At 39.6% G+C, this 72,089-nt stretch overlaps 2 protein-coding genes and 1 non-coding gene across 3 annotated transcripts; 2 read left to right on the top strand and 1 right to left on the bottom strand.

The window, feature by feature from the left end:
- Positions 1–28,650: 28,650 nt before the first annotated feature.
- Positions 28,651–28,757, bottom strand: LOC133781067 (small nucleolar RNA R71). The gene has a single exon (XR_009869863.1). It is a non-coding gene; the product is annotated as a small nucleolar RNA R71 (small nucleolar RNA).
- Positions 28,758–38,910: 10,153 nt separating this feature from the next.
- Positions 38,911–48,803, top strand: LOC133777742 (extra-large guanine nucleotide-binding protein 3). The gene is made up of 9 exons (XM_062217472.1): positions 38,911–39,372; positions 39,898–41,122; positions 41,255–41,392; positions 43,478–43,582; positions 43,675–43,854; positions 45,008–45,185; positions 46,226–46,473; positions 47,262–47,434; positions 47,860–48,803. The coding sequence occupies exons 2-9, from the start codon at positions 40,169–40,171 to the stop codon at positions 48,452–48,454; spliced, it is 2,571 nt and encodes an 856-aa protein (XP_062073456.1). The 5' UTR covers positions 38,911–39,372; positions 39,898–40,168; the 3' UTR covers positions 48,455–48,803.
- Positions 48,804–51,499: 2,696 nt separating this feature from the next.
- LOC133779579 (uncharacterized) lies at positions 51,500–52,702 on the top strand. The gene has a single exon (XM_062219527.1). It carries the CDS (start codon positions 51,500–51,502, stop codon positions 52,700–52,702), a length of 1,203 nt encoding a protein of 400 aa, XP_062075511.1.
- Positions 52,703–72,089: the final 19,387 nt, after the last annotated feature.

Here is a 72,089-nt window from a genome sequence, read left to right as displayed (position 1 = left end):
ATTTTAATGGGAGGGTAAATTTAGATTTTTTTTTATTTTATTTACTCGTATCTCTTTCGAAAAAATGGAAGAATTATTGAGAGAGATTATATGTTTTTGTATCATAATTATAAGATTCAATTTAAATTGTACAAAAACTACACATATAATAACAATAATGTATTTAATAATATCCATCGAAAATAATATTTAATTAATTTGAAAAATAATTATTTAAAATTAAATTTATATTCATATACAAAAAGATATATTTTTATAAAATATCTTTAAAAGTCTACTAAAATAGATATGAACACATTATTATAAATAAAAAATTAATATCTTATTTAAATTTAAAATAATAATAGTAAATTAATTAACCACAAATAAGCAAATAAAAAATAAGATTGTTATATCAATTTTATTATTTTTTCTATTTTTTATTCATTTTAAATAATAATTATAATTAAATAAAATATAAATATATTAGAACTTGCAATAGCTTCCACACCATTGAAGATGGTGCAAAATCTTTCGATTAATGATGCTACAGAATCTATTTGAAAATAATAATTGAATAAATACCCAAACTTTAAAGATTAACAAATATTAATAATTGAATAAATACCTGAGAGAATTGCGTTATCATTAACATGTAAATCAATCAAATTTGGAGATATAAATTTGAATTCATTGAAAATTAAAAATGAAATAATTTAGAGAGAAGGAGAGAAAAAAAATGAAATTAGGAGATGGTGGAAAATCTTTCGAATAATGATGCAACATAATCTATTTTGAAGATAATAATTGAATAAATACTCAAACTTTAAATATTAATAAACATTAATAATTTAATAAATACCAGAGAGGATTGTGTTATCATTAACATGTAAATCAATCAAATTTGGATATATGAATTGTAATCCATTGTGTACGCCCTGATTTTACCACGGGCTGATTAGCAAGTCGAGCTGCGGCCTAACCATGATTACCTCATGATCATCCCCAGGGGCCGGAGCTTCTGTCGTAATGTCGTGCCTTCTTAGCTCGAGGAAGCCCCAAGAGCTCGCCTTCACTGCCCAAGGCCGGGGCAGGGTTTCCGAAGGTCGAAGACCGAGCTAAGTATGAAGCTCGTGATACGAGCTTCATATGGAGGCTATGACCCTTTGCGAAGTCAACATTCGCAAGGTAAACGTGCACATATCAGGCATCACGTGTCTGATATCCCCCTGACTTCTCGGACACGCAGCAGGAACGTGCGTATTCAGACACCCACGACTGGGTTGGACCGTGCGGCCCATTACCTCCTTACCTATTGATTTGACCACACTTATGTGTCAGGTTTAGGAATTAATCATGAATGTCACAGAATTGATACGACAAGTAAGAAGGTCACGGGATGACCATCTTACCAACTTCCAGGTGCCTTCTCCTATAAATATGGAGACCCTGGGAGTTGATAAGGGTTGGAAAAAATAACCTCTTGTAAGAAATACTCTGTAATCAAATACTCAATATAGATCAATAATATTGATTAGTGGAGTAGAAGGATTTTAACCTTCGAACCACTTAAAAAACGTGTTTTGAGTCACCTCTTTCCTCCTCTAAGATCATATATCTGTTTCGGTTCCACATTTGGCACTAATCCCTTTCTCTTCTTCTCTTAATTACCTGTTGGCGAAGAACCGCGTCAACAGTTTGGTGCTTTCATTGAGAGCAAGTTCGATTAGTGCTGTTGCAAACATCCAACTATGGTGACTACTCGGTTCAAGCATGGTAACGAGACAGAACAACATGATGGGCAGGAGGCTCATCATACTACCATCCCTGATGAATAAGTTCCTGAAGTCCAACAGCGGCCAGGAAAACAGCCGGTGGGCCAAGATGATACCGGTAGTTCGGCGCCTCGGCCACCTAATCCGAACCCATGTTATTATACTGCGGTGGAAATGGAGAACGCTCAACTGAGAAGTCAGTTAGCAACAGCTAGCCAGCAAATCCAGGATATCCTGGCCCGATTACCCCCTCTCACAATCGGCGTTAACGTTGGAGAGAGGCAAGGCGAGGCTCCTAAGTCTCGCCAGGGTAATCGGTCCAGGCATAGCCGTTCGGATAGACTTCCGGCAGCCAACTCCACCCCTTCATCACACCATCGAGAGGCAAACTTCGAGGAAATGCCTAGGACCGGACAACAGCAATACAGCCGTTCGGTCAGGACGTCGACTCCTAGCTCCCAACCATCCTCGAGAACGCCCAGGGGAGCTCGAGGAAATTCCCGAAGGAGATCCGGGGAAGGCTCGCGACATCAGCTCGTCCCCGACGACCGTCCTGCGCCTCGTCTAGATCGCCCGGTGCGGGACCAACAGGTTGGCAGGGCCGAAAGGCCCCCACCAAACTTGATCCGTCCAGACGGAACTAGGATCGCCTCCCCAGTCAGGCATCCTCCATCTCCGATCAGATATCTGTCTCCTCCTCGGCCCGTCCGGGACATTCCAGCCTATGGGAGTAGTGGGAGAAACCCGCCATCAGTTGGACCTTCCCGGTGCAGCAGGGCGCCAGGGGAAGGCTCAGGTCGTCACCACCAAAGGCGGACTCCAAGCCTATCCAGTAGGAGCCACTGGACCGACAGTCGCCGGAGTGATCTCTCCGGGGGAGACCTTCGTCAGCGTTTAAGTTCGGCACAAAGTCACCAAACCACCCAGGGAGGTGACCTACAAGATCGCCTCAACTCTCATAGAAGGGACAGAGCAGGAGGAGATGGCCAGGCTCGCTCAGGGGGGGCCCTGTTCGAAGTACGCAATGGGGGGAATGTCCCAAATAACCTATCTCAAGATAGGAGGGGCAATAACCCACCAAATGTGTACAATGGATCCGGAGCTGTTGAACAGCCCCGGAGTAACTAAGGACATCAGGACCAAACCCTCGAGCGCCTGACTCAGATGGAGGAGCTGATGAGGAAGCTCCTATCAGAAAAAGAAAAAGACGAATATGATTCAGGGGACGAGATGGAACTCTTCGCCCCCAATATAGCATCAACGACATACCCATCTGGTTTCCGTATGCCTCACTTGTCAAAGTTCAACGGGGACGGAGACCCGTCGGACCATTTAGGGATGTTTAACACCCTAATGATGGCCCATAACATTGGCCCGGAGCTACGATGCTTAATCTTCCCTTCCACACTGACCGGACCTGCCAGACAGTGGTTCAAGCAAAGTAAAAGACAGTCAATCAGTTCCTGGAAGACCTTCTCAGCCGACTTCAAAAGGGCATTCCGAGCCTCTCAGGCCGCCCATGTTCAGGCCGACTCCCTGGCTAACGTGAGATAGTAGCCCGGTGAGACTCTGAAGGCCTACCTGAGCAGATTCGCGAACGTCGCTGCTCGGGCTAGAGACGCAGATGATAGCTCCAAGCTCATGGCCATGAGAACCGGAATCCTTGTTGGAGGAGACCTATGGAAGGATATACAGAGGAAGGGAGTCAGCTCGGTCAACGAATTCCTTAACAGGGCCCAAGAATGGATAAACTTGGAAGAAGCCGAAGCCTCAGCTGCGGGAACCAACCAGGTTCCCGATCAGCCCGCGGGAGAAGGGACGGAGGTCATGGTAGCGACCCCAAACGTCGCACAGAGCAACCAGCCCGGTGGAGGAAAAAGAAAGGGCAATGATGAAAACGGTCAGCACGGCCAAAAGAAGAATAAGTCCGTAGATAAGTTTAAGCCCGTTTTCACAACGTATACCGAGCTCATGCAGTCCAGAGAGAGTATCTTCTTGGCCAACTCTACTCGGGTCCCTTGGAAGAGGCCGGAGCCATTGAAGCACCCCAAGGGAAAGAGAGACACTTCAAAATTTTGTCGTTTTCATAACGACATCGGCCACAATACCAACGATTGTAGGCATTTGAAAGATGAGATCGAGACTCTCATCCGAGCCGGCCCCTTGGCTCAATACTCGCGGAACAGGATCCCAGCGAGTCGACCTGCTCCAGAAACCCCAGCCAGTCAGCCCGAGTCTCGGGTAGATCAGGATGTCCCTCCCCCCGTGGTCGGAGGAGAGATATCCACCATCTCTGGAGGTCCGCACATGGCTGGCATGAGCAGAGGTGCCCAGAAGAGATACGTGAATGAACTAAAGGCTCACAACGGAGTGGAGTTCGTCCCGGAGCAGCGCCAGTCAAAACAGCAGCGATTGGAGAGGCAACCAATCATTTTTACAGAGGAAGATGCAGGCCATGTCCAGTTCCCTCACAATGATCCCTTGGTTGTAGTAGTCCAGCTCGCCAACCAGAGAGTGAGGAGGGTACTGATAGACAACGGGAGCTCGGTGAACCTCCTATTCCGATCCACCTTAGAGAAGATGGGTTTGACTGTCGCCGAGCTAAAGGCAACCTCCATGATGCTGTATGGTTTTTCGGGAGAAGGATTAGCGGCGATAGGGACGATCGAGCTGGTGATCACCCTAGGGGAAGAATCTCAGACAGTATCCAAACTACTCGAGTTCGTGGTCATAGACTGCCCCACTCCTTACAACGCCATTTTGGGTCGACCTACGCTCATAGCTTTCGAGGCTATCACTTCCATTCGACACCTCGCCATGAAGTTCCCTACTTCAACGGGAACCTGCACTGTCCATGGCGATCAGCTCGTTGCCAGGGAATGCTACAGCATTTCCATGAAGGGAAAATCTAAACCCGGGCAGCTGGCTATGGCCATTCTGAGTGAAGAGGAATCTCAGGAACCCTCAGCGGACCCTGAGATTGAAAAACCTCAAAGCGCCAAAGGGGGAAATGTCGCTTTGAGTGAGGATATTGACCCCCGAGTAGGCGAAGACAGATCGAGCTCCAGGCTATTGAGGAGCTCGAGGAGGTGAACCTTGATCCACAAAATCCATCACGGACGGTCAAGCTCGGGAAAAATCTCTGCGGCAAGAGGAAGGCGGAGCTGACTACGTTTCTGCGGGCTAACTTAGACGTATTCGCCTAGTCCCACGAGGACATGGTGGGAATTAGCCCGAGTGTCATCATGCACACGCTTCATCTGGACAAAAGCATTCTTGCCAAGTCTCAGAAGCAAAGACGTTTAGGAACAACCTGGGCTGAAGCCCTAGAAGAAGAAGTAGCCCAGATCAAAAAATGTGGCTTTATCCGCGAAGCCAAGTTTCCAATTTGGGTCGCCAACCCCGTGCTAGTTCCAAAGCCAAACGGAAAATGGCGAACCTGAATCGACTTCTCCGACCTGAATAAAGCCTGCCCCAAGGATTTTTTTCCATTGTCAAGGATTGAGCAGCTGGTGGATGCCACGGCGGGGCACGAGCTCATGTCCTTTATGGACGCGTACTCAGGCTACAATCAAATCGCGATGAATCCGGCGGACCAGGAACACACCAGCTTCATGACCCCAACTAATGTCTATTGCTATAAGGTCATGCCGTTCGGACTGAAGAACGCCGGAGCTACCTACCAAAGGCTAGTAAATAGAATGTTCGCGGACCAGATCAGTAAAAACATGGAAGTGTACGTTGATGACATGCTGGTCAAGTCAAAGACTGCCGATAACCATGTTTCCGACCTGGAAGAATGTTTTAAAATACTACGAGAATACGGCATGAGGCTCAATCCCCAGAAATGCACTTTTGGAGTCGCGTCAGGGAAATTCCTGGGGTTCATGGTCAATACCCGAGGAATCGAGGCAAACCCCAGTAAGATCAGGTCTCTGCTCGAGCTTCCCTCGCCCAGGTTGCGGAAAGATGTCCAAGGCTTAACAGGAAGAGTGGCGGCCCTCAACCGGTTTATCTCCAAGTCAACCGATAAGTGTTTGCCCTTCTACAACCTGCTCCGAGGAAACAAGAAGTTTGAATGGACAGTAGAATGCGAAAGCGCATTCCTCGACCTGAAGGCCCATCTGGCTGAACCGCCTGTGCTATCCAAGCCCAAGGCAGGAGAGCCTCTTTTTCTCTACCTGGCTGTCACTGAGGATGCAGCTAGTGCTGTACTGGTACGAGAAGAGGACCAAGTCCAGAAGCCAATCTACTACATCAGCAAGAGACTTCTCGGGGCAGAATCACGATACCCATTGATGGAAAAATTGGCGTTCTGCCTAATCACGGCCTCGCAAAAGCTCAGGCCGTACTTCCAATCTCACTCAGTACACGTCATGACCGATCAGCCTCTAAGGCAGGTTTTGCAAAAACCTGAGGCATCGGGACGTTTGTTAAAATGGGCGGTCGAGCTCAGTCAGTTCGAGATTTTCTACACTCCCCGAACTGCAATGAAAAGTCAGGCCCTCGCCGATTTTGTGGCAGAATGCACGGGATTCCAGGAGGATCCAGCAGAGGGCTCACCCCAGGTCACCTCACCCCAATCGTTGTGGAGGATCTTTGTGGATGGTTCTTCCAACGAGAACGGCTCTGGGGCCGGAATCATTCTGATATCCCCCGAGGGACATAGATTCCACTCGGCGCTAAGGTTCGGGTTTAAGGCCTCCAACAACGAGGCAGAGTACGAAGCTTTGTTGGCCGGGCTGAGGATAGCCAAAGAGCTAAAGGCGAGCTCCGTCCAGTGTTTCAGTGACTCCCAGCTCGTGGTAAACCAGGTTCTGGGCGAGTATCAGGCGCGGGGACCCAAGATGGCCGCATATCTGGCAAAGGTAAAAGCCGAGCTGTCTGCATTTGAGCGAGGATCGATCGAGCAGATACCTCGGGAGCAGAACGCTAATGCAGATGCTCTTGCCAAGCTCGCCACCTCAGGAGAGACGGAGACCTTGGGGTTGGTGCCAATAGAATTCTTGGGAATACCAAGTATAGAAGAAGACCGGGCGGAGGTTGAAATGGTCGACGCCAGGCCGACCTGGATGACCCCCATTCTTGAATATCTCGTCGAGGGCAGGCTGCCTGAAGGGCGTAACGATGCACGGCGAATCCTGTATCAAGCTTCGAGATATACGTTGGTCGATGGGGTGTTGTACCGATGTGGGCACTCCCTACCTCTCCTCCGGTGCGTTCTTCCAAGTGAAGCGAAGGCCATCCTGCAGGAAGTTCACGAAGGATTCTGCGGAGACCACACCAGGGGGCAGAGCTTGGCCTTAAAGGTTCTCAGGCAAGGGTATTACTGGCCAACTCTATCCAAAGACTCGATCTCATATGTGAAGAAGTGCGACAAGTGCCAACGATTCGCTGCAGTTGCCCGAGCTCCTCCTGTTGAGCTGAAGATGATCTCGTCCCCATGGCCGTTTGCCATTTGGGGGATAGACTTGGTTGGCGCCCTCCCCACTGGAAAAGGTGGGGTGCGTTACGCCGTGGTAGCCATCGACTACTTTACTAAGTGGACTGAGGCAGAGCCGTTGGCAACGATAACGTCCAAAAAGGTGCTTGACTTCGTGGTTAAAAGCATCATCTGTCGGTTCGGCCTACCCAAGAAGATCGTCTCCGATAACGGCACTCAGTTCGACAGCGACCTGTTCACTGAGTTCTGTGAAAGACATGGGATTGTAAAAAGTTTCTCCTCCGTGGCCTATCCTCAGGCTAATGGCCAGGTCGAAGCTGTCAACAAGACCCTAAGGCGAGCCTCAAGAAAAGATTAGATGAAGCGAAGGGGGTCTGGCCAGAACAGCTCCCCCAGGTCCTATGGGCATACCGGACCTCGCATCGAACTCCTACGGGTCATACTCCCTTTTCCCTAACCTTTGGGAGTGAGGCAGTCCTCCCCGTGGAGATAAAGGTTCTTTCGCATAGAGTCCAGTCTTACGACCAGGATCGAAACCATGAGCTCCTGTGCCATTCCCTCGATCTGGTTGAGGAGAGGCGAGAGGATTCGCAACTCCAGCTCTCCCATTATCAGCAGAAAATCACCCGCTACTTCAACACCAAGGTCAAAAAACGCGCCTTTAGCTTGGGCGACTTGGTCCTAAGGAGAATTTTCCTCGCTGGAAAAGATCCCAAAGATGGAGTTTTGGGACCGAACTGGGAAGGACCATACCAGGTCATCGAAGTCATCAAGGAAGGAACTTATAAGTTAGCTCGACTTGATGGAGGGGCGGTCCCGCGGACTTGGAACGCCATCCACTTAAAGAAATATTATCAATGATCCACTTGTAAGGCCTGGAAGGCCACTTTTTATGTATCAATGAAAATCAGCTTTTTACGCATATTTGCAAGTGTAATCTTAAAGTAATCACGAAAGACCCTTTCCCAGTTACTTGGGGGGCATATGGTACCTGGATATAACCAGGTCTCCTTAACGACTTAGATGTTGATTCTTATCAATTGACCATTGTTTTCTTAAAAACGCGAGATATTGATAAGGGTTAACGCTAACTAAGTCCTATCCTGGTTTTAACCGGGTCATAAAACTTAGAAGTTGATTTAAATCTATTGATCGTTGTTCTTCCTAAAGAGCTCGAGACATAGATAAAAGTTAACACGAACTAAGTTTTCAAATTAAGTTCCTGGTTTTAACCGGGTCATAAAACTTAGAAGTTAATTTAAATCTATTGATCGTTGTTCTTCTTAAAGAGCTCGAGACATAGATAAAAGTTAACACGAACTAAGTTTTCAAATTAAGTTCCTGGTTTTAACCGAGTCATAAAACTTAGAAGTTGATTTAAATCTATTGATCGTTGTTCTTCTTAAAGAGCACGAGATATGGATAAATGTTAACGCGAACTAAGTTTTTCAAAATGAGTTCCTGGTTTTAACCGGGTCATAAAACTTAGAAGTTGATTTAAATCTATTGATCATTGTTCTTCTTAAAGAGCACGAGATATGGATAAATGTTAACGCGAACTAAGTTTTTCAAAATGAGTTCCTGGTTTTAACCAGGTCAAAGAACTTAGAAGTTAATTTAAATCTATCGATCGATGTTCTTCCTAAAGAGCTCGGTATATGGATAAATGTTAACGCGAACTAAGTTTTTCAAAAAATTATAACCAAAATGCTTAAAGGCATGAAAAAGCGTAAGTTAAAAACGTCAAAGCAGATTGTCTCGAGGTGAAAACACCTCATGCAAGGGTTACATAAAAAAAAATACTTAAAAATATTCAAGGGGAAAAGAGACAAAACGCCCTAAACTCCGTCAGATGGCCCCTGGGAGGTCGCTGTCTCACCCTGCTCCGCCGCGCCAGAGCCGTCCCCAGTCTCCGAAGGCGGCGCCTCTTTGTCAAGGCGAGCTTGGAACTTCACCAACAAACGCGCCCAAAGACTCGGTGACATGAAGGAAAAGTCAGCCTTCGGATTGTAAGCCTAGCAGTTGTAGAACAGATCTTCCAGGGACTGCTCCGAAGTAGTCCGTTCGGCCTCCAACTCGGCCTGGGCGGCCTAGATCTCAGTCTTCGCGGCCTCGAGGTCTGTCCGCGAGGTGGCAAGGGAGGTCTCGAGCTCTGGACCTTTGAGCGGGTTTTCTCCAACTCGACCTTCGAGGTCGCCAGGGCATCTTTAGTCGCCTTAGCCTCCTGAAGACAGGCCTGGTGCTCGGTCCTCATATCTTCGAGCTGAGTTTTGGCCCTGACGATGCTCCGGTGAAGAGCGACGACGCCCTGCGAGAAATGAAAGATAAATTGCCTTAGAGGAAAAATAGGGCGAAGTGTAATGGTAAAAGCTTTAAGAGAACAAGGCAGCTTACCGTTAGGGTCATGCCCATTGAAGACTCCATTACGCCAACCGGGCTCATTGTCTCAATGGCCCGGAGCTCCTTCTCGGTGAACTTGTATATATGGCTCACGGCGTAGTTCACCGACTCGTACACCGTTCCCCGGAAGGCCTCTGGGATCTTCTCCAGATCCTGGGGGTTGACCGGGATGCGTACATCGGAGGCCACCACGACCGGAGTCCTGAGCTCCGACCCCGCGTCCTGGGTGGCGGCTGGAGCTCGCGGAGGCGGTGGAGGCATTTGGCCTGCTCCTGCAGCAGGGAGAATCGCTCCCGCGACCTGATCTGCCGGGGTTTTCTCCTTCTCCTTTGCCGGAGACTTGGTAGAGACCCCAGCGGCGCTCTTGGACCCCCGGAGCCTTTTCAGTCTTGGCCTGGCTGAGGGGTTCCCCCCGAAGACTGCGCCTCGCAAGCTCTCCTCGGGCTGAGACATCTCTTCTGTCAAAACAAAAACATGGTTAATACAAGCTAGCAACCATACAGAGACAAAGACAAAGGGTTAAATATAAATAGATGTGAATACTAAGGGAGCCCTACCCCCCGAGCTAGAAGAAGAACCTAAGACGATTACTTCCCGAACTGGCGCAAGTTCTGGGTCTGGGTCTGACTCAGGGCTAGATTCTCCTACGTACTGCCTAAGCCCCGGAGCTAAGATACCCCTCCAGAGGGATGGCCATGAACGGAGGTTGGTCCCATACTCCTCAAATAGGATTGACCTAAAGGCTAGGGTGTTATCTACTACTACGGTACCCCTAGGTCGGCTATCTTGGTAGTCCAACACGAGCCGATTGACGCACTGGAGCAGGGTTGTGTCCAGGTCCGGATCACTTCGGTGACGATGAACGAGCTGTCGGGGGTTGAATCTAGCTAGCTGGGGGTCGGCAATGGCCCTATCTAAGTTCCTAAATATGTAAAGGTTACCTTGGCCCGAGGGACCCGCGACTGCTCCGGACTGGATCCTCTCTTCGTCCGTTATCTGGGCGACCTCCAGCGCCCTCTTCCTGCTCCTCACAAGTGGAGTCTCGTCCTCCTCGTCCTCGTCCATCGCGACCTCCTCCACGATTATGGGCATAGAGGAGCGAACTGTGGGAGGCCCCCGAGGCCTCCTTAGATTCAAAGTCTGATTTGGGAAAATCAGCTTACAAAACACCATCGTCTCGTCCGTCACGAGCACCCGGTAGTCCTTTTCACTGGGGGGCAAGCCCGCTAGTTTCTCGTATTGGGCCCCGAGGGTCACAGATTTCTCTGTCCTCGCGAAGATGGTTGCAAGATTAGTCTGAGTCAGAACGGGGTGCGGGAGGAGCTAAAATGACACTTAAAGTACGAGATAAGGTTGAAGAAAACTTACGAGGACGATTGAAATAGTGATGCTCACAATTCCGGAACCCAGTTGACATGAAGAACTGGTCCTTAAAGTCATTAGGGTGGCTGGGCAGCTCGATGACCGCCGCCGTATTAGGAAACCGGGTTAGATAGTAAAACCCGTCACCTCGCCCCCGCTAGTCCGGGCTGGCTTTGAGGCAGAAGAAATATAAAATGTCTGCAGGAGTGGGGACCTCCCACTCGTGCTTCTGGAACAAATACCTCAACCCTGCCAGCAGACGGTAGGAGTTGGGGGGGAGCTGAAACGGGGCCAACCCCACGTAGTTGAGGAAATCAGCAAAATACTGATCCAGGGGAAGGAAGGCCCCTGCCTTAAAGTGTTCACCGCTCCAGGCCGCGAACGACTCCTTGAGCGGTGCATAGCTCCGCTCGCCATCTGAAGCAGGTCGGGCCACTATGGATGCTTTCCCCAGGGCAATGTTGTGGGAAATGAAGATCTTGTTAATCTTCACCTGGTCGGTTATCTTTGAGACGATTCTCTCCGCCTCAAAGAATGCATCAGGGGACACCTCGACCTCCTTCTCCACTGCCGGCCCGAAGCGGGGGATCGGGGAGTCAGGCATCGCTGCCTTTCCTCTGTCCTGCTGGGAGGCCGAGCTGCCGACGTTCTTCTGGGGGAGATTCCTCTTTGGAGCCATCTGGTCGCCTAACGAACAAAAGAAAACATTTCAGAAAAGGCGACCCAAGCATGAAGAAAAAGCAATTATTATTTGCACGAGCTGAGGTAAGCCCAGCTCGTGGAGAGTGGGACCACGCGGTTCGATGAACACGCGCCTGTGCCCCCAACAGATCCCCGATTCCTCAGGATTCGTGTGTCAGGGGGGTCAGGATAGAATTTGCCTTGGGGGGAAAGTTTCAGTAGGCAGAACATTGCAAAACTGCCTGTGAGGCGTGTTCCCTAAGCTACCCGGTTTTGCACCCAAAATTATCAAGACTCCTACCCAGAAAATTTTCCCCATAAAAAGCATCCTAAAACCCATACTCTAAAATGGTTTCCTACAGCAAAGATACCCTAACCTAAAAAGGGTTTTCACCCTCCGTATCCACAAAACCCAGTAAAACCTTGCATGCGGCTACAGTAAAAATTTTACCTATGCTATAGTAGCATATATTCTCAAAACGCACACGGTCAGGGAACTTACAGTGTGTAGCTGGGAGGTGGATGGAGGTGTCACCTTGGTAAAAGCTTCATCGATGTATTGGCTTCCAAAGCTTCGAAGAGATCCGTGCGCCTAAGCTTCTTGAACGCTGAAAATGGCAGTAACGAGTAGAGGGTTTGTTCTTCTGAGATAAAGAGAGAAGGAGAAGAGAAGTTTGAAAAACTTCGAATGAAAGGGTGGCCCATGTGTAGGGTGGCCACCCCTTTTTATATGCATAAAAGATCACGTGTAGAGGGCCGTTGGATGGCCATGATGAGGGATCCAAGGCCCTCCACTCGAAATACGAAACGACGGCTCGGCATAGGCTAGGCCATTAAATGCGGTTCTCGTAAGATGTACCGTCACCACCCACGATGTTCCACGTATCAGGCGCCTGTGTAAAAAGTGGAATACGAAGAGTTCATGGGGAAGTCTAAAAGCCCCTACTGTGGTCTGATATACGACGTGATATACCACGAGCAGGAGCTTGGGGGGTAGATGTACGCCCTGATTTTACCATGGGCTTATTAGCAAGTCGAGCTGCGGCCTAACCATGATTACCTCATGATCATCCCCAGGGGCCGGAGCTTCTGTCGTAATGTCGTGCCTTCTTAGCTCGAGGAAGCCCCAAGAGCAATCCTTCACTGCCCAAGGCCGGGGTAGGGTTTCCGAAGGTCGAAGACCGAGCTAAGTATGAAGCTCGTGATACGGCTTCATATGGAGGCTATGACCCTTTGCGAAGTCAACATTCGCAAGGTAAACGTGCACATATCAGGCATCACGTGTCTGATATCCCCCTGACTTCTCGGACACGCAGCAGGAACGTGCGTATTCAGACACCCACGACTGGGTTGGACCGTGCGGCCCATTACCTCCTTACCTATTGATTTGACCACACTTATGTGTCAGGTTTAGGAATTAATCATGAATGTCACAGAATTGATACGACAAGTAAGAAGGTCACGGGATGACCATCTTACCAACTTCCAGGTGCCTTCTCCTATAAATATGGAGACCCTGGGAGTTGATAAGGGTTGGAAAAAATAACCTCTTGTAAGAAATACTCTGTAATCAAATACTCAGTATAGATCAATAATATTGATTAGTGGAGTAGAAGGATTTTAACCTTCGAACCACTTAAAAAACGTGTTTTGAGTCACCTCTTTCCTCCTCTAAGATCATATATCTGTTTCGGTTCCACATTTGGCACTAATCCCTTTCTCTTCTTCTCTTAATTACCTGTTGGCGAATAACTGCGTCAACACATTGAAAATTGAAATTGAAAGAATTTAGAGAGGATAATGGAAAAAAAAAATTAGAGTAGAGGAAAATATAATATTATTAGAGAATGTTTAGAATATATATAGATTCACAAAGAGATATTTATCTATTTTTAAATAATAATATCTTATAAATATCTCATTTAAATTTAAAAAATTACATAATATCTCATTTAAATTTAAAAAAGTACATTTATTATTATAATTTATAAAATGAATAAAAAATTAGATTAAATGAGAAAATAGATAGAGTGGTTTGAATAGTTTTTAGAGCGTCACATCATCTCCTTGGTGTTCTCCTTTATATATATATATATATACTAGATACAAACATCGTGCAATATGCACGTTTGTTTAGTTTTATTTATAAAATTGATTAATTATTTTTATTAAATTTATATTAATGTCATATAAATTTCAAATAAATATCCTATTTTAATTAAATAATTTATTTATTTTTGTTTAAGTTTATGTTTATTTTAATTTTTGAATTTGGGAGTGACAGTAAGAGATTATATATTATATGTTTAATGTAATATTAAATATTATACGTGGATTTTAAATTTAAGTTTCTTGCTATTTTTTTTAAAGTAATTTGTTACTAATTGACAGTAGATTATATTATATGTTTAATATGATATTATTATAATAAGTGAGTTTAAATTTAATTATATTTTATTTAAGTTATAAAACGTATAATTTTATTATTTTTAAATAATTATCATATTTTAATTTGTTTAATTATTTATTATTTTTAAATAATTATTATTATAAAATATCTCAAAAATATCATATTTTATTTTTTTTAATTATTTATTTAAGTTTAAGTGTTTACAAACTACCGTTAAATATAAAAATATTCCGTTAAAGTTAACGGAAAAAAAATAAAAAACTGTTAAAACGAAGAATTTCCATTATCTACACACTTATCATATAGAAGAGATATATAGATTTCTTTGGTGGTAAAAATATCTAACTTCAAGTTTTCGTTAAATATGTGGCTACCTCTTTTGTTAAATATAATAAAAGCTAATTAGGACGCTATGTGTCAGTATACTAATTGTCCACACCATAATTTAAAAAAAATCTTATTAATTATTTTTAAAAATAAGAAAAATAATTGACAATAAATTTTAAATAATAAAAATAAAAATATATTAATTTAATAAATAAAATAAAAATTCTATTTCATAAAAAAAATGAACTTAATTATTTTTTTTTATTTTTAATTTTTCTTTTTCTTCTTCCTTTCCCAATACTTTTATCCTTTTGTTCTTCTTTTGTAGATCAGAGCTCTCATTCTCCTCATTCTTCTTCTTCTTCTTCTTCTTCTTCTTCTTGTACAGATCGAAGCCCCTAGCTGAGCTCCGTGCCTCACTAGACCAGACACCCCGATTGGTGAGTATGGTTTTTTCTTCTAAGGTGAGTATGGGGTCTTCATCTCAAGTGATGGTCGGCGTCGGGGTTACTCACTGAGTTGAGGACATCGTTGGATTGTTTGTGTGTTTCCTTTAGATATGCTCATGATGGATTTTTCTTCTTCTTCTGAGATTATTGATAATGAGTTGATAGGTTTGTGTATGAGTTTAAGAACTGTGGCTCTCAATTTTGTGGTCGATTGTGTATGAGTTTATACGATTGTGTATGAGTCTATGTGTTTCTTTTGAATCAAAATCTAGGTGGATCTATGAGGTAGAACAATCTAAATGTTCTATGTATTTTAGTTTGTTTTGTTAAATCTGGTTTGCAGCTTGAATATAGGTTTGTCACTAGATTTTGTGATTTTTGCTTGTTGGTGTACTAAACAGGGTTTGTGTTTATTGATGAATTTTGTAATTCAGATTTTTACTTTGAAGATTTTTGGTTCATTGATTAATTATTGTTTAAAGATATTTGAGGGTTAGCTTTTAATTAATTAATTAATTTTTATAATTAAAGTAATATTTTCAATAATATTTAAATTATTTTTAAAATGAAATTATTAGGTGGATGAATGATAGTGTGACACATGTTATCTTTATAAGTTACGCAAACACTTAACGAATGAGGTAGTAACGGATACAATGAAAAGGTGACGTAAGTATTTTTATGGCACACAAAAATCGGGTATATAGATATATAGTTTATTTTATCAATTTAGTTATAATTAGGTGTACATATAAATAAAGACACCAAAACTACAATGAAAAAAAAGTCTTACAAAAGCATCTGGAAAAAAATTATAGTTCTCTTACCAAATTCGAAATTTTATACTCCTTTTTCGTCTTTCTACGTTACTTTATAATTCACTTATTTTTTTCCTTTATTTATGTTTATTTTTTTTAATTATGTGTATTTTTTTTTCATTCAGATTTGAACATTATCATAAAATATAGATCTCGACAAAATTATGTCGATCGCTTTCTATAAAAGATATTTTATTGAATTTACTATTTTTTTAATGATGAAAGTTATTTTATATAATCAGAGCTAATTAGAGGACTCTCAATAAATGAGTTAAAATGTGTTATTCTTTATAATATAGAGAAAAAATGGTTAATTAGTCTTCCAGTAGGTGATGTAAAGTTATATTTTTTTACCTAAATTAATAGTATTTCTCTATATGTAGTGAAACACTATTCATCAAGCTATAAATATTTTATAAACTTTTGTATATATATATGAGTGTGATACTATTATATTTAATTATTTTATTTCTTAAAATGAATAAAATATTTTTAAAAAATAATATATAAATGATGTAGAGAAAAAATAGAGAAGCAGATGTATGATATAATGTAAAAGTTTGAGGTAAATTATAAAAATGTATGTTTTTGTGATATATTTTGTAATACACTTTCTCTATAATATTTAGCTAAAACTCATAAAACATTTTCCATCAGCTCCTTTATACATATATTTATAATAGCTATGCACAAACTTCAATTAATCCATATCTACATTTACATATTCTTTATATAATATTTTAATATTTTTTTTATAAGCTTTCTCTCTCTATTTAGTATATATTTATTATTTCTTATTTCTTTTTTAATTATTTTATTTTACTTTATGTAATAAAATATATTTAAAGATATAATATTTAAATGATATAGAGAAATATATAAAGAAGCTGATGTATGGTATAATGTAAAATTTAGAGGTAAAATAGAAAAATGTGTGTTTTGATAAGGTATTTTAAATGATGGAGTAGAGCACCTATTGGGAGTACTCAGTGGAGCTAATATCCAATGTTGAACTGTATGGAAGATTCCCCTACAAGAAAAAACGAAAAGAAAAGAATTGTATGCAAGATTTGAGTTTGAAAGCAATGGTAATGAAATTACCAAGGGAAATTTGACTTTTTATGCTTAATATGGGGTTGTAGTATAAAATAATGCTAGGCATTTTTAACATTACAAAATAATGCCAATTTATTTTATGATACCCAAAATACCCTCCTCATTTGTCTCTTCAGTTTCCCTCTCTCTTTTTCTCTCGAATTCCCTCCTCCACCTACACAGTTCCCTCTCTATCTTTCGGACGAAACCAGTCGACCACTCCCCACCGACGTCGATTCCGACGAGTCCCGCACGGCAACCGTCGCTCCACCGAGACCGCACGACAACTGTCGATCCCCGAGACCCGCACGGCGTCGATTCCCCCGAGAACTGAACCCACCTCCCCGAGACCTCCCTCCTCCGCCTCCGTCCTCCCTGACCCACTAAGGTCGATCTCCCTATATGTTTATATGTATATTTTTTTTTTGAATTTTTTGTGTGAATGTTGTGACTTTTTTCGTTTATTGCATAGTTTACGAATTGTTTTGAGCATATTGATACGCTTTGTTTTAGTATTTTGGAATGGGTACGTTGAAAGACAACTGTGAGTTTTTGCCTGGTTTTATTATGTTGCTCGATGGTTCGATGGTGGGTTCGATGTTATTCGATGGGGGGTTCGATGGGCATCGATGGGCAGACATTTAGAGGGTTCGATGCATACTCGATAGGGGTTCGATGCATACTCGAACCCCTATCGAGTACCCATGCATACTCGATAGGGGTTCGATGGGTAGGCATTTCTTAGGTTTAAGGTTTATGCTTCTGTGATTTGTTTTAGTATTTTGGAATTGGTACGTTGAAAGACAACTGTGAGTTTTTGCTTGGTTTTATTATGTTGCTCGATGGTTCGATGGGCATCGATGGGTAGGCATTTAGAGGGTTCGATACATACTCGATGGGTACTTGATAGGGGTTCGATGCATACTCGAACCCCTATCGAGTACCCATGCATACTCGATAGGGGTTCGATGGGTAGGCATTTCTTAGGTTTAAGGTTTGTGCTTCTGTGATTTGATACATGCTCAATCATGGTTCGATGCATGCTCGATGGGAGTTTGATGCATGCTCGATGGAGTGGTTTTTATGTTGGGTTCGACGAGGGTTCGATGCAGGCTATAGGGTTGTTTGATAGTGGTTTGATGGGTGTTCGGTGGGTACTCGATTGGGGTTCGATGGGTGTTCAATGCATGCTCGATTGGGAACCCATAGGGTAGGCCCATTATGGGTTCCTAGGTTTAAACCTAAGAAATTAGATGCATGCTCGATGTGGGTTCGATGCATTGGGTTTCTTGTTGGCTTCGATGGTGGTTCGATGCATGCTCTAGGGTTGTTCGATAAGGGTTCGATGGGTGTTCGGTGGGTACTCGATAGGGGTTCGATGGTTGCATGTATGTTTATTGATGGATTTTTCATGCGACTTTGTTAAACTGTATTATTTTTATCTTTATTTTTTGCAGATGCCGAAGTTTCTTTTACCCTTGACAGATCACTTTCCTGGACGAGTCACACATAGGGGCAATGGTTACTTTAAAACAATCAAAGACAAGTTTGAGGAGCTTGGGTTGATAGAAAGGGTGAAGGAATCCCCATTCAAACAATTTTTCATGGCTGAGAAGTTAGACTTCTCTGCATCTCTCATACATCAATTAATGTTGCGCAAGATCCAGTGCATCAAAGAGGATGAGTTGCATTTACATTTGGGATCTAGACCCTGCAGATTTGGTAGAGGCGAGTTTGCTTTGGTTACGGGGTTGGACTTCAGTTTCGGGTCATCTGAGACTGATTTGAAGAAACACTTGACTAGTGACCGCTTAATCAAGGAGTACTTTAATGATGAAGAAACAATGAAGATAATGCATTTGGAGGCTGCTTTAAAAAACTGCACTGTAGTTGAAGATGCCTACAAGTTGGGCCTATGTTTCTTTGTTGAGTGGGTTTTACTTGCACGAGAGGGCAAGTTAAATGTCTGGATAGATTCGTTGAAGATGGTGGAGGACACTGAGTACTTCTTTACTTACCCATGGGGGAAGGTATGTTTTAACAAGCTTATGGATTCATGTAAGAAAGACATGTATCATCAGAAGAGGAACTATGAGAAGAAGAAGGAAGTTAAGGGGAAACAGAAATAAGCAAAATACAGTTTGTATGGTTATGTCCCTGCATTGCAGTATTGGGCATACGAAGCCATCCAGTAGTCTGCACGTGAGTATGGTATTAACCATGGAAACCAGTTTCCGAGGATGCTCAGTTGGTCGAGCAATAAGGAGCGTCCTATTTCAAAGGCCGACCTTGCACCGATGTTCAAGAAGACGAGTGTAAGTTCTGCTATATTATGTCAAAATAGAGTATTCTTTGGTGGTTTCAAACTAACTTAATGCTTTGTATTTGATGCAATTGATTGTGTTGTCCATGTTGAAGCCCCCGCCTTCGGAGAAAGATTATTATAGCGCTCTGACGGAGGATGATGCTCCCATGTATCCCGGGTTGGGCCAAGAAGAAGAGGTAGAAACTCCCACTGATTTTGAGAAGGTGGTGGAGACAGCTGCTGAGGTTGCGAAGGCAGCCAATATTTTTGTTGATGGCCCTGATGATGAGGATACCCCAGTCCCCATCGGCCCCACACCCTCGACCCCAGCCCCATCGGTACACCCTAGTCCTGATCAACCTGATTTACGGGAGGTGTTGGAGAGGTTGGAGCGAGTCGAGAGTCGTCAGGATACCATCCTAGAGAACCAGGCGGTCATCATGGATGCTGTCAATAAGATCTTGACATTCGTACAAGATCTTCCAAATGATTCTGATTCTGATTCCGATTCACTTGACCTCCCAGATGATTTTGTCTCACATGACACAGGCACTCCTCCCCCGATAGTACTCACAGCAAATCCTGAGACCCCAGGTGTTGCTATTATAGAACCTGGGGATGTTGCTGGTGTAGAGTTTGAATTGGCCAAGAGGAAAAGACGCAAACCTAAGAAATTTGAAGACTACACCGACCCAACCAGAAAGAAAGCTCGTTTGGATGCGATTGATGACGTGCCATTAGTCCTCGACCCTCTAAAGAAGCCACTTGCTACACAGTACAGGACGGTCGACAAGTGGTTGCTTGGAGATATTCCGAACAAGACGAAGAGGGATGTCCAAACTGGTGTGTATGGTCCGAGTTGGTTTCTGACGATGAAGACAGCACAGTTTTGGATCGATGATGGGGTAAGTAATTTTATTAAATTTATTAATATTTGTTATCTGGTATAAACAGTGGGTTCAATAGGGGTTTCGATAGGCTGATTAATTGCTTTCCTATCATTTTTGCAGCATATTGATGCGGCCAAGCATATGCTACGTAGGCGTCGACAGTTCTTTCCTGGGGCATATCGGCAAGATGCTGTTGTGATGAATATTATATTCTCACAAGTGGTACCGGCCCGTTATGATGCATATCAGAATGCCAAGGAAGTGGATAAGAAAAGGTTTTTGTGGGATTCAGATGTGATATTAATGATTACGGGAATTGACAATCAATTTCTGGCATCGTGGAAGGGAGTAGACACTGTATATTGGTGCCAGAACTACCTACAAATGCATTGGTTTGCAATTAAAGCCTCCATTTCTACTTGGACTCTGAATGTTTATGATTCAGACGTGACCGTGATAAGTGATAAACAACTACAATCGTTTATGAAGTCATGGTCTACTTTGTTCCCATCGTTGTTATTGCAGTCACAACTTTTCAAGGACGACCCTCGGTTGACAATTCCACCTGGAGCTTGTTGACGCGGTTCTTCGCCAACAGGTAATTAAGAAATGAAGAGAAAGGGATTAGTGCTAAATGTGAACCGAAACAGATATAAGATCTTAGAAAAAGAAAGAGGTAACACAAGACACGTTTTTTGAGTGGTTCAAAGGTTAAAATCCTTCTACTCCACTAGTCAGTATTATTACTTTATACTGGATATTTGATTACAGGGCCTTTTTTACAATAGAGAATCCAACCCTTATTAAGTCCCAAGGTCTCCATATTTATAGGAGAAGGCACCTGGGAGTTGGTAAGAAGGTCATCCCGTGACCCTCTTATCTATCACATCAACTCTGTGACATTCATGATTAATTCCTAAACCTAACACATTAGTATGGTCAAATCGATAGGTAAGGAGATAATGGGCCGCACGGCCCAACCCAGTCGTGGGTGTCTGAATACGCACGTTCCTGCTGCGTGTCCGAGAAGTCAGGGGCATATCAGACACGTGATGTCTGATATATGCACGTTTACCTTGCGTGTGTTGACTTCACAAAGGGTCACAGCCTTCATACCCAGTTCGTACCGCGAGCTGGATACTTAACTCGACCATAGGCCTTCAAAATCCGGGGTCAAGTCTTGTGCAATCTTGGCGAACCCTTGAGTTTCCTCGAGCTAAGTAGGTACGACCTAATGACAGAAGCTCCGGTCTGCGGGACGTCCACGAGATAACTATGATTAGGCCGCAGCTCGGCTCGCTAATCAGCCCGTGGGAAAAACAGGGCATACAGAGCTAAAAGATGCAAAGAGTTCAATGTGCACCGCATGCCAGTTGATTCAGTACCCCAAACCAAAGTCAGGTAAACAAAAGTCTAGTTTTTATTCAAGTTTTTTAAATTAAATTCTATGTTGATTTTGTTACTAATGCAATTTATGTTTTGGTTACAATGGAGATTGTGGTGTGTACGCTGTTGACCCAGATTTTGGCCAACTGACACGGAGTCAGAATACGCTTGATGTGAATTAATACGTTGAGAAGAACGTGATGACAAAAAGTAAAAAGAACACGATATTTTATAGTGGTTCGGCCCCAGGATCTGGTAATGACCTACGTCCACTTAGGCTGTTATTGATGTGAAAATCAAAGGAGTGATCAAAGAACTCGGGTTCAATGAGTTTCACCAACCTTTGAAGAATAAGACAATATTTCAAATGGAATTATACTAGTATCCAGTAATTCGAAAGCCAAAAGTCCCTCTCTTGAGCTATATTTCTCTATTTATAGGCTCAAGGGGGATTACATGATTTAATTGCCGATTTTCTCTCTTGAATAACCGGATATTCAGGAGATTCTGTGAGCTAAATTCGGGATCTACAAAGATCTTTACAGTAATATTACATTGCATGCGGAACTATCGACCAGTCTGGTCGCAGGTATGACTGGGCTGCTTACTGCTTCTAATACGTCCTCTGGTCGATACACTAGCAGAGTTTCTCCAGGTGTCAGCCACGTGTCCAGGGTTCACTTGCCACGTCATCAATGCCAATTTTTTGGACAACATACGCCAAGCACATCGAACACTTATTAGGTAGGCTACCACTTGACACGATTTGCGATGACAACATGGAGTCGTTCAGAAACAAATGGACAGTTGACTTATGGTATCAGAATGTTAGACATTGAACATTCTCTTGTTATATTTATTTGCTTAAAATGTAGATTTTTAAGAAATTTTTTTGAGTTGAGCATCTTTTTATTAACGACAATTAACGACCAAAATTCATTAACGACAATAAAAAAAGAAAACGAAAAATAACCTTCAACTTCAAGTTTAAATAAAATACAACAAAAAATAAACTCAAAGCCGAGCTTTGCATGAGGATTTGTTGTGGCCACGACCACCACATCTACTGCACTTACGCATTGTAACTGGTTTTTCCTCGCCAGATGGCCAACGGTTTGTCCTTGGTCTTCCTAGCTTTGGCTTTTTTGGCCGACCAACTTGTTGTTTCTCTATGGGTACACCAACTACCATATTCTTAATGTCATCTGGAAGTATCCAGTCATCCTCGTTCCCAGTTGGGTAAATGGTTTCTTTGTACGAATTCCTCCATGACTCAATGGTGTAAAATGGTGAACACAAAGAGTAAAGGTTCACTCCACGCTCTATAGCTGCTGCAGCTGCATGGGGACAAGGTGTGCCTATGAGCTGGAATACCCCACATGAGCATGATTTCGTCATCAAATTCACCTCAGCATCGCTGTCTGCACCAGTTACATGAAACTCGAATTGACCAAGGGCATAGACATTCATGAACCTTCATTTGTCAGCATTGTTCAATACATCTGCCTCCATCAGGGTGGATAATTTGGTGGTAGTCTTCTCTGTCACACTACGTTGTTCAGAAAACCAAGACTGTAGTGTGAACTGAATGAATTCTAAAAAAATTGTAACTGGAAAGGTTCTTGCATCCTTGGTCTTGTTGTTGAAGCTTTCAGCGTAGTTGCTTGTCATTATATTGTATCGTTTTCCAGGAAAGAAAGGACGAGACCACTTATCGAAACTAATTCCCTCCAAATAGGCAGCTATAGGAGGATCCATTCGCTTAATATTTTCAAAATGCTTTAGAAATTCGGTTTTCTTCCATGCATAGGCTGCTGCCCACATCTCACTGTGACAGTGATCAGTCTTGAACTTGGCTTTCACATTCATACTGATGTGATGGTAGCATGCGCCGTGGTAGGCATCAGGAAAGACAGCCTCTAGAGCATGAATAATACTCGCATGCCTATCTGACACGAAAGCCAAGTCATCAACGTCCCCAATGGCTTCCTTCAACTTCGTCATGAAATATTTCCACGAGTTGTGGTTCTCACTATCCACCAACCCGAACGCAATTGGATATAAATGACTATTCGCATCCAAAGCAACAACACATAGCATGTGGCCACCGTACTTATTCTTCAAGAACGTGCCATCCACACATATCACAGGACGACAAAATCTGAATCCTCTCCTACAAACTCCAAGGGGAAAGAAGCAATATAGGAAACGACCATCTTCAGTGACAAATCGTAATTGTACCTGGATTCTTTTGCTGCAACATGTGCAAGTAGGATGACAACTTGCAATACGAATCCTCATATGTTTCCCTAACATACGTAAGTGCCTTCTCTCTACATCTCCATGCCTTTCATAACTCATATCAATACCAAAAATTTTCTTCATATCCTCCTTTATGTTGTTTGCCATGTAACTAGTCCCATCAACTGCGTATTTGTTCTTTATGAGGTGTCCAACGACTCACGGTGCAGCTTGACGATGACCTTTTTGTCGCACTTTTAGTGAGCATGTGTGTACGCTCCTGTATACCGTGATCTCAAACATGGGGGACATTGGTTGTTTTTTCCCTCTCAGTCTCCAACAACAGTCAGGATCTTTGCATGTGATATACCACACGTCAGTACCAGACTTTTTCACCATATACTCAAAGTTATTCTTCATTGCAAATAGAGCAGCTTTGGTTTTTAAATCAATCTTGTCCTCAAAGGTCTTCCCAACATATATTTCTCCCATTGGTCCACCAGATGATGAGGAATGGGTTTTAGCAGATGCCTCAATATCTTCTTTTGTAAACATTGGGGCACTCCATCTGGTGTGATCTTTTCTTGATACAATTGTCTCCCTCCACCCAGTGTTATCTTCTGTCCTAGCAGGTTGATTACTGCTTCGAGCAGGTGCTCGGCGTCCTTGAGTTGGGAGGTGTGCCTGTGCAAGAGGCAGTCCTGACTCTTCTTCTACTTGTTGGGCTTGGGAAATGTCTAACTCCTCATTTGAAACATCTGCACTATAATATGAGTCATCCTCGGAACCATCATCATTATCTTCAAAGAAATTACCAACTGGATCATCATTCACATAGGGATCGTACTCATATGCCTCAAGCACACCTGTGGGACCTCCTTGTGGTATATCAAGCTGAATAGTAGCCATCGGATCAGTAACTGGAACAAAAGTGCCCACCTTGCTAAGATGCTTGTAACTGCTACCTGCAGGAGATGGATCGATACTGGTCGTGTCTTTTTTGTTCACACTAAGAGAAGGATCTGATATGGCATTCTTCTTAATTGGAGTCACACATAAGACTACCCGTTCATTCAAGCTTATTCCTAAGAATACACGAACTTGACGATCATTCTTCAATTGAACCGGTGCAAATGGTTGCTCGCCGCATACGTATGGCACCTCGAGTTTCAATTCATACACCGCTCTATCCACCTGAAATGTCTCGTGCAGTATGTCAAGTAGTTGCAAGTAAGTGACATCATTCTCTACTGGTATCACTTCACCTTCAGCATCCTTAAAATACCATTTCCTACCATGCATTTTCCAAACACCGTTGTAAGAAACAAATACGTAAACAGTAGAACCTGAAATAAAAAAACACAAATACAGTTAGCTGAAAAATAGATGGTAGGAAATGGTATTTTAATGATGCTGAAAAACATGACCATCGAGCCTGCATTGAGCATGCACGAAATAGTGAGAATGCACATTACCATCGAGCTTGCATCGAGTAGCTATCGAGTAACCATCGAGCACAACATGCAATGTAAAAATGATGTGCCATCGAGCAGGCATCGAACATCCATCGAGCATGAATGAAATAGTGATAATGCACATTACCATCGAGTACCCATCGAGTAGGTATCGAGTACCCATCGAGTACAACATGCAACGTAAAAAATGATGTGCCATCGAGCTTGCATCGAGCAGGCATTGAACATCCATCGAGCATGGATGAAATAGTGATAATGCACATTACCATCGAGTACCCATCGAGTAGGTATCGAGTACCCATCGAGTACAACATACAACGTAAAAAATGATGTGCCATCGAGCAGGCATCGAGCATCTATCGAGCATGCATGAAATAGTGAGAATGCACATTACCATCGAGTACCCATCGAGTAGGTATCGAGTACCCATTGAGTAAAACATGCAACGTAAAAAATGATGTGCCATCGAGCTTGCATCGAGCAGGCAGCAAGCATCTATCGAGCATGCATGAAATAGTGAGAATGGACATTACCATCGAGTACCCATCGAGCAGAACATGCAATGCTAAAATTGATGTGTCATCGAGCCTGCATCGAGCAGGCATCGAGCACCCATCGAGCACAACACAAACCCAAAAAATTCCCAGAAAACGCAGATCGACAAAAAACCAGAAAAAACCCAAAAAAATGTACAAATATTGCTCAGATCTATTCGAAATGCTCAAAATTTTTAAAGGAAACATCACTAATCCAAGTATTTAAGAAAAAATTGCTTACCCATTAAATTTTTCTCCAAGATTTCTCAACCCTTACTTTGGTCTTGATCCCCCTCTACAAATGGCTTTCTTAGTGGCGGTCCCAAGCTCGATGGGGTTCTACCGTGGTGCTCTTAGTGGTGGTGTGAGGTGAGGTGAGGTGAGTGAGAGTGAGGAAGAAACAAGAAGAAGGAAGAGAGGAGGAAGGAAGAGAGGAGGAGGAAAGATAGGAGATAGTTGTTTTTAGGGGTATTTTGGGTACTAGCAAAACTTTTGGCATTATTTTGTAATGTTAAAAATACCTAGCATTATTTTGCATTACACCATACTATTAAGCATAAAAAGTCAAATTTCTCATTACAAATATCTAACAGTTGATAGATTGTCCTATCCTCTAGGGCAATTCCAAACTTTTTTTATTTTTTTTTTAATTTTATAAAATTCTTACAAAAATTTAATAATTCAGCCCCTTTTTTCAAAGGTTGTTGGGCCTATTAAATCTAACTTATATCAACTCTATCAGACCCCTATATAGGGCATTATTAGTTTATATATTTGATCAATTCTTTCTTGTATATATAATCTAGTTTAGAGCTCTCCACCGAACCTTTTTGAAAGTCAATGTTGACCTTCCTATATTGTAGTATATCATCCCTTATATAGACCTAGGGTTTCTAATATCAATCCACCATTTAATCCCTAATCCTATTTACAATCAACAATTATTTGTGACTAAACAGTCTTATCTTTCAGTTAAGGAGTTTCTCAGATAACATATTGTTGAGTCTAGTTTTTATTATGTTTTGGTGATGTTTTTAGTAGTCTTTTATTTTGTTTTTCCTTGTTTTAGCGCGGGTTTATGCTTTGTTTGGTTGTTTTTGTGAATATCAGGAAGAATTGAGCATGTGGAAGAAAATGCCAAAGAAAGGGAAGAAATAACCGAGTTTTCCATCATATTTCGATCAAGAATGGTTCTCAACACAATTTGGAAGTGTTGGTGAAATTTTGGGATGAAAACTTGAAGAAATGAGATTTCCCTTAAGAGCCACGGCATGAGCAAAAGGGAGCCGCGGCTAGGTGGGAAACAGAAGCATTGTTTTGCATGAAGTCTTCGGGCCGCGGCATGGCTAGATAGAGCCGCGGCATAGATGGGTACTCTGCCCAGAAGTCGTTGATGCGGGCCGCGACATGGCTTCAGAGAGCCGCGTCATGAAAAGGACTTCCTGCCCAGAAACTTTGATACGGGCCGCGGCATAGTGCATGTAGAGCCGCGGCCCGCCTCCTTAAAATTTGAAGATCCTAGGTTTTAAATGACGAAAAGGGAGAAGAAAAGTACGTACGGACGAAGGGAGGAGTTCTGGTTTTGAAGGCTCAAGCTTAGAGTACTTTTATATGTTTTTCTTCCTGATGTTATCTTTAGTTTTTGTTGTGATTAGCTCTATGACTATGAACTAATTTTCTGTTTAGGATGTTCAATTGAATCACTTGAATTTCTATTATGACCTAATGCAATTTTAATTTCCTCTTCTTCAATCTTCTTCAATTCCTTATAACCTGTTCTTATAGATTGATTATTGATTGGCCATCTTTAGTCATATATATATGTTTTTAAGTCAAAATCTGAGAAGTGAGATTTAATTATGCTGTGGTTATATTGGACATAATTCTAATTTAGAACGAAAGTATCTGAATTAATTGTGTAACTGTTATTAAGTTGTGGAATTTAATGCTACCTTTGTGGTTCAATTTACCATAGAAATATAGGAAATTGTCACCTAGGTTGAGTTTATAATTCATAGTATGATTATAGGCTGCTGTTTCAACTTGTTAATTGAATTAGGTAAAAATAAGAAGAATTCATACTTTGCATTAGGGAATAATAGGGAGGATAGTTGATGAGATTGAATATCCTAATTGTTTCTCAGTGATTAAATTAAAAGTTTTACTATTAGTTATTATTCTATTTAATTGTCGATTATTATTTCTGCACTTTATTGGTTCTTTTGCTGTATTTTACAAAAATCAAGAATTTCAATTCATCAAATAGAACAAGAAATTAATTGACTGGTAATTGATAACTCAGTCCTTGAGGACGATACTTGGTTTTACCATTTTATTACGAGTTTGCGACTGTGTGCACTTGCATAGCTATAAATATCGCAACAAGTTTTTGGCGCCGTTGCCGGGGACTGAAAATAATTATCAATATCAGTCTAATTAATTTTTATTCTAATTTGATTTTAATTTCTCTTGTTTCTAATCTGTTTAGTTGCTTAATTTGTCTATCTCAGGTGAATTTTGGTATATGCGTGGTAGAAAAGGAAAGGACACACTTGTTCCTCTGAATCCTGAGATTGAAAAGTCTTGTAATCAAATCAGAAAGAGCAAGAGAGAGGCCCAGAAATCTGTGAAGATGGCACAGAATGAAAGGGATGACAGGAATGTTCAAACTCCTGGAGTTGTACGAGGGGTTCAGGCTCAGACCAATGCTGAGAGGAGCCTGCGAGATTATGTGCTACCCACTCTGACGGGAGTACAAAATAGTATACGCCCACCAACTGTAGAGGCCAACAACTTTGAAATAAAGCCCGCTATTCTACAAATGGTGCAATCTTCTGTGCAATTCAATGGGTTACCCTCTGAAGATCCTCACACCCATTTGTCCAATTTTCTGGAGTTATGTGGGACTTTCAGATATAATGGGGTGAGCGATGACGCAATCAAGCTCAGGCTTTTCCCATTTTCTCTAAGGGACAGAGCAAAAATTTGGTTGAACTCTCTGCAGCCAAACTCTATCGTCACCTGGCAAGATCTAGCTCAGAAATTTTTGTCCAAATTCTTCCCCCGTCCAAAGCTGCTAAATTGAGGGGAGAGATAAATAACTTTTGCCAGAATGACGGAGAGTCATTGTATGAGGCGTGGGAACGGTTTAAGGAACTTCTGAGAAGATGTCCTCATCATGGCATTGAACAGTGGATGCTAGTACAGAACTTCTACAATGGTTTATGTCCGACAACCAGAACCATTATTGATGCTGCAGCAGGTGGCACATTTATGAGCAAGAGCGCAACTGGTGCTTATGAGCTGTTGGAGGACATGGCTACAAACAACCATCAGTGGTCTGAGGAAAGATCATCAGGAGTTAGGAAGGTAGCTGGGGTGCATGAGCTGGATGCAATCACTACCTTAACAGCGCAAGTAGCCTCTTTGACCAAGCAATTGCAACAGAGCAGTGTATCTGCTAATGCGGTTCAGATGGCAGTGAGGTGTGAAATGTGTGGTGGTGCTCATTCTGTCGATCAGTGCCCTATCTGTATGAATAACACCCCAATGGATCATGCTCAAGTTCAGGCGGTGGGAAATTTTCAGAGGCCACTCAATAACCCATTCTCCAACAACTACAATCCTGGGTGGCGAAATCATCCAAATTTTTCGTGGAAGAATAATCAAGGCCAACAACCTCCGTTTCAGGGTCAGTTTCAGAATAACATGCCTCAGCCACCTATGAATCAAGCTTCGTCATCAATGCAGCCTAGGCCTCAACAATCAATGCCTCAACCTGAGAGACCTAATGAACTGCAAGCTGCCCTGTTGACTCTTACTAACACTCAGACTCAATTTATGACTGAGACCAGATCCTCTATTCGAAACCTTGAGACACAGGTTGGGCAGTTGGCCAATATGCTCAATAACAGACCCCAGGGAAACTTTCCTAGTAATACTGAAGTCAACCCCAAGGAGCAAGTTCAGGCAATTACTCTGAGGAGTGGGAAGCAAACAGAGCAACCTAGACCTCCACAGGCAGTGGTCCAGAAAAAAGAGATGGGTGCACAGTCTGATTCAGAAAGGGTTACTGAAGACCATCAGAAGTCAGAACAGAGTCCCCCAGTTGTCATTGAGCAGCCAGTTAGAGTTCCATACCCTCAGAGGCTTAGAAAGACTACCCTTGATAAACAGTTTTCTAAGTTTCTTGAGGTGTTTAAAAAGCTGCACATAAACATTCCTTTTGCGGAGGCCTTGGAGCAGATGCCCAGTTATGTTAAGTTCATGAAGGAGATTCTGTCAAAGAAAAGGAGAATGGAGGACTATGAGACTGTAGCACTCACTGAAGAGTGCAGCGCTATTTTACAAAGGAAGTTACCCCAAAAGCTGAGAGATCCGGGGAGTTTCACCATACCCTGCACCATTGGCAAGTTTGAATGTAAGCACGCCTTATGTGGGGGCAAGTATCAATTTGTGCCCTTATCTGTGTTTAAAAGACTTGGTTTGGGGGAGGCAAAACCAACAACTGTCACTTTACAGCTCGCAGACCGATCGTTAACACATCCACGAGGTATTATTGAGGATGTTCTTGTGAAAGTGGATAAGTTCATATTTCCTGCTGATTTTATTGTTCTGGACATGGAGGAGGACACAGATGTTCCTATTATTCTTGGTAGGCCATTTCTAGCCACAGGCCAAGCTCTTATTGATGTTCAAAAAGGAGAGCTTAAGCTGAGAGTTCAAGGAGATGAGGTGGTCTTTAATGTCTTCAAGTCTATGAAGTATCCGGTGGCTAGTGACAGTTGCTTTAGTGTGGATATGATAGAAAAGGCAGTCTCTAAGAGAAGGATGAGCAGTGATGCCTTAGAGGCAGTATTATTGGGTGATGATGAGGATGCTGAGATCAGAGAATGTGTAAACTGGATCAACTCTTTCTTACCATATTGGAAAAAGTTCCAAGAATTAGCGGATGCGACTGATAAACCGCTAACCTCCATTCAACAGCCACCACCGTTGGAATTAAAGGTCCTCCCAGATCACTTGCAATATGCTTATTTGGGAGAGAATGAAACTTTACCGGTCATTGTGTCAGCTGACTTGTCAAAGGTAGAATTGGAGAAACTGTTGAGGGTTCTAAGGGAGCATAAATTGGCCATTGGGTGGACATTGGCAGATATTAGAGGAATAAGCCCAGCGACAGTGATGCATAAAATTTTATTGGAGGAGAATAGCAAGCCATCTATAGAGGCCCAGAGAAGACTCAATCCAGCCATGAAGGATGTAGTATTGGATCAGATTCTTAAATGGTTGGATGTTGGGGTTATCTACCCAATTTCTGATAGTGCATGGGTGAGCCCTGTGCAAGTGGTACCTAAGAAGGGTGGAATGACTGTGGTGAAAAATGAGAACAATGAACTCATTCCAACAAGAACTGTAACGGGGTGGCGGATTTGTATAGACTACCGCAAGCTCAATAAGGCAACAAGGAAGGATCATTTTCCTTTGCCTTTTCTTGATCAGATGCTTGACAGATTGGCAGGCCACAGCTACTACTGTTTCTTGGATGGGTATTCTGGGTATCATCAGATCGCTATTGCACCAGAGGATCAAGAGAAAACAACCTTCACATGTCCTTATGGCACATTTGCTTTCAGGAGAATGCCATTTGGACTATGCAATGCCCCTGCAACATTTCAACGGTGCATGATGGCCATATTTTCAGACATGGTAGACCGGTGTATTGATATTTTCATGGATGACTTCTCTGTTTTTGGCTCATCATTCGACCTCTGTTTGGGTAATTTGAAGAACGTGTTGCGTCGGTGTGAGATGGCTAATCTGGTGTTGAATTGGGAGAAATGCCATTTTATGGTGAAAGAGGGGATTGTTCTTGGCCATAAAATTTCAAGTGAGGGAATTGAGGTAGATAGAGCGAAAATTTCTACCATTGAAAGGCTGCCTCCACCAGTTTCAGTCAAAGGAGTTAGAAGTTTTCTTGGTCACGCTGGGTTCTATCGAAGATTCATCAAAGATTTCTCAAAGGTGTCTAAGCCTCTCTCGAATCTGCTTATGAATGGAGTTGTCTTTGATTTTAATGACGAATGTTTGAGGGCGTTCAATTTCTTGAAAGAAAAGCTTATTTCTGCTCCAATTGTGATAGCTCCGAATTGGGAATTGCCTTTTGAGTTGATGTGTGATGCCAGTGATTACGCAGTGGGGGCAGTTTTGGGACAGCGGATTGACAAGGTATTCAGGTCTATTTATTATGCTAGTCGGACTCTAAATGATGCTCAGCTGAATTATGCCACCACAGAAAAAGAGTTACTAGCTATTGCGTTCGCTTGCGATAAATTCAGACCATATCTGATTGGTAACAAGGTCATTGTCTACACTGATCACTCTGCCATTAAATACTTGATGTCAAAGAAAGATGCCAAGCCCCGCCTGATTAGATGGATTTTGTTGCTTCAAGAATTTGACATGGAGATTCGTGACAAGAAGGGCAGCGAGAATGTGGTAGCTGATCATCTCTCTAGACTTGAGGTGGAGGAGACTGAAAACAAGAAAGCAGTGCAAATCAATGATCACTTTCCTGATGAGCAGTTGTTTGGGGTAAGTGAGACTTTAGCTGTCCCGTGGTTTGCAGACATAGTGAACTTTTTGGTTGCAAAAATTGTGCCTTCTGAAATGTCAAAGCAGCAATTAAAGAAATTCTTTTATGAGGTGAAACACTACTATTGGGAGGAACCTATTCTCTATAGGCACTGTGTTGATCAGATTATCAGAAGGTGTGTTCCTGAAGAAGAGATGCAGTCTATTCTTAATCACTGTCATACTCAACAATGCGGAGGGCATTTTGGAGCATCAAGAACGGCGGCTAAGGTATTACAAAGCGGTTTCTATTGGCCTTCATTATTCAAGGATGCCAATGTGTTTGTCAAGGCCTGTGATAGATGTCAGAGAACTGGCAATATCTCGAGGAGAAACGAAATGCCTCTACAAGGGATTCTTGAGGTGGAAATGTTTGACGTATGGGGCATCGATTTCATGGGGCCTTTTCCACCGTCTTACAACAATGAATATATTCTCTTGGCAGTGGATTATGTATCCAAATGGGTGGAGGCTGCAGCAACTAGAGCCAATGACGGTAAAACTGTGCTTAATTTTCTGCATAAACATATTTTTACTAGATTTGGCACTCCCCGAGCTCTGATTAGTGATGAAGGGAAACACTTTGTGAATAAGCAATTGGATGCACTGCTGGCTCGTTATGGAGTTTATCACCGAAAAGCTTTGCCTTACCATCCTCAATCAAATGGGCAAGCTGAAGTTTCGAACAGAGAAATCAAGAGCATCCTGGAGAAGACCGTTGACAGTTCGAGGAAGAATTGGTCGAAAAAGCTAGATGATGCGATTTGGGCATACAAAACTGCATTCAAAACACCAATAGGCATGTCTCCTTACAGGTTGGTGTTTGGTAAAGCGTGTCATCTGCCAGTTGAATTGGAGCACAGGGCATTCTGGGCTATGAAAAAGTTAAATTATGATTGGAGTGCCGCTAGTGAAAGAAGACTGTTGCAACTGAATGAACTTGACGAGTTCAGAAATGAGGCTTATGAGAATGCCAAGATTTATAAAGAAAGAACAAAGGCTTGGCATGACAAGAACTTAATCAGAAAAGAGTTCCACCCAGGGCAGCAGGTACTTCTTTTCAATTCAAGACTGCGGCTGTTTCCTGGCAAACTGAAGTCAAGATGGTCAGGGCCATTCACTGTAGTTCAAGTTTTTCCATATGGTTCTGTAGAAGTTCGGGGACACTCAGGTGATTCATTCAAAGTCAATGGTCAGAGATTGAAGCCCTACTTGGGTGGTAGTTTTGATCAAGCGAAGTCAATCCTCCTTCTGAAGCCTCTCTGAAGAGGGGTTCAGCGTCCGGCTAAATGACGTTAACGACAGCGCTTGTAGGAGGCACCCTATATTTTTACTTGTTATTTATTTTACTTTTGTATTTGTAAGCAATGGATATTTGGTTTATTTTTGGACTTTTAGAATCGTGAAAAACGTGAAAAATGAAAAAAACTTTAAAAAATCAAAAAAATAAAAAATCTCTTAAGGGCCGCGGCATAGCCATATGATGCCGCGGCATTGGAGGTTCCAGAGGCTCACGAATTTGGCAGAATAGGGGCGGGCCGCGGCATAGATGAGGAGGGCCGCGGCATTAAATCCCAGATTCTCCAGAAAAATAAGGCGGGCCGCGGCATATGTATGAGAGAGCCGCGGCATTACATCCTGGCGATTCTATGCGGGCCGCGGCATAGTCAAGGTAATGCCGCGGCCCTAGTCCGAAAATTGGGATAAAAAGCCCTAAATCAGCCATTATCCCATTCATTCACTCTCACAATCTTACTCACACTCAAAACTTCTTTTCTCTCTAATTTTGTTTGAGACTTCCATCAGTCAAGGAGACCACAAGAAGGATTTTTGTGCCATTCAAGTAAGTGTATCTTCTCTAGTCTAATACTTTTGATTAGAGATTAGATTGCATTGTGGTGTTGTGGATTGTTCTTTGTTGTTCTTGTGAGAAGATTAAGGGTTTTGCCAATTATTGATTGAGGGAATTATTGTTTGAGGCTATTGATTGTGGGAATTATTGTTTGAGGCTATTGATTGTGGGAATTAGTGTTTGGGGTTGTTGATTGTGGTAATTAGTAAGTTTGGGGGGAGTGACACCAAAAAGGAAATTATACTCAAGTTCTTGAGAGCATATTTGGGGGTTTAGTTGGTTCTTTTTGAAAGATATTATGGGTCCTAAGCGAAATCCCCCTAGAGGCACCTCCTCCAAGAAAGCATCCTCATCACGCACTCAACCACCACCAACACCACCTGCCCCAGCTGAGTATGACACTAATTTATTTGTTAATAAGGACGCTGCCGAGTTGTTTAAAAAGATTTATAAAAGATCGGTGGTAAGGGAAAGGGGGTTTGACCTTAATGAGGCCCCTGCTGTACAACACCCTGGTTATGAACTTATCAAAGCTGAAATAGTGCGGCGTAGATGGAATTTGTTTTGTGATTCGGCCCATGTGGATTCAGCCAATTGCTCTGTTATATATGAATTTTTCGCCAACTTTTCATATCAAGATGCAGAACAGAATAATTTTGTCAGGGGCAAATTGGTGCCTACCACATCCTACGCATTCAACCAATTACTGGATCTTCCCTCATTTTCTGTACAAGAGGATGAACACTGGCAGTTGGCTCATTTCGAGGAGCCAGACTATGATGCGGTGGCTGAGGTCTTGAGTATGGAAGGGGCACGTTTCAGTTATCATAATGGGAGGCCCAAAGAGTTGTTCAGGTGGCAGCTAAACCCAATTGCGAAGGCGTGGTTTTATTTTGTGTGTGCACGTTTACTGCCGACGTCTCATCTGTCTTCTGTTGATCGAGAGCGTTGTTTATTAGTGTATGCTATCATGACCCAAAAGAGGGTCGATGTGGGCCGCATTATTCGATATAGCATACGCAACATCAGTAGATTCAACACTACAGCTGGTGTCGCCCATGGTACCTTCCTCTCGACTTTATGCAGCACTTATGAGGTACCAACTTTTTCCAGCGATCTAGTCCGGAGGCCAATGGGGGCAATCAATCAGACCTTGTTTACGGCCTTCCCTGCAGCCTCTCTTACGCAGCCTCCTTCTACTCAGCCAAATAAGCGCAGCCGGGTTGATGAAACAGGAGACCCTGATCAAGCTGAGGAGGAGGAAGTAGAAGAAGCAGGTCCCAGCAACCCACCTGAAAATTTGGCAATTGGAGGACCGATGGATGAGCACACGCAGCGTACGCATGCTCGATTGGATTACATTATTCAACAAAATCAGTATTTAATCCAATCGCAGTAGGCGCAAAATCAGCACTATAATGACTTTATGGTGCAACAAAATGAATATGGGCGGGCTCACATTGAGGAGTTGAATACTTTGGTCACGAGGTGGACTATGAGTTCAGCTGATGAGAATTATTTCACTCCACTGCCACAGTACACTCCATATCAGTGGCCACCTCCACCACCTCCACCGCCATACTGATGTGGCGTCAGGTAAGTTCTCTTCCCTTGTTCTTTTCTTTAGCACATTGGGGACAATGTGCATCTTAAGTTTGGGGGGGAGCTTATTTTGTTTTATTTTTGTTTTCTGCGTTGTTTAGTTTAGTTTTCTTTAGTTTGTTGTGTTATTTTCTATGGTTAGTGTAAATGTTAAACCATCATTCTTGTCTGTAGTTGCTTTGTCTTTGCTCATGAAAAGGAAATTGAATTCAACTGTGTGCTTGGTTCAATTGTTTTAGAGTTGAATTTAAAAAGTTTTGTGGGAAATTTTTAATATGTTTTGAAAAGACAACATTTTGGATTGTATTATATGTGTTTGACTAGGGTTGGTGGAATGATAATTTGAATCTAATAGAACTTGCATTATTTGGCTTTTGAGGCGAAATTCTTGATGACATGTGTTTAGAAAAGTGATTTAGGCAATTTTATTGGATCGATTGTGCCTTTCAAGCCAACCTTGAGTTAATTATCCTTAGTTACCCTTTTTGAGCCTTAAACTTGGTTTTTGTTCTTGATCATACTACTTGTGCCTAAAATTCTTAACCTCTTTATTTGTGTTTTCCTTTCCTTTTGTTATCATAAGCATATAATTTGTGGGAAAGAAGAAGAAAAAAATAGTAAGGAATTGGTATGATTGGAGTATAGTATGATTGTACAAAAAGAAGAGAGAGAGAGAAGTCTTTGAAAAAAAAAAAAAATATCACTTTGTCACACTCCTTGATCATACATATATAGAAAATCATAAGTTTGGGGGAGTGTGATTTGAAAAAAAAAAAAAAAAAGTGATAAGTCTAGAAAGGAAAAGAAGAAAATAATGAAAAGTGTTGTAATCTCTCTCTCTAATTGTATAAAAGGGTGATTTTTGGTGTGGTAAAGGGAAATTTGGTTGGTTTCAAGTTTTTTTTATGCTTATGGTAACGACTGAGCCTAAATGAGAATTTCATCTACCCTTACCTAAGCCTAACACTATAACCTGTGAAAGTCCTTTTGATTTTAAAACATGTGTTGTTGACATTAGTGGAGAAGGTCAAGTAATGCAAGCATATTGTAGAGTTGGTTTGTGGAATTGTCTGGAATGAGTTGAGCATATATGATAGAATCCAAGTGTTGTAGTCATTTTCATGATATATTATTGATTTCCCTAATTGAACTGTATAAGTTGGACTTTAAGGCAATTGAGCTGAAATTCTGGTTATAAATATTGCAATTGAGATTTCATGAGTTTTGGCAAAGCAGTGTAGATGGTAATGATGGTTTAGCTTGTTCGTTTGTGTTTGTGTTTGTTTCTTTTTGATTAGTTTAACTTGGTCTTTACTCGAGGGCGAGTAAAGGTTAAGTTTGGGGGAGTTTGTTGAGTCTAGTTTTTATTATGTTTTGGTGATGTTTTTAGTAGTCTTTTATTTTGTTTTTCCTTGTTTTAGCGCGGGTTTATGCTTTGTTTGGTTGTTTTTGTGAATATCAGGAAGAATTGAGCATGTGGAAGAAAATGCCAAAGAAAGGGAAGAAATAACCGAGTTTTCCATCATATTTCGATCAAGAATGGTTCTCAACACAATTTGGAAGTGTTGGTGAAATTTTGGGATGAAAACTTGAAGAAATGAGATTTCCCTTAAGAGCCACGGCATGAGCAAAAGGGAGCCGCGGCTAGGTGGGAAACAGAAGCATTGTTTTGCATGAAGTCTTCGGGCCGCGGCATGGCTAGATAGAGCCGCGGCATAGATGGGTACTCTGCCCAGAAGTCGTTGATGCGGGCCGCGGCATGGCTTCAGAGAGCCGCGGCATGAAAAGGACTTCCTGCCCAGAAACTTTGATACGGGCCGCGGCATAGTGCATGTAGAGCCGCGACCCGCCTCCTTAAAATTTGAAGATCCTAGGTTTTAAATGACGAAAAGGGAGAAGAAAAGTACGTACGGACGAAGGGAGGAGTTCTGGTTTTGAAGGCTCAAGCTTAGAGTACTTTTATATGTTTTTCTTCCTGATGTTATCTTTAGTTTTTGTTGTGATTAGCTCTATGACTATGAACTAATTTTCTGTTTAGGATGTTCAATTGAATCACTTGAATTTCTATTATGACCTAATGCAATTTTAATTTCCTCTTCTTCAATCTTCTTCAATTCCTTATAACCTGTTCTTATAGATTGATTATTGATTGGCCATCTTTAGTCATATATATATGTTTTTAAGTCAAAATCTGAGAAGTGAGATTTAATTATGCTGTGGTTATATTGGACATAATTCTAATTTAGAACGAAAGTATCTGAATTAATTGTGTAACTGTTATTAAGTTGTGGAATTTAATGCTACCTTTGTGGTTCAATTTACCATAGAAATATAGGAAATTGTCACCTAGGTTGAGTTTATAATTCATAGTATGATTATAGGCTGCTGTTTCAACTTGTTAATTGAATTAGGTAAAAATAAGAAGAATTCATACTTTGCATTAGGGAATAATAAGGAGGATAGTTGATGAGATTGAATATCCTAATTGTTTCTCAGTGATTAAATTAAAAGTTTTACTATTAGTTATTATTCTATTTAATTGTCGATTATTATTTCTGCACTTTATTGGTTCTTTTGCTGTATTTTACAAAAATCAAGAATTTCAATTCATCAAATAGAACAAGAAATTAATTGACTGGTAATTGATAACTCAGTCCTTGAGGACGATACTTGGTTTTACCATTTTATTACGAGTTTGCGACTATGTGCACTTGCATAGCTATAAATATCGCAACACATATGTTTAGATCTATTTGTAGTTATCAGGAAAACAAAGTTATTAGGTGATAAAAATGGTATTTATTTAAACTGCTCATTAAAGTTTCACCTTTAATTAAACATTATCGTTTCACACTAATTTTGTTTTATCATTTTAGTAACATGGTTATGTTGACTACTTATGACAGCTATAGTTGCCAATTCATGATTATGCATTATCAAACTACATGTTTCATTAAATAAATACTTTTTTATTTATGGATTTTTTTATTGAAGTTTTATTAAATAACCCTTGTGAATGGTGATGAGTAATACACATTAACTATATATTTAGTAAAAAACAAAAGAAAATATATCTTTAAATTTAGCGAGTAAATTGTAGAGTAAGGTGAAAAATCAAATTAACTATGTTTATGCGTTGTTAAAAAAGATTTAAAAAAACCCTTTTATTTAATAAAAGTAACTTTTTGAAGGGATTAATTATTTTTACAAAGTAAATCCCCTTTTATTTCTATAATTATAATTTGGTGCGCGTGGAGCATTGTGAAGGAAGAGCGCGTGAGAAACAACAGAAGACTAATAAAAAAGAAATATAATGGTCGTGGGGGCAAATTTTGCCCTCGTACAACCCGCGAAACCGGCGCGTGGTGATTCATAAAGCTCTCTCTCTCCTGTCTCACGTTTGTCTTCGCGAGCTAAATGCCAGAGGACTACGACTGTGGGACCTCTCTCTTTCGCTTTCTCTCTCTAAAAAATCTTATGCTTCTTCCATCGTTCTCACTCCTATCTTACATCTGATCTTTCTCAGGTCTCTCTTTCTATCTCTCTCCATTTCTCAGTTTCACTTGGTTTTCACCATTTTCTTCTCTCTCTCTCGTCACTTCCCTGGTGGGATTTTCAGAAGGAAAGCTTTACCTTTTGCCAAAGCTCAAAAGTTGAATGCTTCTTAGGTTTTTAAGCTCAGATCCCCTCTCTTTCATTTCGTCGCTTTCCAGGTATTTGATTGTCTCTCCTTCTATCTTTCTCTCTCTAGCTTTTCTCCCTTTTTTTTAAACATTTTTGTTTTCCTTCCATAAAATACAACCCCAAAAGAGTTTTTTTTTTTTGTAAATACTCTTTATTTATATTTGTTGGGTTTGCTTTGAATTAGTCTCGTTATTGTTTGATTTGTGTTTCAATTATTGTTTGACTCTGATTTTTTCAACACTTTGGACCACTGCTTAAAAAAAAAAACAAAATAAAGAGAAGGAAAAAAAAAGTATCTTTATGGCTCCTACAGTTTTTGAGCATTAGAAAGTTTATTGTTAGATATTTCAAAGCTTGGGGTGCATGATTTTGACTGAAGGTTAATCCAATCCCAATTGGGTTTTGTTTGCTTTGTCCTAAAATCTAGAGCGTGGACTCTTGAAAGGTTGAATTTTGTTTCATTTCGTTGGCATTTTTGTTTGGTCCATATATTTAATCAGTATCTGATATTATCTTCTCATCTATTTTTATATATTTTTTTAATAATTTCAAAGGACGACCATTCTACTGCGGCTGCTTATGTCTATTACAGGTTCAAACACCTTGTCCATGTCTTTCCCTGACCCAGTATAACCCTCTGGTTTTGATCATTTTCTGGGGATGTTTGGTTTATTGAGTTGGTTATGCTATTATCTGTTGATGATGATCTCTTGAGTCACAGGGTCAAGGCATCTCCTTATATAGGCAAATATATCATTGTTGTATGATTTTGAAGAAGTAGAAGTTTGAGTCTAAGGGATATAGTTTGATAATATCTGAGAGAAAATGGAGCAGAAGGAGGAAGAGAACTGGAGGGAACTGGTGAGAAAGATGCTCCCCCCAGGTGCGCCTATTCCGGAGGATTCTTCTCATCTTGATTATTCTATAGCCATGGAGTATGTGGGTCCGCCGGTCGCATATGAAGTGCCTAAAGTTGAGCCCCTTGATGTTAATTCGCGGGCAATCCCAACTGCAGAACCACTATCTGAATCCAGAAGGTCTAATCTGGGTCAGCCAGTGATTGAACCAATTCCACTGCCTGTATCTTGTATTGCTGGTGTAACAGGTTCCCCAGCGCAGAGCGGGAGGGCATCAGGAAGTTCAGAGTCTGTGGTGTCTGTCTTGCAAAACCCCGATCTTTCTTCAGCTTCTCCAGGTTCAGTCCATAATCCTCCAAATAATGTTCCCAGACAAGGACCTAATGAGGTGAAACGAGCTCCAGTTGTCACTTTTAATACCGTTGATAGATCTGAAAGGAAGGAGGCTGAAGTAGAGAAGCCAGTTGTTCCTGAGTATGTTGGAGTTACGAAAGAAAAGAAGAAGAAGAAGAAAAGTAGAATATGTTATCGGTGTGGTAAAGGAAAGTGGGAAACTAAGGAGTCTTGCCTGGTTTGTGATGCCAAGTATTGCAGTAATTGTGTGCTAAGGGCGATGGGATCCATGCCTGAGGGACGAAAGTGTGTGACGTGCATCGGACAGCAAATTGATGAATCAAAACGGTTAAAGCTGGGTAAGCACTCAAGGGTTTTGTCCAGATTACTCAGTCCTTTGGAAGTCAAACAGATCATGAAAGCAGAAAAAGAATGCTCTGCTAATCAGCTTCGACCAGAGCAGCTGATAGTTAATGGATTCCCTCTGAAGCCAGAAGAGATGGCAGAATTACTTGGATGTTGTTTACCTCCTCGGAAGTTAAAGCCTGGTAGATATTGGTATGATAAAGAATCTGGTCTCTGGGGAAAGGTGAGTGTATTCTTAATAGTGGATATTCAACTGAGTTTTTTTTTCTTCCATTATCTTCGTGAATTGGACATGTAAGTTTCATATCCCCTAACAGCTAGTCACAATGGTTGTCTTTATTTGATGATCTTGCAGGAGGGAGAAAAACCAGATAGAACAATAAGTTCAAACTTAAATTTTACTGGAAAACTTAGCCCAGATGCAAGTAATGGGAATACTGAAGTCTATATCAATGGTCGAGAAATTACAAAACTTGAACTGAGGATACTGAGGGTAAGTCCTTGACCTTGGTATGGAATATATATCAGCTACATATTCATAATACATGTGTGTTTTTGTTGATGTTATAATATGCACTTTTAGACAAATGGATTTGCGATTTAAATTAGAGCTAGTGAGATTATAAAGGAATTACTGTCATCTAATTTTAATTCATTTTGAATGCTGATAGTCCTGGCTACAATTAAACTTTCAGTTATGATCTTTAATTAAAATTGAGTAATGATATGTGCACCCAAATATTACACAAATTACACAAAGTGACGAGGCATTTCTCCCAATTTTAGGTGTGTATTTTGGGTGCACATATCATTACTCTTTAAAATATTTAGTGTGCAAGGTTACCAGAACCACTTCGGAGTATTGTGGAACATTACTTTTTTTTATAATTATTATTTTTTGGCTGAAACAATATTATGGATGGTATATTTGATGAGTGAGTGCTAATTAAATCGAGAAAGATGGGTCACCTTGCAATCACTTGTCCATGACAGTAGGAGACCATACGTAGCTTATCTATTGCTTGCAATTATGAATATTGACATGACAATTTTGCAACTATTTGCTACTTTAAAATGCATGTCATTCTTCATAGTAACCATTTATGGGTTTTTGTAGTTGTGGAACATAACTCATTAACGAATGGGGACTAATTGTCACATTATTATTGTTAATATCTTTTAGTGACATGACACATATTTCTTGCTATTTCTTCTAAGTAGATGCATTGGTAACTAAGCAGTGTTACCCATAAAATAAAAGGCCTGCTAGGTGATTGATTATTACTCAAATCAGTCATCAGTGAGAACAAGTCACACGCCTGCTGCTTATCTATCTAGTGAAGGGTCTAGTGTATAACATAATGAACTCCTAGATATAAAAGAGACCTTGGAGAATTTAGTGATTTGAACTTTATTATTGTCTAAGAAAGCTGTGATGGAATGGAATAAATATTGGTGGCATGTCATTCCTTACTTGTCTAACGTCTCTAATTTAATGCTATAATTTTTTTTTATCAATAGATATCATTGTTTTCTTTTTGATCTGATGTGCTCTAAACACCTGACTTGACTATAAGCAGAGATTTGACAGCTAGACACGTGTTTTACACTATGTTTGGTAGGGAGGAGAGATGGGTGGATGGAGAAGATTGGAGGGAGAGTAATGGAATGAGAGGTTGAATCCTTTTGTTTGGCAAGAGGGAGAGAGGAAGGGAGAGGAGAGATGGAGGGAGATCTTCTCCCTCCAAAGCTTCAAAATTCATTCCTCCATCCAAGAAAAAACAAAAAAATATAATGTAAATGACATTTATGTTCTTTTAAAAAATAATAAATATTATATTAAAAATATAAGATGGTATTTTAAATAATTAATTTCCTCTCCATCCTTCCAACTTCATCCCTAATACCAAACAACATAAAGGAGAGCAACTATCCTCTCCATCTATCATAATCCCCATCCTTCTAAACTCTCCATTCATCCTACTCTCCCTCCTTCCTACCAAACATAGCCTTAGTCCTAGTTCTCTTGGTTCAAAATGCAGTGATGATGCTCTTCCTCCTATAGTTACAATGCTTCCATTGTCTATTCTATTCCCCCGCTTCAAATTCTAATCCCTAAAAATCTTTGAAACACAAGTAAAAATGTTTGTAGTTGCTTTTTGAATATTCTTCATTGTTTAATATGTCGAGGAAGATGCATTTGGACATTGCCTATAAAGACATGCCACACCCCTTTGTGTATACATCATTTAGATAAAACAAAAAGTATTGTTCCATTGACATGCATGAACACCTCTCTTATACATATAGAAATGTGTATGAATTCATCCCCTTGATGTCATAATTTTGTTGGAGGGTTTGTTAAAATTTACTTTGACTGGGTTTAAAATTTATCAACATTCAATTTCTTAAAATTGGTTTCTATAAAATTATTTATTAAGGCTACGAGAGATTTTTAATTGTCTATTAATTGACTAGTTGTTTAGGTTTAGATATAAGAGTTACCTAATATCTGTGGTGGTATATCTGGTTTTGTTTCTATGCACATTCTTCACTAACTTCATTTATAATATCTCAGCTGGCAAATGTGCAATGTCCACGTGACACCCATTTTTGGGTCTATGATGATGGCCGTTATGAGGAAGAAGGTCAGAATAATATCAGGGGAAATATTTGGGAGAAGGTATGTACTGGAAGCCAATTTTTGGATATATGATTTCAGATTAGATTGTTAATACTTGGCATCTTTACCATACACTGCTTTTTCCTAGCCAGGCGACAACGAGGTTTGTTTGTACCCTGTTCTCTTTGCCTGTGCCCCATGGTCAGCCACATGGATTAAGAGATGAGGCTAGCACTTATACCACCGTTCCTAATTATCTGGAGCAGAAAAAGGTTCAAAAGCTTTTTCTTCTTGGACTTCAAGGCTCTGGAACCAGCACTATCTTCAAGCAGGTGCAGCTTTTTATATTATTAGTCCTTTTTTATTTATAAGAAACAAATATTATTGAAAAAGAAACAACAAAATGATGACAAGTTGTCTTCACCAATTAGTGTAAAGCATCAAAAGTTAACTGGAACAGAATGTGATTAGCAATATCTCCATCTCAATTATCTTAAGCAAAATAAAAAATCCTTTTATTCTTTTATAAGAAACAGCCTACAAAAACTCCCGGTTTTTGTTCTATCCTGTCGGAAGTTTAACATATTCTGACCTGTATCGGAGATTCTTTTATTCTTGTCAAGCCAAATACATTGCCAGAAATTTATTTTTGAAGGAACTTTAGTAAGACCATTATGGCCATTCTAAATCCTACTACAAATAAATCCACGTCTTTCCAGAATTATTGCCCTAGTATTTTGAAATGCAGATTTGTCATCTTACATAGCTTACATATAATTTGCTTTTCCTTTATTGCTCTTACACATTTCACCCTGAAAGAAATGATGAATGCAAGGTTTCTTATACTTGGGAGTACTAGCTAGTGGCTGTCATTGGTTGAACTGATGTCAACCTCCCACCTCATTAAAGATATGCCTTTTGCCTACACTCGTAAGTTCGTATCCTACAAACATTCCTTCAATCTAATCAGAGAGATAACCTTAGGCAGTAATGTCTTGTAAAGATTAGTGACCAAGTTGATTGGTTTAAAGTCTAAAATTTTGTGGGGATGGGGAATGTATAGTACTGCAGTCCATTCGGCACACATTGTTGAAAACTTCTTCAAAGACTCGTGAAATCTTTCTTTAGAATGCCCTAACGCTTGTAACACAAATTACAGAGGTATAAGCATCCTGGTCCACTGGTTTGTTCTTTCTACTGACATTATCACCCTGTGTCAAATAAGCTGTAATTTATGGAAATTGCTCTTACACTAGAGGTTTGTTGAACAAGTTACTTTAAATGGAGTCCCTCAAAGGTTAAAGCTGTTTTCAAGACATATTTGATTTTTGATAATGCCACTTTCTTTCCTCCTTTGTTGTTATATGTTGAGGCTACCATCTTGATTTTGCACTTTTGCTGTTCAAGATCACTACAAATGAAAGCCTTCTTGTTGCTGTATTTACTCGTGATGTTTATTGTTTTCTTTCTTTATGACATGGGTAGGCCAAATTTTTGTATGGGAACAAGTTCACTCCAGAAGAACAGCAGGACATCAAGTTAATGATCCAGAGTAACATGTACAGATATCTGAGTATTTTGCTAGATGGACGGGAACGCTTCGAGGAAGAAGCTCTATCTAAAATGAGAAATCTAGGACTTTATGATCAAACTGCTGAACCAGGTAATATTTGCATTTATGTGTGTATGTGCATAAGTGACATTTACTTTTGTATTTGTTACTCCTTGCTCCCCCACATTTGATAGAAGAGAACTATGTTTACCATTGCATTGAATTACCTATAATGCTTCTCAGTTCTCGTCAACCATATTTGCTAAATATTATAGTTAAAAACTCATAATCAGCCATTACTTATTTTATAAAAAAAATTATCAAGTATAACTCTTTGGCCACTCACGGACATGTGACCTTCGTCTCTTTTTCAAAAAAAAAAAAAAAAGCTATCTCATGTATGGTTCATATTAATGTCGATAGGGGAATGGGCAACATTCTTTTTCTGCAAAGCAGCAAGCACTTCATGAATTAATATGTGGATGCTTTAGGCTCTTCACATCTAGTTTCTTAGGTTTCTATGCTTGTACTCTTGTCATAAAGTTGAGAATTTCTTCTATGTGATTACTTTATGTAACTTTCAGGTATTCCCATCTGTCTCCTCAGTAGAAGACTAGAAGTTAGATCTCAATATCGTGGAAGTCTTTAAATTTTTCTGATTAGATCAAAAAGTCTTGTATAACTGGTGTTTTTTTTGGTGTATAATTCTTTTTTAACTGAAATTCGAAGCCAGGTCATTAGATGTGCCTTTAGAGCATTATTCTTGTGTACAGTTTTATTTCTTGCTGAAAATGAATTAGTTGAAGGAAAAAACTCAATATTTACAAGAACTTCTGTGATAGTGTGATGTCACACTTTAATAGTCAACATAAGCTGTATGGACCTCTGTTCAAGGATTAGTATATTGTATACTGATAATGAAGTGTAGCTTATGTATTAACTATATATAGCTCTGATATTTGGTGAAGACTGCATAAATTTATATGAAAGTTAGTATTTAAATCAAGGCTACAACTATCTCTTCTCTTTTATGTTATTGTAATGAGATCAATCAATTGAAACACTAATAAGAAAAAGAAAAGAAACAGGCTTTGCTGCATTACAGCAAATCCCGTATTTATGATCTGGTTCCTCATGCTCTCTTGCTTCAGGTGAAGAGGATGATTCCAATGAAACAACTCAATGCGTATACTCCATCAACCCGAGGTTGAAGCATTTCTCTGACTGGTTGCTGGACATTATAGCTACTGGAGATTTGGATGCATTCTTCCCTGCAGCAACACGTGAATATGCTCCATTAGTTGAAGAGGTGTGGAAGGATCCTGCTATCCAGGAGACATTTAGAAGAAGTGATGAGCTTCACTTCCTCCCTGATGTGGCAGAGTACTTTTTAAGCAGGGTATTCTTATTACATTTTAATTAGCTCCTCATTTACTTTCTTCATTTGAGTGAACCTTTTGTGTTGATCTAGGATAACTAAAAGTTTACTTTAGTGTATGAGGATAGCCATAGTCGCTTGGTATTTCTAGTTGCTTGAGTTAATTGCATATTTTCGTAAGCATGGTATTTTCTACAACTGAATGCAACTTATTTTTATTTAGTTTTGAGTCCAATGTTTATTCTCCTTGCATGGGTCTTGTGTGAGTGCAATGTCTCAATCCTTTATACAGAATGCAGTGAAGAAAGTTTTACTCACCGATCATACAGTTGCCCTGTATTAAAAAAAAAAGTAATGTGCAGCCTCTTTTATTTTTTATGGGAATTAATTTTAATTATACAACTTGGACCACATATTGTAAGATTAACATTGAGGAACTTATTGGTTTATGTATAGCTATGTCTGTTACAAGGGTAACATTCTCTAGGTCATCCTATGGAGCTTTTGTGGTGGGACAGGTTGCTATTGTATTTTGTTGATGTAAAACAAATTTTGTTAATATTGACAGAAAATATATGCCTTGCACTATTCAACTGTATGGTACCAATTATTGGGATTCCTTCTAAATTCCTGGCAATTTTGAGGAATTTTGATGGGCGATGAGATTGATAAAAATACACACGCCTGCAGCTATATTGAAACCATGTATTAATGCTTGTGTATGTTCTCATGTTTGCATATGCATCTGTATTTGTATTTGGATGACTAACAGTTTCTCTTTTTCTTTCCCTGCCTTCCCTTTTGTTAAGGCTGTTGAGATCTCAAGCAACGAATATGAGCCTTCAGAAAGAGACATACTGTATGCTGAAGGGGTCACTCAAGGAAATGGTTTAGCTTTCATTGAATTCTCCCTGGATGATCGAAGTCCCATGTCTGAAACCTACACAGACAATATGGATGCTCCTTCGCAACCTCAAACTAAGTAATTATACTTGAACTATCTCATTTATGCACACAAAGCTCCTTACATATCTATTCTTGATGTAATTGTCAGAAGTGGATTCTATGGATATTGTGGAAAGCTACTCATAGGATGAATTAGATCCCATGTTGCATGGTAGAATTAGGAGCGTGACTTTGTTCATTTTTCTTTGAAAATTAGAATTAACTCTATTATCTTTATTGGTGAGATTTAGGGGAAATAATGAAAAGGAAAAAGAGAAAGAAATTAGTCACTTGCCACTTATCTCATGGTCTAGTAATTTACTCATAGAGATTAAAGATTCCATTGTTTATCTATCTATGACTTCGGTACTTACCTACTTGTCAGAAGATAGTTATTGTCTAGTCTAGCTGGTAATCACGATCTTTGTTTTTTAACTTTACACTTGTATTTTGTTTTGGCAGATATCAACTCATAAGGGTAAATGCGAAGGGACTGAGCGAGGGGTGTAAATGGGTGGAAATGTTTGAAGATGTGCGTGTGGTTGTCTTTTGTGTTGCTCTCAGTGACTATGATCAGTTTTCGCTTGCCTCAGAGAGTAATGGCAGTGGCAGCCTACTTCAAAACAAGATGATGCAAAGCAAGGAGCTCTTTGAAACTATGGTCAAGCATCCATGCTTCAAAGATACCCCATTTGTCTTGATACTGAATAAATACGATCTCTTCGAAGATAAGGTCAATCGATTCCCATTGAGTACTTGTGAATGGTTCAATGATTTCAGTCCAGTACGGCTGCACCACAACAACCAGACACTAGCACATCAGGCTTATTTCTATATTGCAATGAAGTTCAAAGACCTCTATGCTTCCCTCACTGATCGCAAGCTCTTCGTAGGGCAAGCTCGGGCTAGGGACCGAATAACTATTGATGAGGCATTCAAGTATATAAGGGAGGTTCTCAAGTGGGATGAAGAGAAGGAGGAGAACTACTATGGGGGAGCGGAGGATTCCTTCTACAGTACAGACATGAGCTCCTCACCATTTGTAAGGCAAGAATAATATGCTTGTAAGTTGTAATAATCTAATATTTAATATTTTAGGCAACGAGAAAAGAAAAGAGGTGAAGATGCATGCAACATGCCTAAAGTTCCTCCCTGCCCACTGGAATAATTGTGTAACTTGGTCGATTGTAAAACATTGACTTGGTGTGAGCATGTACATTGTAGAATAGGCAAAATGTACGTTAAATTCTTGAGGAAATTTGTATTGAGAGGTTGATTCAGTAAAATCACTTTTCATCTTATTTCTCACTTTGACCTTTGGATGGATGAAAAGTGTACTTATTTTTTTGGGCAGGATGAATTAGAATGTAAAAAGTTGTTTCTGTAAGGTTGATTTTGGTTTGTTATGTGTCCTTCTTGGGTCCCTTATCCAGCACGAAACAATGGTCCAGAATACATGTTTTATATTAGAATAAATAGTATTTTTGCCCCTGAAATATGACTGTATAATTGTGTTCCTGAATGATTCGTGATGTTAAAAATTCCATTCGAATTATGCATGTTAGTAAAATATGAGACTTACGTTAGATTTCGTCTATGTGGCTAACAGATTGATGACGTAATATTTTTTCTGTTGATGTGGCAGTGATATGTATAGAATAATTATCAATTTTGCCTCCCAAAATTTTGACCACTACCAAATTAGATCCCTTTTATAAAATAATTATATATAATTTTTCTTAAAAATAATAATTAAATCCTTAATAAATAAAGATTTTAATTATCAACAAATAACTCTTTTTTACTTTTTCTTTTACAATATTAATTAAAACTATTTTAGGATAAACATTTAAAATAAATATTAAAACAAAGAAAAAACTTTTAATTAAAGAGGTAGACGAAAGACTTAAATAAATAAATAAAAATTTTAATTTAAAAGGATGAGGACAAAGGGGAAAAAACTTTGTTTTATGACTTATTTTTTAATTTTTATATTAAAATATATTTATTTTATATTGTAAAAGAAAAGAAAAAGTAAAAAAAAAAAAGTTATTTTCTATTAATTAGATTTTTAATTTTTCAATATTTAAATTTTATTTAATTAATTTGAAACTTTTAGTATTTTTTATTTTCTTAATCTTTTAAAATGATTTTTTTAAAATTTTTTTTAAGGAATTAATTATAATTTTTAAAATGAAAAAAATTAAATTAGTCTTAATAAAAATGACACAATTTAGTAGTGGTTAAAGTTCGGGAGACAAATTTCAGAAGAGACAAAATGTTACATCATCATTCTGTTAGCCACCTAGGACGAAATCTAACAGAAGTCTCATATTTCAGTAATGTGCATAGTTCGAGGGGAATTTTTAACATCATGAATCATTTGAGGAGCACGATCATATATTGGTCATAGTTCGGGGGCAAAAATGCTATTTATTCTTTATATTATGAATGCAACCTTAAAAGTTTTTGACACCAAATAATGTTCAAAATAATTTTTTATTATTTTTATTTGACATTTGGTGAGGGCGATTCAAACTTGTGACTTTTTTTAATTTAAATTTTTCACGAGGAAAGATGTGCAGTAAAATCTCTATAATAAAAATAGTATTGAGACCATTCTAATTGAAAAGTTATAATTAAATAGAGGTATCGGCATAAAAAGATTTCAAAACACCAAAAATATCAACTTTAACAACAATAATAACAAAAAATCTCTAATAAACTATTACATATTTAAAAGTAATTAATGTAATTCAAATGTGGAATAAATCTTTAATTTTCTCATTTGAGTACAAATAAATAACATAATATATATTTAATTGACTGTATATATAATTATTACTATATAAATATATAATTTCTCTATGCGGGACTTAAAAAACATATGACTAATTATATTTTAGAGGTTATTTTTATTTATAACTAAACCAAATTGGGACAAATTTTTTATAATAAAATATAGATTATTCTTATATAAAGTATTCTTATATAGAGGTTTTACTGCAGTACTATTAGGCAATGTTTATCACTACAAATTTTGATTAGGGATTTTTTTATATATACATTTATTGAAAACTTTATATTCATTTATACGGTTTTTAAAAAATTATTTCTTTAATGCATAATCTAAGTTTTTATCTTCAAATATACGATGTTCTCCTCTTTTCTCTCCGGCTATAGGAGCTCTCGTCAAGTCCAAATTAGGACAAAGACCATTCAGGATTATCCCCCGTTCTCTCGACTGCGGCTATAACACCAAAGCTGATGCCATTTTCGTCATTGCCCACTGTTCTCAGCGAGTTTAGCAAGATGCTATTTTTACACGATACTAAGGAGCCTAGCACTAGTGCACGATACTAAGGGCCTCCTTCTCTTCACTTTCTCAGTCAATATTGTTGTGAGCTTTTCATATTTTTCAAATTTCAACTTTTATTTTCTTTCAGGGTGTCATAGTTTTTTCATTTTGGGTATCTAATCATCCTTTTTTTTTTTTGGATTCTACAATATGCTGCTGCTAAGTTGCTCACTGTTGGGCCCAAAATGTTCGGCCCGAAAACACTTACCTCATTTATCAAATATCAAAACAGAGCGTTTCGACAAAGAGAGGTTCCGAAGGCAGAAGCTGTGGGTCAGAGGCAATCTGCGCCTCTGACCCCAGAGCGAGACATTTTAAAAGTCGGTATTTTTGGAGGGAAATTCAGTTATTCTCTTTCCCCCTTTCCAGGGTTCGCTTGAACCAACTAACTGCTTTGTATATTTCATCCTATAAATATGAGATTCTGAGAGGAGAAAGGGATCGAACTTTGAACTGACTTAAGCATCGGAGTGTCTTTCTTGCAGGTGATCTCGACGAGTTAAAGGAAAATTTCATCACCGGAGTAGAAGCAAGTTGTCATTCATTGTTGGGTTTTTACTTCCAGATATAGAAAGACAAATTGTTGCCCCAACAATTGGCGCCGTCTGTGGGAATCGACAAACATATCGGCCTTAGCCACGTCGTCGAACCAAGAAATCAAGATCCACTACGAACCCAGAAATCATGCCACCAAAAGGCAACGGAGTTTCGGGCCCAGTCGCACAAAGCGTCCCTCCGACGGACATGAGTGACCAGATCGAAAGGATGTATCGTCTATTGGAGGCGAGCCAGCAGCGGTCCGACGAAGCAATCAAGACATTGACCGAAGCCCAAGCTAGGCTCGAAGCCGAGATTGCTGAGCTGCGCAGGTCCGCTGACACGACTCGCAACACCCAAGCCCACGACAATCTTGATTCTAGCAGATCTGATGTTTTGATCGACCGCGTTAATTCCCCACATCAAAACATGAACCCAGGTAACGGGAGATCCCAAGGCATCCCGCCATCCTACGGGGCCGAAGAGCGACAAGCCCCAACCTCTGACACGCATGGGCGGGCGGAAGCAGAACCCACTGGACCCGCTCAGCCAGCAGCCGAAGTCCGACCTCAACGCACCACACCTCAAGTCACACACGATTCTCCCTCTGAAGGTCGCGTTCCCTCGATCCGGTTCTTGGACAGCTGGAAAGAAGACATGATGAGGGAAATGATGCAGAAGTTCTCAGATGGGCGATCCGCCTACGCCACCGAACATTTGGATCTAGTATCAAGAACCACTGAGAAATCACCTTTCTCGGAATGGATTCAGAACGAGCCAAAGCCTTGGGACTTCGTCATCCCTTCCCTGCCTGCGTTCAATGGAAAGGGAGACCCACTAAACCACCTATTTCAATTTCAACAGAAGATGGCATTAGAAGCTAATAACGAAGCCATACAATGCAAATTCTTTTCAACGACTTTCTCCGGGCTAGCTCTGTTATGGTTCCGACAATTAAAACCCGGGTCACTCAACAGTTTTAGTGATCTCCGGCGGACCTTCTTACAGCAGTACAGCGCGAACCGAGAGGCGCCCAGAACAATGGCCGATCTCTATCGGATTGAACAGGGGGAGAATGAACATCCGAAAGCATACTTACAGCGTTTCATTGACCTTGTGCATCAAATCCACGACGTCGACCCACTCACCGCAGCAAATCTCTTCGTTAAAAGCCTGCAGGTGGGATCTCTCTTACATGAGAATCTCACCATGACACCTCCATACGACATGGCAGACGTGCAGACCCGAGCCGAGGGCGTCTTCAGGGTATTAGAATTTCGAGAGCGCGGACAGAAGAAGTCTGCACTCATCTCTGCTCCGCCAGCAAATAATCCTCCATCACCTGCCAGGGATGACAAGAGGAAACATAACCAAACAGATCATACGAAGGAAGGAAAAAGGCCAAGATAGGATCGACAGCCATCACGATACCCATCCTTCGAATACACCATCCCGCAAGAAGTCATTTATGAAGAAAATAAAGACAGACCTATCTGGCGAGAGCCCTACAAAATTACCACTCCGTCTAACAGAAGGGATAAAAGCAGATACTGTCTCTTCCACAAAGATCACGGTCATACGATCGCTGAATGCCACAATTTGAACAATCAGATCCAAGCCCTCATGAGGAGTGGGAGGCTTACCCAATACATCAAGCAGACAGGCAGACCGGCGCCTCGCGGCAGAACCCCGCTTCTGCCCCCGCTCCGCAGGCGTCAGACCCCATGCACACAGCCTCTGACAGCACCCAGGAGCCTCTTAAGCAAGTCCCTATGATCAACGGGATCGTAGAACCCACTGATAATCAAGAGCATGCAACTAAAATCCATAAAAGGATGGAAGAACGAGTGAAGCGATACAAATCATTAGGCCACGTGGTCAATCTCATCACTTTAGAAGACAAAAGCTACCCAGCCTCTGCAATCACCTTCACCGATGATGACCTGAAGGGCGTCCACCTACCCCATGATGATCCACTCGTCATTTCCCTACAAGTTGACCATTGCCAGCTGGGTAGAGTTCTGATCGACGGGGGCAGTGGGGTCGACATCCTCTTCTGGGAAGCCTTCCAGAAGATGGGGTTAGAGGAGAATCAGATTTGGCCCTCCACCATGCCCATTTTGGGATTCAACAACCAAAGAGTCTATCCAAAGGGCGTCGTTCGATTAACTGTGGTGGCTGCAGAACGCGCCTTGCCAGTAGACTTTCTCATTATAGATTCCACCTTGAGCTACAACGCCATCATGGGGAGAAATTGGATCCACCGGATGCAGGGGGTAGTCTTAACTCTACATCAGGTGATGCGGTGTCAATCACTAAACGGGCGATACACCGTCGACATCAAAGGCTGCCAGAAGCAGGCCAAAAAATGCTTCCTTACCTTAAAAGAAATAAATAGCTCTGGCACTGCTTCCCATGACAACTCCCCTGACAAATAGCAATTACAGTAGGACCTACCAGCGTGCCTAAAAAGAATCAATCTAGAGGAAGACCAAGAAAAACCCCAAGTTACACTAGATACCTTAGAACAAGTGAGTCTAGACGACGCTGACCCCTCTAAAACGGTCCTAATAAGTACCAAGCTCTCTGGAGAAGAGAGACAGACCCTCATATGATTTCTCAAAACCAGAATGAGAACTTTTGCCTGGACTCCCCATGACATGCCCGGAATAGACCCTTCTGTCATGAATCACAGCCTAAATATCTCCAACAACTTCCCACCCGTCAAGCAGAAGCAGAGGAGGTTCGCTCCAGAGGTGAATCAAGTCATACAAGAGGAGGTCCAACGGCTCCTAAGCACAGGGGCAATCGAAGAATGCATATACCCCGGTTGGCTTGCCAACCCCGTCGTGGTCCCAAAGAAAAATGGGAAAAAGAGAGTATGCATAGACTACAAAAATTTAAACAAAGCGTGTCCCAAGGATAGCTACCCTCTACCAAAGATCGATCAGATGATAGACGCCACTGCAGGATATGAAAGAATGAGCTTCCTTGACGCTTACTCTGGATACAATCAGATCCCCATGAAATCAGAGGATCGGATTCATACGGCTTTCATAACAGAGGGTGGTTTATATTGCTACAAAGTTATGCCCTTCGGTCTAAAGAATGCAGGCGCAACATACCAGAGGCTGATGCACAAGCTGTTTTCCCCATTACTCGGGAGAAATATGGAGGTTTATATTGACGACATGGTCATCAAGTCCAAACAAAGCTCTTCACATATAGACGACTTGACTGAGTGCTTCGACATCCTTGATGCTTATAAAATGAAATTAAACCCCTCTAAATGTGTCTTCGGGGTGTCCTCTGGACAGTTCTTGGGATACGTCGTCAGTCAGAGGGGCATCGAGGCGAACCCAACGCAAATTGCCTCCCTCTCAGAAGTCAAAGAGCCCCGAACCATCCGAGACGTACAAGCTCTGACGGGCAAAGTAGTAGCATTAAGTCGATTCATATCACGAATGTTTGACTGTTGCCAACCCTTCTTGCAATGCATAAAGAAATCTACCAACACCACCTGGGGACCATAGCAGAGAAAAGCATTGGAAGAATTGAAAACTTATTTGAGCTCACCTCCTATTCTGAGCTCCCCCACTGCTAATGAAGATTTATTCTTATACTTGTCTGTCTCACAATTCGTTGTGAGTTCTGTTCTCTTCCGAGAAGAAGCCAATCGTCAGAGGCCAGTGTTCTATTGCAGCAAGATGCTTTTGGACGCTGAAACCCGATACAATATGATGGAAAAGTTGGCACTCGCACTCCTTACGGCAAAGAAGAAGTTACGACAATATTTTGAGAGCCACACCATCATTGTATATACAGACTATCCATTAAAGCAGGTATTGAGTAAGCCTGACCTCTCTGGAAGGTTATCTAAATGGGCCATTGAGCTAGGGATGTACGATATTCAGTTTTCGCCACGAAAAGCTAAAAAAGGACAGGTACTCGCTGACTTCCTGGTCGAAATTCAGTCGTTCACCCCTGATGCTCTGCCAGAATTGTTAGAATCAGAAGATCAATGGGTGTGGACGATGTACATTGACGGAGCATCCAATTCCCAAGGGGCTGGAATCGGCGTTGTATTAGAAGCTCCCTCGGGCCTCAAAATTGAAGAAGCCATTCGTTTAGAGCAATCCACGATGAATAATGAAGCAGAATATGAGGCACTAATCTATGGTTTAGAACTCGCACGAGAAATGGGCATCCAACGACTGAATGTCAGAGGCGACTCGCAGCTTATGATAGAGCAAGTGGCTGGAAATTTCGATACCAAAGCACCACATCTAGCTAGCCTTCTACAGAAGGTAACTGACTTACGATCGCATTTTTGCCAGTTTGAATTCATACAAGTACCTAGGGAGAAAAATCAGAAGGCCGACGCCCTTGCCAAATTAGCTTCTGCGGGAGGATGAACACGCCAGTCCTCCATATCTATAAGCCGATCAGGAAAAGACATGGAAGTCTATTCAACCTCATCAGAACTTGAATGCTGGATAGATCCGATCATAAAATACTTGACCACCTCTGAGCTCCCACCTAATCCGAAAGATGCAAAGCTTCTGCGCCTTCGGGCACAACGCTATTCCATGATCCATGGGACGTTGTACCGAAAATCCTTCAACGGCCCATACCTACGGTGTTTGCGCCCATCAGAAGCTAAAAAATTGTTAGAAGAAATACATGAGGGGACATGTGGAAATTACACAGGGGGACAGAGTTTGGCACACAAGGCACTTACAGCAGGGTATTACTGGCCATACATGATGACAGAAGCACGAGATTATGCCAAAAAATGCGACAAATGCCAACGATTTGCATCCACCATCCATCAACCTGCTCAAACCTTACACTCCATCGTTGCACCTTGGCCTTTTGCAAAATGGGGTATGGATGTAGTAGGTGAACTACCTAAGGCTGCTGGTGGAAGACGGTATGCTCTTGTAGCCACTGATTACTTCAAAAAATGGGTTGTGGCAGAGGCGTATGTCACGGTCAGCAAAACAGACACTATGTCCTTCATCTGGAAGCATATTATATGTCAATTTGGGATACCGTGGGAGATAGTCGTGGACAATGGAACTCCGTTCCAAAATGCGAAGGTACAAGAACTATGCGACACGTACAAGATCAAGCTAAGCTTCGCCTCTGTCACTTACCCACAGGGCAATGGTCAAGCAGAGGCTTCCAACAAAGTAATCTTCGCCAACATTAAGAAGAACTTGGAAGATAAAAAAGGAGCATGGGTAGAAGAATTACCAAAAGTATTATGGGCATATAGGACAACAAAAAGATCCTCCACGGGGGAATCTCCCTACGCCATGGTATATGGAACAGAGGCCGTCATCCCAATAGAAGTCGGTCTACCTACACTTTGGACAGAGATCGCATCTGACCCAACAACAAACAATATTCAACTGATGCACAACCTGGACCTTCTAGAAGAAGCACGTGCAATAGCACAATTACGACTAGAGAATTATCAGAAAGTTGCAGAACGCTACTACAACAAAAGAGTCCACTCACGTACATTTCGAGAAGGTGATTGGGTTCTGCGTAAGGTCACGGGCAACAAGAAGAAGCTAGAACCTAATTGGGAAGGGCCTTTCGAAATCATTAAAGTACTAGGCAGAGGGTCCTACACCCTAAAAAGTGTACGTAGTGGGAAAATCGTTCCCCGTACTTGGAATTCAATGTCTTTGAAGCAATATTATTGCTAATGGTTGTACTGTGCAATTCAAAAGTAATACAACAACTTTCCATTTTTTCACATTCTTTTAAATTTCTCTTGTATATTCAATTCCTTGGCATTATTATCAACCATATTTCACCAAGTCAGACACGTGACAATTAACTTTTCACTCAAAATGTTTCCTCAATTATATCCTCACCTAACTTTGTAACATTATTCACGTGTACTCAAAAACCACCTACCACAATGGCTATAAATAAACAATTATCTAATGCTTGAAGTTGCCAACCTCCCCTAGCAATACACCGTATGTCTTTAATCTCAATACATACACCTACACTTCAATAAACAAAGAGCAATAATAATGCACAGCGAGGATCACACCCCTCACGTTGGCACCAGGCTGAATCTCAACAGTTCATGGCAACAAGGCCACTACACACGATCTGCGTACACGATCCTACCGCCTCTGCGTACACGTTACACTGGATTTTGTACCGCATTCTAATCTGACTTGACTAAGCTCACAGGGAGCTACGGCCAGCCATTTCGCAGTCTAATTTGCCCTGACTACACTGATCTGGCCGTCCAACGGAGGTGCACTGCAAACCCTACCCTCTTACCCGCATAAGAGGAGCACCTCCTGCTGTCTAATCTGCCCTAACTATCACAGCAGAACCATCTGCTGTTATGCTTCGGATTCCTCTCCAATATACACTAGCTGGTTTGGCAATCCAAGGCTGGGAGGAACTTTTCCTACAGTCGCACCCATATCCTACACAATGGGTGCCTCTGACAGGATACGTGGCAGCCCAAACGACCCCTCACCACACTACACGGTATGGGTGCATTGGAAAGATACCTGCCTCGCGATTTTCACCTCTTTACATCTGCCTCAACGTTCGGTCCGGATCACATTAATCCCTCTGACCTCATGGGAAAGTTTCCGTCTCCAAAGGCGGAGCCCGTTCCGATCAAGACCACTACAATAACTCCCTACGAGTAAGAAGGTCTGCCACCCAACAATAATGGCAACATCGCCGGAGTACAACACACTTATCACTATAACTTAAATTGGCATATGCTAAGTATGGGCACACATATTTGCTCAATTCCTTTCTCAATAAACAAAAATGAATATTTGTACTATAACTTAAATTGGCAGATGCTAAGCATGGGATCAGAAGGCGATGTATACTAAAAAATAGCAGTAAATCAGAAGTTGTTATTTATAAGTTATGTTACATTAACGACGATATTAACTCCTAATTTCATAATTGGTCTATTCTCTACGAACAACTATTTTCTTGCCTATAATTAATCCCACTCAATACGACGCATATACTCTGCCATCGCACTCTCTAGCTTCGGATGGCCTAACCCATAGCGTTCACATGATATGTAGTACGGGACGCCACTTCTGATAAGCTCTTCCATAGCCCACGTTGAGTAAAGCCACTGTGGGTTGTCAAAGATTCTCCTCAAAAAGGGAACCTTCGTCCACTCACGGTGCTCACCTGCAACAACAATGTTGTCAGCCCCAACCCATCACCAAAACACCAAGACGGATCACTCACACAACACTTAAATGGGCATCCTCTCCCACCATCTGTATAATCTTTCGCTGTATTTCGCACGCAAAGGCCTAAAGGGTCTATGAAGCTTCTGATCCGAGTAAACCATACGACTCACACCTGTCATCACGCCTTCAATTAAGTCCTAAACAAGAACAAACCCATACCGTACACACACCAAGACAACCAACAGGAAACAAAGTTCTACTTGTATTGATAATTTTCTCTATTACAATCATCTACATACTAGCGGCCTAAAGAGCCCAAAGAATGTATATACAGAAGTTAATTCAAAAACAAAACATGATAGAATTTAACAAAACAATAGTGTGTCATTTATTCTACGGCACCTCTTTCACCATCTGGCTTGCCCTCTGCAACAGGCGCGGATCCTGATGCCTTCTGATCAGAAGCCACATTGGCAACACTATCTTCAACAGCTTCCCCGTTGGCATTATACATCGACCCCAGCGCATCGCCCCTCAGCTTCAACTTCTCCAGATGACACGGCGGATAAGAAATCTGCAAATCCCCAAGCTCATTCAAATACTTGTCGACGTCATACTCTCCTATTTTAACATCAACGCTCTTACAATACATCTCCACTTTCGCCCATTTCTCCTCTGGGGTTTGCTTCTTATTACGTAATGCCAGATCCAGGTACTTCGCATTATCTACCTCAGCCACCTTCACAAGCTTGCGTTCGGTGATCTCCCGATCTCGAATACGCTGCCTAGTGGCTTCAATCGCTGCCACTGCTGCCCTCTGCAAAAGCAAAAACAATACGGAATCAACACACGTGTTTTATGAGCCAATTAATTTTCTAAATGCATCAGTAACAAAATAAGAATCGCATACCTCTGCCATCTCCTCCAACTGCTTCTTGGCTTCGGTTACCGCCTCTTCTGCTTCCTTCAACTTCTTCCCTAAAAGAAGTTCAGCTTCCAGCTTCTGCTTCTTGGCATCCACTGCGCTGGCCTCAAGACTGTTTGCCCTTTGCTCCAGCTCTTTTTTCTCTTTCTCTAAGGTCTCCTTATCAGTCTGCAGCGACACAACATCTTCTTCAAGGTCGTTCATCATACTGCTAAGCTTCTCCATGCGGGCTTCATGCTGAACGCAGAATTGACTTTTCTCCATCCACTTATTGGTCATATCCACCAAATCAGCTTTCAGTTTATCTCGCTCTACTTCGAGCCCGACAGTGCTTATCAGCTTCTCCTCTGTGGCAGTCACCCTCTTTTTTGCCTCTCCCAGCTCTGCTTCCAACCTCTTGATGGCCTCCACAAGCACGTCCCGATTCGCCTTGGCCATCTTCCTCCCTGACCGCTCCTCTTCTAATTTCGCCATCTGCTCCGCCAGTTTGGAACCATTCTACATAGCCGCCACATATTCTCGCCTTGCAGCCGAAGCCCATACATAGCTCTGTGACAAATCAATTATGCCCATTACAACTAATATTACACACATATCACGTAATGTAAAAAGTGCCCAATTTTTTAACCAACTTACCATCCAGATATGGTCTGATACTTGCTGCAAAAAATCACCTTGATCGCTCAAAGATCCAATTGCTTCCGTAGGTAGATGGGGTCTGCTTATGCGTAGCATTTCCTCCATAACTTCATTAGACGCAGAGGGGCCATATTCCGACATTACTCCTGTTCTGTCACTTGCTTCTCCCCCTGCAGATGCAGCCGCAGAAGCAACGGGGGCAACTGGCTTCTCACCTTCTGCTAACGTCGATACCATAATGCTATCAGACACCAACGCAACTGCCCCCGCGCCAGAAGAATATGTCTTCGAAGGGCGTACAAATAAGCTATCATCTTCATCCAAATCACTGGGGAGGTACACCGGCGTCTGCACGGCAGAAGACGTGAGCTGCTCCAAGAAAGCGCTAGGAGATTCAAAAGTGTTAGTACCCTTCGGGGACACAGCAATGACATCTCCTGGATGAGACTCAGAAGCGGTAGGCGGTAATGAAGAAACGACAACACCAAGAGTGTCAACACCTGTTACTTTGACAGCCCCTGATTCCTGGCACCCAGGGATAGTTTCAGACTCAACGGCCTTACTTGCCTCAACTGGAAGAGGAGTGGTATCCACAGACTCAAAACCCTCTCCGAAGGCATCCTCTAGAAGCTTGTTTTTACGAGAAGCAGAGGAAGGGCGTCTCCCCTCTGAACCATGCTTATGGCCAATAGCAGACCCTTCAGACAAATCAGAAGCAGAGGGCAATGCATCTGACGGCTTCACACAGACAGTAGGAGACTTCACTTCAAACAGTAAGCCACCTTGCACTCCATCTCCAATCGCTACTCCTGATAATTTGGACGAAGAAGAGGAAACGACCTCTGCATAAGCCACCCCTTCTGAGCCTGCTGCCAAGGAAGACCCACCTGCATGTGAAGTAGGAGACGCCCCAGGTAAATGCCCAACGGGGGAAAATCCCCGTGGCTTCTTGCACAATGAGAGGGCCTGACCCGTTGGTAATTTTCCTGGGGTAAGTCTGGGGATTGCATAGGCAGATCCTTGAGTAGTGGGGACAGAACCTTTTGGGATCCGAAGCTTAGATGAAATGCACTTCCCGTCATCCGAATCTTCGCCAGAGGACTCCTCACGCTCCTTCCTATTTCCTAAGGCTTCTGTGGGCAAAGGCACTTGTTGAAGAGGCTGAATTGGCAGAACATTAGAAGGCGTGGACGATCGCCCTGGATGCGGGAAGACCTGCGCGATAAACCGCACTCATCAGGGGAAGATTCTGCAGTAGGAGCTAGACCAGAGCCCTCCTTATTTTTGCCCTCTGGGACCCCTTGACGCTTGTGACACGCAGCGTAGGCTTCAGAACACGCCCTTTCGAACTCAACCTTCGTCAGCGACATAGTTGAAGGAGTAGGAGGGGATTTCTTCAAGAAAGCTCCCAGCTGCTTCGCGCATGCTGCGGTAATCTTGCTTAGGGTCATGTCACCCTTCTACGATCTAACTCGCACAGCTCTAGGGTCAACTCGATCCACGAAACAAAGCCGAGTCATAATCTGCATACAGTAGGGGTTCAATACACCCCTGATACTAATGGCATTCTCCTTAGAATCATGTAGAAGCCCCTTCTCTGTCAGCTTGTTTTGTCGCTCAGAACTCATGCTAACCTGAGGCCAAGAAAAATCTGATACAAAGAACCAAAACAGTAGTACACAAAGTTAAACTAGCAGACAATCATCCAGATATGATTAATTCACATTAAATTCAATAAAGAACAGAATGAAAAATGTGACTCACCTTTTATAAATACCCTGGCTAGAGGGAAAATTTCCTAAGGCAGGAACTCAGGGTACCACGCTCCTCCAACATCGAAGAAGTATTTATCCCAATTTCGATGGGAGCTATCGAAATCGGTGAAGATTGTCCGATCCTTTTTGGGAGAGAGGTAGAAAGTTTTCCAAGGCTTTCCCTCTATCACCTTGTTCGTAGACTTGGTGAAGCACGCGTAAATGTCGTCCGATTGAATATTGACATTCCTGAGGCTCCCTATCATTTGAGCCCCGACTATAGACTGAATAACATTTGGGAGAAATTGCGAAATGTGAGCCCCGGAGTTTGAAATTATCTGAACAAGCAGAGCTGGGAGAGGGAAGCGGAGCCATTCGATGTGTCTCAGACTCATGACTATCTCAGTAGGCTTCACTACGTCCTTAAATCGCCATTCTCGAAGCTCGGCCTCCGAGAGCATCCTCACCGTGACATTGTCAGGAATGTCGAACGATTTGCGCATGCGTTCGAACGTATTTTTGTATCCATCACGATCCAAAGGTTCGGGAGATGAACGAGAAGACATTATCACACCGAATGAGAAGATTGCTGAAGGTTTGAGCTGAAGGAAATCTCTAGGGTTTCTTCGGAGCTTCTCTCTGGAAGTTGGAACAAAGTATGGGAATTTGAATGAAAATTATTTTGAAACAAAAACTACTTAAATGAAAGGTAAAATAACCGAACATTTTACTCGATAACCATGTTTGCATTAAGTGTAACTTGTCAGGTAATCAAATAATTATGTACCTACGGATTACCTCAGTTTACGGAGAATGACGGCTCTAGGCGAACTTTTTGGTGTTGAAGAGTCGGCCCAAGATTCTAACAGATCAACACACCACGCCTGTCCGAAGCTTGGGCCAGGGGGCATCTGTTGGGCCCAAAATGTTCGGCCCGAAAACACTTACCTCATTTATCAAATATTCAAAACGGAGCGTTTCGACAAAGAGAGGTTCCGAAGGCAGAAGCTGTGGGTCAGAGGCAATCTGCGCCTCTGACCCCAGAGCGAGACATTTTAAAAGTCAGTATTTTTGGAGGGAAATTTAGTTATTCTCTTTCGCCCTTTCCAGGGTTTGCTTGAACCAACTAACTGCTTTGTATATTTCATCCTATAAATATGAGATTCTGAGAGGAGAAAGGGATCGAACTTTGAACTGACTTAAGCATCGGAGTGTCTTTCTTGCAGGTGATCCCGACGAGTCAAAGGCAAATTTCATCACCGGAGTAGAAGCAAGTCATCATTCATCGTTGGGTTTTTACTTCCAGATATAGAAAGACAAATTGTTGCCCCAACACTCACAACTTTGCAAACATCTCTATTATACAATTGAGTTTATCTTTTTTAAGTCTCTGACAGTATATGAGGATTTGGATGTGTATTTTGTTATGCTTAACTAGGTTTAACTATTGATCCGAGATATTCATTAGTTTTTTTTCTTGAAAAATAAATTTTCAATAGTTTGGATTATATATGAAACTTGTTTTGGATTATAAAAGGATCCCACAACGTTTTTAAAGCACGTGTCTATATTATCTATATGCAATTTATGTTTTGGCATGTGTTAGACACAAATTTCAAATTTAATATATTAAAATTAATGCCGAACACAATTTCACCTATGCTGATTTTATAACATAAGAGTTTATTAGTTTGAGTTCGACCCATCCAAGATTATAAGAATAACATCTTCATAACTACCTTTTTTATTTAAAGGGAAACCTTTTGATTCTAATTATGATGATATTAATTACTTGTACAATTTTGGAAATTTTTTGAGGAATTTGGAATTGCGACTACACTCAGTAAATTTGACTGACTGAGCTGCCTATATACATTTTTTATGAAGGATCGAGTCACTTGTAGTTCTAGATAGTTATTTTGGAAAATGAGTGGAAGAATTCCGGTGAATGACCATTCATAGGAATTCATGGTATTTTTAGAAATTTATGAAATTTCGGTAGATGACCATTTCATGGAATTATTTAATGCTTTAGAAGTTAGGAAAAATTCCGAAGTGAATGACCTTTTATGAAATTTTGAGAGTTGTATTTGATATTTGAGAATTTTGAGATTTGTGGTTCATGTGACTGCACTTAGTTTTAGTGACGAAGTTGCCTACATATCCTTTAGAAGAATCAAGTCAAACGTAGTTCAAAAGTGCATTCTTTGTGATGTTTTGAAAAATTTGTGGTGAAAGACCTCTTGTTTAAAATTCTTTTCATCATTTGATATGATTTAGAATTTTGTTGCATGTTGACATCTCTTTATTTATAGAAAATTAAATTTATAAAATAAAGTGATCAAAACTAATTTTGGTAGATTCTAGAATCTGTCAATTTAATTATCCTAAAATTGGGTAGTGAATAATTAAATTTCATACCAGATAATATTTTTATGCTAAAATTCAAATTTTAATTTTAGAGATTTGAATTTAGAATTTGTGATAAAATCTGATACAGATATTTATAAGATGATATAGTTATTTCATATTCTAAAATTCAATTTGAATTAGAATTTGAAATAAAATTAAGAAATCATCTTTTGTTTATTTAAACCTTCTCCCATACTCAATATAATGCATTCTTCAAAGTTCTCCAAATTTGAGAGACATGGTTTAACTTTGAGAAAAAAAAAAGTAAAGCAAATATTTGAGTATGTATATTTGTTCTACTTGATTGTTTATATCATAAACAATTATAAATATATAGTTTTAATCTCCTATATATTTTTCTTAGGAGACGACAAATTTTTATTTGCGGCGATTACCTATCTTCAACTGTCATATATATTTTTTGATTTAAAGAGTCATCTTCAACAACCTTTGCTTCTTCAGTTTTGGTAAATATTTTTTTTTTTATATATCTCTTCTATATAAAAAGTGTGGAGATAATGAAAATTCTTGGCATAACAGTTTTTTAATTTATTTTTTCCGTTAATTTTAACGGAATATTATAATATTTAACATGATATTCTTATATTTGACAATAGATTATAAACATGACTTAAACCTATAAAATTAAATAAATAAATAATTAAACAAATTAAAATAAGATATTTTTGAGATATTTTATAAAGATAATTATTTAAAAATAATAAAACCATATATTTTATAACTTAAATAAAATTTAATTAAATTTAAACTTAATATTATATTAAACATATAATATATAATCTTTTTGTTGTCACTGCAAAATTAAAAAACTAGACCAAACATAAACTTAAACAAAAATGAATTAATTAACTAAAATAGGATATTTTAAAGATATTTTATAATAATTTAAATAATTAAACTATATTCATTTAAAAATAATAAATGTATACATATTTTTTTTTTATCTTATAAATTTGTATGATAGTTTATTTTTTTATCAAGTGATTGAAGCTCTTTTTATTCATCAAATTTACCAAAGGACATTTTGAGATATATTAGAAACTAAAAATAGTTGATGCATGTATACTACTGTCTACATTTCTATTATTAATTTAAAAAAAATATTATTGTATTTTATATATATGTCATGTCGCCATGTAAATATATATTTATGTCAACGTTGTGTTTAGATGTTATATATGTAAAGATTATTGATACAAATATTTATATATACTATAGAACTATAATTCATTCTATTATATATATATATTAAAAAAAAAATCAGTGAACCCGTTTTTATTAAAATTATAAATAATACAACTTTAAAACTAAACAAACGTTCATTGTACGTTGCTTCTACTTAATATAATATATATACACATGGGCATGAGTTTTTATTTATTATTATTATTTTTTATTTTTATTTAATTTTTTTTTTCGGCTTGGTCTGTTTTGCCGTACCTCTTTCTACATATACATAGCCATATATGCTTTGCTTTTTTTGATTGAGCATATTACGAATATTTGTTGTTTATTTTTCAACTTTCAGTCTTTGAGTTTTTTTAAGATTTTGGTTTCCATTTTTTTTTATTAAACATATGTCTCTTCTACATGATAAGTGTGTAGATAATGATAATTTTTGTTTTTAACGGTTTTTTTTTTTTTTTTTTGGTTAACTTTAATGGAATATTCATATACATAGTAAAATATTATTATATTTAACGGTAGATTGTAAACATGATTTAAGTTTCAATAAAATTAATTAAATAAATAATTAAACAAATTAAAATATAGTATTTTTGAGATGTTTTACAACGATAATTATTTAAAAATAATAAAAGTATACGTTATCCAACTTAAATAAAATTTAATTAAACTTAAACTTAAACTTAAACTTTACGTATTATAATAATATCATATTAAACATATAACATAATATAATATACTATCAACTAAAAAAAAAATTATTTTAAAAAAAAGCTAGCAACAAACTTAAATTTAAAATCCATGTATAATATTAATATTATATTATACATATAATCTTGTTGTCACTGTCAAATTAAAAAACTAGAACAAACATAAACTTAAAAAAAATTAATGAATTAAAATATGATATTTTAAAGATATTTTATGATGATTTTATTATTTAAATCATATTTATTTAAAAATAATAAAGCCATACATATCGTTTTTTTATCTTATAAATTTGTGGGATAATTTTTTTTTATCAAGCGATCATAGCTCTTTTTCTTCATCAAATTTACCAAAAGACATTGCGAGATACATTAGAAACTAAAAATAGTTGATGCATGTACTCATTTACACTATTATTTTTTCTATTATTATTTTATTCTATTATTAATTTCTTCTTAAATATTATTGTAATCTATATATATGTCATGTAGACATGTAAATATATATATCTATGTCAATATTGTCTTTAGATGTCATATATGTAGATATTATTGATATAAATATTTATATATACTATAGAACTATAATTCATTGTATTATATATTGAAGAAAAAAATGTGAATCGGTTTTTATATATTAAAATTATGGATAATGTTTTACCCTAATTTTTTAAATACATTTATGTCATACATTATATTAAACATATTTTATTTATTTTTATGATATTGTTTATTTATTTAAAATTTATATGATAATTAAAAAATAATAAAAATAAATACATGTTTGAATAAGCATGTTCATAACCTTAAAACTAAGTAAACATGCATTGCACACGTTATTTTTGCATAGTATATAAATATCTCTTCTATATAAAAAGTGTGTAGATAACGGAAATTATTGATTTTAACGGTTTGTTTTGTTAACTTTAACATAATATTCTAAATATTTAACGGAATATACCTTTCAAACTAACTTAAAAATAGATATTTATCAATTATATTATAATAATATACTACTTATATATAATAATTATATTAATATAAATTCAAATTCAAATTCAAATGTGTTCCATCCAAATTTTGAGGATGAATAAATGAGTCTCGAGGCTCGTAAATCGTAAGCTCGAAAGTATCAAGCATTGGCTGAACACTTGTACAAATATGTATGATTCCTGACCTATTGTTGTTGGCGATCGAGCACAAGTTAAAAAGCTCGAGCTTAAGTTTTAAGCTCGAAAGAAAGAATCTTCTCCGAAGCATATGGGTATTATTCGAGCCTTAGTGCAGGCTCGAGGACATTGGTCTCCAAAGACTGAGTTTGATGAAACCACTAGCTGAGGAGGAGGTTGCGGGAATAACAATCTCAAAATTATGTCGATCTTGATAGCGTGTTAACCTTGCATTCGAGACCAGCAACACGTTTTGCACACAACAATTGTTAGGAAATCCCTATTCCTTAGGGATTTGTTGTTATCTGATATTAAATCCTAATTATCATGGGATATTATGTATTTATTTACATTTTTTTCAAATTTGAATAATTGGTTGTAACTTCCCTGAAGCAGGGGAAGATATTCTGATAACCAGGCCTATAAATAGCTTGGTATTTTTCATTTGTAGTCAAGAACAAATTTGTACTGAGAATACTTTGTTGAATTGCTCTGAGAAAGTTTTGAGAGAGTATTAAGATCAATAATATTGACTCGTGGACTAGACAGATTTTAACTGCTGAACCACGTAAAAGTTCTTATGTTCTTTTATTCTTTATGAAATATTGTTTAGTGCTCTTCAAATTTAAGTTGATGAAAACGGCGTTAACAAATGTTATAAAATATCATTATTATAATAATATATAATACAAGACTAGATATTTAATAAATATATTAATATAAATTTAAATATTATAAAATATTATTATGATAATCCTAATTTTTACTAATTATATTAATATGAATTCAAATATTATAAAATATTATTATCATAATAATATTTAATACATAATCTTAATTTTTATTAAAAAAATTATTATTAAGATTATCATATTATATATATATTTAAAAAAATCATAAATAATGTTTGGTTTAATTTTTCATTTAATATGTTTATGTCATTCTTTTATATATAATATTGTTTATTTATTTGAAATTTATATGACCATTATACAAATTTAATAAATATAATTAATAAATTCTATAAATAAAAATAAGCAAACGTGCATTGCACGTTGCTTGTATCTAGTATATATATACATATCCTACGATTAGGCAGTAAGGTAAATACGAATTTTCCTTTTATATGATTTATTTTTGTTGGCTTTAACTCAGAATATCACAATGTTGAGTATTTTAATCCAACATACTCATCTAAAATAAAGTAATTTTAGACAGTAACATTTAGAATCGATTTTGTAAATGTAATTATACTTGACTTCTTTAATTTGACAACATAACTATATTAAAAAAAAAATTCCTTTTAAGATTTATTATATCCTTCATGGCTATATCTCACTTTTGGAGACCTTTTGTGGCTTATTAAGCCTAGGTCAAAGTGGACCATGAAAAATAGAAAATCTTCTTTTATTTTGAGAGAAATTAGACAGCATAATGACATATAAATTTTATGATTTATCATGTTCTCCATGGATATATCTCACTTTTGGAGACCTTTTGTTGGCTTATAAAGCCTAGGTCAAAGTGGACCATGAACAACATGAAAATCAATTTTAATTTTAGGAGAGATTTGGACAACATAACAACATAGAGAAATCAAGATTTCTCCTTTCCCTTTTGGCTATATCTCACTTTTGCAGACCTTTTGTAGGCCTATATAGCTTAGGTCTAAGTGGACCAAAGAAAAAAAGAAAAAGAAAATCAGTGGAGAAGAAAAGATGTTTGGAATACTGAGAAGAAAATAGGGGCAAGCCCTAGTACTTACTTTGTAGAATTCCTGAAGATGAAAATCTTAACTTTTTGTATATTATTTTTTAGTTTCTCTCTTGTAATGTTTTATCATAATCTCTCTCAGAATTTTGTCACAGTTTTCTCTTCTCTCTTCCTTTATCCTCCTTTTGTGTCTGATTTATTTCCTCTTTTATAGACTCTATTTTACGTTAAGTGGAAAAGATAGTAGAGTATGTGAAGAATGGTGAGAGTGGAACGTGGGAAGGTGGAGAGAAAAGTGGAGATATTCATCTCCACTAACTGATTGATACCATTTTTTATAATAATATATATTATTATATTTTTATTTTATATATATTTTTTTCATTCAACAGATGCCCCCTCAAGCATGTGCGTGTCATTTATGCACATGTGCATGCTTGAGTTATTTTTAATTAATTTTAATTAATTTTTTTATAGTGAGAGAATTATCCCGAAATGTCTGCATTCGGTACTCTTCATTCTCAATGGGCTCCTGATGAAACAGGATCTGAAATTAAGATTTGGCCATCTTATCAACGTTTTGTACCATTGAAAAGATTTGGATTTCAGTGACTCCAAATGACCTTGTTTCCTTGTCCAAAATTGAAGATGTTAGTTCTGGTGATTTGCGATATCACTTTTCAAATGATCAAGAAGCCGTCCAACATATGCGACATTATGGTCCTATTTTCAAGGCTAAGGTTCTTGAGTTGGTTGATAACATAAATGATGGTGATACTACTCATAAAGTTACCAGTGAGTTTTTCCCAGCCTTCATCGCATCTTATTGGAGAAGAATACCCGTGGAAACTTTTCCTTTAGAGGGAGAGCTTAATTTCTTTCTTATCTTATGGAATGGACAAAAACAATTTTACGTCTTCATCGTGGTACTTTGACTGATGCAGAGATTTATGGTGCCATAGCTGTATCTAGGTTCCCTTTTTTAATTAAGAATAACATATGGCGAGATTTTACGAAACTTTGGGGGCCTTTAGCTAATACATTTCACCACAGCAGCGGCGAAATGGGAATTTCTTTATATGACTTGAAAGTCATTGGTGGCTTTCCAATTTTGGGGATTCCTTATGAGGGATTTATTCCTTTAAATGCTAAATTGATGCAAGGGCTTATGCGCAGCCTAATTGTTGTGGAACTTTTAAGGACTCATGCTCAAATTTGTGACCATTTGAATGGTACAAAAGTAACTTGGCAGCAATGGGTCGAATATTTTTACAGAGGGCAAAAGATTTTTGAAGGTATTAAAGGAGCCTTTACCTCCAAACCCTAAAAGAAAACTTCAAAAAGGAAAGAGGCCAGACGAATTGACGTACGCTCTCTTCCTTTAAATACATCCAAAGAGTGTATTCTTGCAGCTTTCATATCTTTCTGGTTAAGTCGGTTTGTTTTTCCTTATCAAGGTTATGATGTAAGGCCTAAAACATTTTATATGGCTTCATTGGTGGCATAAGGGGTCAAAGTTTCACTTGCACCTTCTGTTTTAGGATATATTTATCATGGTTTAAATATTGCTGGTACACGTGTGCAAGGTCAAGGCCAAAGTTTCTTACCTATCCATTATGTATTAGGTTGGTTGGCTGAACATTTTCGTGACCTATATAGCAATTGTAGCTCCTCTATTTATTTTCCTTTTATAAGCAAATATGCTGGGGTACCAGCTGAGAATCAGAGTCTTAATGCAGCCCGCCGTATTTTAAGAGAAGATGATTATATCATTCATCGACAATATTCGTTCCCTGCTGAAGAAGATTTTGATTGTATGGACAATGAAGACCTATTTGATGATAGATTTGAGATGTTGGTTTCTATGCGTTCTTCTATGTTACATGTGAGAGTAGGTAAAGATTTATATGTTGAGCCATACTTTCCCAATAGATTTTCTCACCAATTTGGTTTCGATCAAGGTGTGCCCTCAAATGAACTTCGTTATAGTTTTTCTCAAAGAACGCAATATGGGATAGCTGGCGTTGCTGAAGCCTGGGCCTTGCTTTTAAGGAGAAATACTGGTATTCATTTTCATATTCCTAGTATTACTCGTATGGGTCAATGTACTTGGTGGTGCTGTCGTTGGTGGGCAAGGACTTGTATGCCTTTCTTAGGGAGATCTGTCAAGAATCTTCATTTAGAGCTCTCGAAGCAACCTTACGAAGAAGAGAATCCTAAATATATCATCAAGGACATTCGAGAGATTTATTCCACTCTTGATGAAGTCTTTACAAAGTGTACTCCCAATGATATTTAATTTTCTAATGCCAACTATGTCGATGTTGGGTCAGATAGTGACAATACCTCAGAAGTACATTTCAAAAGGAAAAAGCGTACAAAAACCCTTTAAATTAATCAAGATAAAAATATAACTTTCCCAAATACACATGATTCAAGAATTGCACCCCTTGACATTTGTATTGATGCCTCCATTTCGAGAGTAGATGAGCTGATTTTGATGACTATGTTAATGTTGAATTTTCTGATGAAATGCTATCTCGAGAGAATATTGTTCCACTAGAACGAATCTCATCCATGTCTGTTTTAGCAATTACCAACTCAAATTTAAAGGAATACACCAAGGAGTTCGTAATTGGCATCATGAATGACATATTTAATTTATTATCTCCTTCCCGACCAACACAAGACATTTTGGAATGTCACGCTGAAGCAATTAAGAAGCTTGACTTACTGGACCCTGTTTGTAGGACGATGAATGTTGAAACTCCAATGATTGCATGGTTCATTTGCCCTGAAAGAAAAATCTTCAGTTGCTTCCCAGGTAGTTGAAAGTGCCATAGGTATTGATATATCTCTCATCCATGATATAATTAATCGCAGTGAAGAAAATTTGGCTACAATAGATAGATTGTCTATATCTGTGTCGGACAAGAAAAAAGTTTTGGAAGATCTTAAGATCAAGGAGGCAGGAATTATCGCAACATAATTGGCGTTTTAACAAAGACGAACTGAATATGAGATTGAAAAAGCATCAGCCGAAAAAGATCTTTCTAAT

The sequence above is a fragment of the Humulus lupulus genome, chromosome 5 (assembly GCF_963169125.1).
Source record: "Humulus lupulus chromosome 5, drHumLupu1.1, whole genome shotgun sequence".
In the NCBI taxonomy this organism is placed as follows: domain Eukaryota; kingdom Viridiplantae; phylum Streptophyta; class Magnoliopsida; order Rosales; family Cannabaceae; genus Humulus; species Humulus lupulus.
This window is presented reverse-complemented; position numbering and strand designations above follow the sequence as displayed.

Bases quoted from the DNA above. Each gene is read 5' to 3' on its own strand.
- LOC133777742 (XM_062217472.1), top strand. From the start codon at position 40,169: ATGGAGCAGAAGGAGGAAGAGAACTGGAGGGAACTGGTGAGAAAGATG. The intron at 41,393-43,477 runs GTAAGTCCTTGA...ATAATATCTCAG, and splicing joins TTGAACTGAGGATACTGAGG to CTGGCAAATGTGCAATGTCC. The intron at 43,583-43,674 runs GTATGTACTGGA...TTTCCTAGCCAG, and splicing joins GGGGAAATATTTGGGAGAAG to GCGACAACGAGGTTTGTTTG.
- LOC133779579 (XM_062219527.1), top strand. From the start codon at position 51,500: ATGAGTGACCAGATCGAAAGGATGTATCGTCTATTGGAGGCGAGCCAG.